Raw genomic sequence first — 72089 nt, 5'->3', positions numbered from 1 at the left:
AACCTTTCAAACAATTCTCGAGTCGTGGAACTCTAATATTCTGTAGGGTACGAAGTTTTTGATGCCGCCATTTGTCACAGGGCCAGTTTGATTATTTCAGGCCGATTGATTCCGCTCGGTTGAAGATTCCAATACATCAACGGCATCAAGCGACTTGCGTCAGGGGTCACTTTCATTACGGTTGACATTGAAGAGACGCGGGTTTTTGGTCGTTATGTCGTCTGTAAACTGCAAATTTTAATATATGTTTTTAACTCCACCCAAGCTATAAAAAAATTGTTCCGGAAATTATGATTCATATGGCAGATGAAGTAGAGTATATTCGTTTTCGACCAACGGCATTTGATGGTATGGTGTGGTCAGCACTATGCCCAACCGCCTTGACTCATGGCTATGTTGATTTCAAAACAAACTTGGATTGGCTATAGAACCAGGAAGACATACACTATTTTCTCTGTGCTACATTGTTCAGGGAAAATGTTCCCGTCCATGAAATTTAAAACATTTAGGTATTAATTCATCGTTTTTGTATGTGCTGAAAAACTATTTTTGTTTAGAAATTAATACTTTAATCTGTTGAAACGAATATGTCCATACACGTCTGTTAAAGTATGTCTTTTAGTGATTGTTACGTCCCTTGTATAACGTATATCGTGGGTTACGTCCCTTGAGTGAGTGTTCACTGTATTTATTTTTAAGAGGCTACTACTTTTTTTAAAAAGGCGAAATTTTAATTTCTTTTTTCCTACCCCAAAAATGCTTATATTGTTATTAGCTTCGGATACATCAGCTTTATACAAACGTGATAAAAAATACAGAATCAAGTTTTATAATCTCATACATTTTTTAAATAACACAGCAAAAAAATCTTAAATTATACCAATGCCAATCAGAGAATCCTATTGGTTAGACGGCATTTCCATTTTTCTCCATAGAGCAATTCTATTTAGTTTTTGTGGGGAATCACAGGCAGCGTATTCCTTATTCTGAGATGCTTTATATTGGGTTCGTATCGGCATCTTATCGTGGAAACTGGCGAACCTTACATGCATTAAGAAAGCAAATACATGTCAGTCACGACAAGCCTGATCCCACGGGCGCCTTGCTTTTAAATTATCCTCAGAAAAGTTTTGATTGAGAACCGTTTTTGGTGGTCAGTGGTGATCACGGTGTAAAGACAATGGGTGGAGCCTAGCTTGTGTAGGGATCTCTGTGTACAGCCAATGGGTGACGCCTAGCTTGTGTAGGGATCTCTGTGTGCAGCCAATGGGTGACGCCTAGCTTGTGTAGGGATCTCTGTGTATGGCCAGTGGGTGGAGCCTAGCTTGTGTAGAGATTACAGTGCAAAGACAATGGGTGGAGCCTAGCTTGTGTAGGGATCTCTGTGTACAGCCAATGGGTGACGCCTAGCTTGTGTAGGGATCTCTGTGTACAGCCAATGGGTGACGCCTAGCTTGTGTAGGGATCTCTGTGTATGGCCAATGGGTGACGCCTAGCTTGTGTAGGGATCTCTGTGTACAGCCAATGGGTGACGCCTAGCTTGTGTAGGGATCTCTGTGTATGGCCAATGGGTGGAGCCTAGCTTGTGTAGTGATTACAGTGTAAAGACAATGGGTGGAGCCTAGCTTGTGTAGGGATCTCTGTGTATGGCCAATGGGTGACGCCTAGCTTGTGTAGGGATCTCTGTGTATGGCCAATGGGTGGAGCCTAGCTTGTGTAGGGATCTCTGTGTATGGCCAATGGGTGGAGCCTAGCTTGTGTACAGCCAATAGGTGGAGCCTAGCTTGTGTAGGGATCCCTGTGTATGGCCAATGGGTGTAGCCTAGCTTGTGTAGGGATCTCTGTGTATGGCCAATTCGTGGATTGCCTTGTTTGCGCGTGTTGCAGAGTGTGTGCTTGTGTGTGTGCGTGTGTGTGCATTTGCATGCACCAGTGTGTGTGTCGTGTGTTTGTGTGTCCGCGATCGTTTGTTTCTCTGTGTGTTTGTGTGTGTGGGTCGGTATGTTTTTACTTGTGTGTATCCTGTGTGCGTGCGTGTGTGGGCTATAGTAGTGCGTGTGTTTATGCTTGTGTGTGTGTACATTAGCGTGTTAGCGTGTGTCACGTGTAGGCGCGTGTGTGTGTATGTATGCATGCGTGTGTGTCCCCAGCCAGCCCACACAAGACTCCGTTGCTAAGCTGTGAACGGAACGGCTGACGTCACTATCCTGGAGAAACAGGATAGCACCCTGGTTACACTGGAATTTTAATCATTTTTTCCTTCATCTACGCGATATGGACATTTCGCGAAAGTCTCAGATAGTCAAATTCATTCATTCATCTACGCGATATGGACATTTCGCGAAAGTCTCAGATAGTCAAATTCATTCATTCATCTACGCTATAAGGACATTTCGCGAATGTCACAGATAATCAAATCTCTAGTTTCAGAAAACAAAACAAAAAAACAAAGAATGGAAAATATAAACATTTGATGAGAATAAAAAGAGAAATTTAATCCTAGAATAGAAATATTAATCTTTGTAGACATTTGAGAGAAATAAAAAATTTAATTATAGAATGAAATAAAAATCTTTTATTTAGGAAGGAAGGATCTTTAATCCTTGCGTAATTCAACCTTTGTCTCTTTTCTTAGTCTAAGACTTATAAATTGCGTAAGTGTATAGATCTAGTATTCAATAAATCAATGAAATTGAAAAAAAGTAAATTAAAAACCAAATAAATAAAATAAATCATTAAACGAAGTAAACTAAAGAAATAAATAAAGTAAAGTGGATGAAATTTTTTAAATTAAAAATTATAATTAAAATGATATTAAAAAAGGTACAATACACAAGAAAAATACAATCTATAACAAAAGAAATATATATATATAGTATGGTAAAAATATAAACACACAGAGACATACAGAGACACACATACTAACATATATATATATATATATATATATATATATATATATATATATATATATATATATATATATATATATATATACATATATACATATATATACATATATACATATATATATATATATATATATATATATATATATATATATATATATATATATATATATATATATATATTATATATATATATATATACATATATATACATATATACATATATATACATATATATACATATATACATATATACATATATATATATATATATATATACATATATATATATATATATATATATATATATATATATATATATATATATATATATATATATATATATATATATATATATACTTAAGTGAGGTCCGTTGACATTAAACGTTTTTACAACTTTTTTTTTAATATGAATTCCCGCGTCTGACGCTAGCAAATTTTATGTTTTTCCATCATGGATCGTAACGTGCGGGCGAAATTTCGAACACTCCTACCCAACCGACAGGACGGCTAACGAGTCGCATCCGGAACTGACATGTAGTGTGTTATGATTGGCCGCTTTCTTTTCAGCGCCATCTTGAATTGATTATTTCATTCCTATTTTATTCTGTTGTCTGCTGGCAAAGTTTCAGCTGCTGGTAGTTTGGCGTCAAGTAGAATGGTGGGTTACGGTGACGTTTTTAGATGAAAGCCTGGTAAAGTCAAATCATTAAGATTGACGTCATTTTGAAAGACGTCTGCGCGTCTAAACTCTGTTAGAGTGACGTAAGTTAAAGCGACGTTGTTTAGGATGACGTCTGTATAATGTACCTATTATGTTGGTATTTGTCAAATGACAGCATTTGGTAACAACAAGTCTTTATACACACTCTGACATCTGACTGACATATGACTAACATCTGTCTGACATCAAGAAAGCTTTCATTAAACCTGGTCTTTATAGAGACACTGCTAGCAGTCTAAAAATTACTCTATTCCTCTTTCTGTTTCTCACACGAGATTAACTATTGACGTTACTAAAATAGATTTACAGTGTTGCATAAAAAAGAGTAAAAACTACAACAATAATCGATACATTACGCAACTAATGAAACAAAAAAAAAAAGTAGATTTTCATCGCGACATAAAAATATTATTTTAATCAAGTAAGGTTTGTTTGTCATTTTTTTTTTCTTATTTTTAAACCATGCACACTTTAAGCTTCCGTAAATTTCTTGATTCCTGGTTAATCAATTTCTTGTCTTTGAAGAAAATTTTCAGAGATTTTCTATGTTTTTAAGTTTGAAACCGTTGGTCTATACTTCACATATTGAACATTTTTTTTAAAGAAAAATCGATGTAGTGCGTGTTAGAAAATTAGGTTGGATATAAGGAAATTGGCCGAGTGTTACACTGTACAGTTCAGTAAGGCACATCAAGTTAAAACATTTCAAGGTATATCACATTATGGCACAATACATTATGGTAGATTACATACTTGTACAGCACATTACTGTACAACACATCAAGGTATATATCACATTATGGTACAATACATACATGTATAGCATATTACTGTACAACACATCAAGGTACAAGACATTATGATACAGTACATTATGGTACAACACATTAAGGCACCACACATCAAGGTACAAAACATGGTACAAAACATTATGGTACAAAACATTGTGGTACAAAACATTATTGTACAAATCATTGTGGTACAAAACAAAATAGTACCACACATCACGGTAAACACATTACGGTTCGACACATCCAGTGCCGTGCTGTTCGTGGACTCGGTGAGCTAGTCTAGTCTCCTAAAAATTCCAAGTAATACAAACAAATAATTTTTTTTTAAATTGTTATGCTACATCACAGCCTAGTAGCGAATATGACATCTCTAGTCATGTAGTCGTTGTAATTTTTTAAAATTTATTTCTGTACAGCGCTTCCATAACTGGTCTTAGGTCGGTGATTCTATCGTAAGTCACTGAACACATCATGATTTGTCACACCACACTCGGCAAACTACATGACCCCAAGAGCCAAAGAATTTGCCTGACCCACCCTCCACAAACCCCTCCCCCATCACGCACACGTGGAACAAACCGGACAACCGTAAAATGGGGAATTCTTTCTCGCGTTACTAGACCCTGAGATTGTCCGGGTAATTTGATTTGTCCGGTGGTGTCTGGGTCTATGTCCGAGTTAACTCGATTCTACAGATACGATATAGATGACGTTCGCCCACGTCTGCAGATGTGTGCATGGACCTTCCTGGCCTGCAAGTCTGGAATAAACGATTCTATTTTTGTTTAACCCATTTATTGATACATTTTTATCATGATGTAAAATCAAATAGATCTACTGCACAACAATTTCTTTTTATGTAACATTTTATTTTTGAATGTTTGACAAATGCTCTAGACAGGATGCTGGTCTTGCGCTTAATGAATAAGTTGAAAAGATTCTTTTTTTTTTATAGTTCCCTTTTCAAACCTGACGGTCTATAGGGCAAGTGAAGTAGAGTTCACTTGTTTCTGTGACCTCGGCATATGAAGAGATAGTGCGGTCAGCACTATGCCCAGCCGCCTTTACTTTCCCTAACCTGAGTTAGGTAGCCATCAGAGTTGGGTGGACTCAGGGACGGTCTTCTGACTTGAACCCGGATTCGAACTCGAGACTTACGGGTTAGCAGTTCAGCTCTCTACCGCTAGACCACTCCGTTCTTTGCGTAAGTTGAAAATGTTCTTTGGATAAGTTGAAAAGGTTCTTTGGATAAGTTGAAAACTTTCTTTGAATAAGTTGAAAAGGTGTTTGGATAGGTTCAAACGGTTCTTTGAATAATTTGAAAAGGTTTTTTGGATAAGTTGACGAAGTTTATTGAAAAGTTTAAAAGGTTTTTTGGATAAGTTGAAAAAGTTCTTTAAATAAATAGACGTGGCTCTTAGAGTGGGTAAAAAAGGATCTTAATTAAATTAAATTATAAACCAGTTTTCTGGAAAAGTGTGTATAAAAATGAATAAAGCTGAAGAAGTCCTAATGTGGTGTGCACGGTGTAAAATGGAATGAAGATTTTTTTACGCAAAATGAAATACAAAATGGCTCGATCGAAAAAGGTTATTCAATATTCAACGGACAGGACCCGAGATTGTTTTATTTTTGTGAGTAGTGAAATTTAAAAAAATAATCTTAATCTTCCACATAGGGCTGTAACAGAACTGTGCAGGATTAGGTTATTTCTCGGTTTTTTTTTTTTTTATGTCGGCGTTGTTTTTGTGTGGTTTTATCGGGTCTGGTGTCGTTTTGTTTCCGTGTTGTTTTTTGTTGTTTTTATGGATTTTTCCGGGTTTTTTCTGTGTGTGGTTGCTACTGAGTATTGACTGTAGTGGTTTTGTCTAGGCCTTTTTTGTATGTGAATGTCTTAGTTGTTTTTGGATTTGTCTGATATTTTTTACAAGTTGTTCTTGTGGATGTGTTTCGGTTGATTTTTTTTTCCTGGCTGGTAGACCAGGATTTGGTGTTTTTGTTTGAACCTTTTGTCATGGGTCTGCTCTATGTGTCAATGTTTGTCTACGTTAAATGTCAAAGCTGGACTACGTGAAATATCAATGTCTGTCTACGTTAAATGTCAATGCTGGTCTATGTTGTGTCTAAGTTGGTCTATCTTATGTATCAATGCCGGTCTACGTTGTGTCTAAGTTAGTCTGTCTTATGTATCAATGCCGGTCTACGTTTTATGTCAATGCCGGTCTATGTTGTGTCTATGTTGGTCTACCTTATGTATCAATGCCGGTCTACGTTAAATGTCAATGCTGACCTACGTTGTGTCTAAGTTGGTCTACCTTATGTATCAATGCCGGTCTACGTTGTGTCTAAGTTGGTCTACCTTATGTATCAATGCCAGTCTACGTTAAGCGTCAAGGTTGTAGACTACGTCTATAACAACTTATTTTATTTTTGCTTCTACTTATAGGACTCAGACCAGGGTTCACACTAGGGGTAGTCATGGTTGATGGTCATCAAGCCCTGCTGGTCAAAACTGACCACGTCTTTACAATCCTCCCCAAGAATAGAAAATGCAACAGCAACTCTTTTAATTTTTTGGAGCTAAACACACAACGATTTAGACACAATCTCCTGTAAAATATTTAATTTTCCTGAAAAGAAGAAACTGGTTTAAGCGCTTAGATTTAGAGCAGATCTAATTACAACAAAGTGTAATTAATGTTAACCACTTGAGTTAATTAGCGACCTGTTAATTACACTACCACCACCTGAGTCTGTCATTAGCAGAGATCAAGTTGAAAAAAACCACTATTTTAACAATTGGGACACTCTCTCGTTTTTTTTCTCACCCTTTCTCGAACTGTAACGTTCTCAAACGATCTGGTTTATGAGCTCATTCGGTTTACAAAACTCAACAAAAACCTAAATAAATATATTTTTATTAGTGTTGACAAGACAGACGTACGCAAGCACACACGCACGCACGCACACACACATACACGAACACACACATAACTGTCGTTAGCTCTCACTTTTTCTCTCTCCATTTCTCTCTCTATCTCGCACACTCTACTTCTCCTTCTTTTCCTTCTCTCGCACACACTCCCCCTCTTCTCCCCCTTCTCTTTCCCTCACACACACGCCCCCTCTCCTCCCCCTTCTCTCGCACACACGCCCTCTCTCCTCCCCCTTCTCTCGCACACACACACACCTTCTCCTTCCCCTTCTCTCACGTCTTCAGACAGGACAGTTTTCTGCACTGTTGTTTAGCCAGACGGTCAGCATCAGGATAACAGAACTTTTTCATTCGTTCACTCTCTATACCTCACTCACTTCTCTATCTCCCCCATCTCTCGTTACCAGTCGGCTCATCTGATTTTCTCCATCAGACCATCGCTAATCACAAATATATCGTAGAAGCTTTGTTACACATTTCTTGATAAAAACAACAAAAAAAACAACAAAAAAAAAAACAAAAAAAACAAACGAACAAACGCTGGCTGCTTATCCCTTTATCAGAGAGCCATTTAAAATACAGGAGCCGCTTTTATTCAATATAGAAGCCATTTGTAGTATGTGAGTCGCATTCATTCAATCTAGGAGCCATTCGTAGTATCTGAGCCATATTTATTCCATCTAGGAGCCATTTGTGGAATCCACCCGCCACAAAAAAAAATAAAAATAAATAAAATAACCCGTACTATCTGCTCTACTAGTATTTACCCGTCTTCACTACGAGATTGCCTGACCTGAATGATCACAAATTGTTAAGAAAAAAACAAACTTCACTTCTGCCTACTCCACATTGCAGGCGCCCGTTACAATGCCAATTAGCTAAAAACTATAATTTATTTGTTTGATAAAAATCATATTTGAAACGTGAAAAAAAACGACTTTAAAAATTTATTAAACGTACTGAAAGTGACGTCAATGTCTTAATGAAGCTCTCATTAAAATAATAAGCTTGACAAACTAGACGATAGGGGACTGGTAATCAGCGAAATGAGTTGGCGCTGTCCTGGCATAGTTTCTTTATAAAAATTCCAGGCTGAAAATTCTACAATAATTAATTAAAGATTCTAAATAAAAATTGTGTGATGTAAATTTCTAAAATTTTAAAAGTTAATTTTGGGTCCTACTCGTTAAGGTTAGATTGTAGATGTCGCTAATATAAGAATTCTGGCTTCTATTTTTAGCTGCGTCATGTGTAGCTAATGATGTCAACATCGGTAGTTAATGATGTCAGCATCCCTAGTTAATGATGTCAGCATCTGTAGGTAAGGGCGTCAGCATTTGTAGCTAAGGACGTCAGCATCTGTAGGTAAGGGCGTCAGCTTCTGTAGTAAATTACATCAGCGCCTGAAGCTAATGACGTCAGCATTTGTAGCTCAGGACGTCAGCATCTGTAGGTAAGGACGTCAGCTTCTGTAGTAAATTACATCAGCGCCTGAAGCTAATGACGTCAGCATTTGTAGCTAAGGACGTCAGCATCTGAAGGTAAGGACGTCAGCTTCTGTAGTAAATGATATTAGCGCCTGAAGCTAATGACGTCAGCATTTGTAGCTAAGGACGTCAACATCTGTAGGTAAGGACGTCACCTTCTCTAGTAAATGACATTAGCGTCTGAAGCTAATGACGTCCTAATTTGTAGGTAAGGACGTCAGCTTCTGTAGTAAATGACTTTAGCGTCTGAAGCTAATGACGTCAGCATTTGTAGGTAAGGACGTCAGCTTCTGTAGTAAATGACTTTAGCGTCTGAAGCTAATGACGCTAGCATAAGCATTGACTTCAGTGCAAAGTTTGAGACAACGTCACTTTGAATATCCTTTGAAACATCCTATCCCACACACCATTCCCCACCGTTCTATCCACGTCTATCCCACCCTGCTACCTAATAGATATATCAAACGTTATAATCATTTCATACACTGAGTACTCCATTCATCTTCAACCCATCAAACCATCCCTTCGATATATCCATTCACAAAATCACGTAACTTGCATTAAAACATGAATTATTGACAACGGAAACGAAACAAAACTGTCGGGTTTTTTTGTGTGTTTATTCGGCCATCATAAGCACGATCTAGAGTCACGTGATCGATTTGTCGTTATTGTTTGACTTATTGATTGACAGGATGGTACCGCGCCAAGGGAGATAATTCAAGGTATCAGAATCAGGGGAGATAAATTAAATTTGAGATATACGTCTGAGGGGCAATAAAAATAGGTTTCAAAACGAGGGGAAGTGATATTCAATGTATTCTATTCAAGGTCTACCAGCGTGGAGTATTTGTATAAAGGTTGACGTGTTTATTATGTTAATAATGAGACTAGATTTTATTGAGTAATTTCATTTGAAGGGCACAATGACACATCAACTTTGAATGCAGGTCGATACTATACTCAAAGGACTCACAGCAACTATCGCACTCAAAAATGATGATTCAATCAAAGTTACCCCATCCCGGGGGTTCACCTACCCCCCACCACCACCACCACCCCACCTCCCATACATTCAGTTAAATCCCACCTTCTCCCAAATTACCACTTTACTAATTAGATCCCGTCTACAACACACATCTTCCGTTCATATACTACATCGTTCAAAACTTCCGACACCCATAGCAACCCATACTCCCATCCTTCCTAACCCACCCTCCCGCCTTTCCAACCAACCCAACTCCACCCCCCCCCCCCGCCCTCCTCATGATATACATACGAAAGTAGATCACTGGCTGGAACAAAAATATCTAGAAAGTTTTAATTCGTCCTAAGTGGCAAGAATCTTCAGCTGAGAAAAATTTAAACATGAATTTCTTTTTTTTTTTCGTGGTGACCATTGTATTGTTTTATATTTTAAATGTTAATTTCCTCAAATTTTTTTTTTACTAATGCCACACATTAATCTTTCTAATCTTTAATTTACAGGCATTGTTTTGGGTTGTGGCTCCTATACATCTAAGGCTGAAGGGCTTTGAGCAGTAGAAAGGAACGGAAAAACCAGAAAGTCCAGAAAAGAAGAAAAAAAACAGGGAAATTAGGATAAATTTAGCGGAAATATCCGAACAAAGACGCAGGAGTACGGGAAAACCCGAAGAGTCGGGAGTAATGTTCGAGGTAATGCCTCTATGAAACCTCTTGAACGGCAGTCTAAAACTAGACGAAATGGAGCCGGCAGTGTCTAGGCTTCTTGTCCGTATTGATTGCCTACTCGAGAAGATTTGCTAGCTAGCGGAACTTGCTCAAATAATGGAAGAAATTATTGGACAAATGAGAATATTTATTGTTACAGGAGCAGCTTGCTGAAATACGAACTCATTGACGTAGTGTGGGCCGGAGTTAAGAAAGTATGGCAAACCGATTGCGTTATTTTCTCAAAAAGTGTAATTGATTTCGCTCATTTTTATTGCTGTTTTCGGAATTTTTTGGAGTTGCCTGCACTTTGATAGGTCTGTTTTTTAGGTTGCCTGCAAATATTTGGATTATCTGTGAGATGCAGGCTGGGTTGTGTTAATCTGCTAACTGCCGGAGGATTATTTGCTAGTCGAGCGCAGGATTACCTGTCAGTCATCTGTCACCGAGATACCTGAGTGCAATCGTCAGTTACCTATCTGTCGTCTGTTGCTGGATTGGTTGTCGACTGTCATAGATGTACTCGTCATAGAGGTACCTGCCACAGAGATACCTGTGATAGATATACCTGCCACAGAGGTACCTGCCACAGATTTACATGACATAGATGTACCTGTCATATAGGTACCTGTCTGCTCATTGCATTACATACATCCAAATCCTATGTCACACATACGAACACCACTCTATCGTCCGGCAATTCAGTGCCTGTCTGTCACAAGCTAACTCACCTGGGCCGTATGTATGTCAAGCAAGAGGTCAGTCAACATTGCATCAGACGATCCGTCTGTCAACGCCTGCAGGATTAACCTGTTAACACCCCTGCCATTCCATGAAATCAACAACATCTGACCAGTCACGTGATAACCTTCTAGCAACTGTCCTAGAAACACCTGTCTAACCAGTCACGTGATAACCTTCTAGCAGCTGTCCTAGAAACGCCTATCATCTAACTGACAACACGCATATATACGTGCATTCCAACGATACACCCCACCCCGAAGACATGGCCGGAACTGACGTCATGCTGACCTTGAACCACACGGCCATGACGGCCGCCAACAACGTGACCTATAACCCCTCCTACACCCTGACCCAGTACATCGAGACCATCACCATCTCCCTCGTCTGTCTGGTGGGGACAGTCCTCAACCTCCTGACCGCCGGGGCTTTCCTCTCCCGACCCCTCAGGTCAGTAGCCAGTGTGTGTGTTGTGTGTTGTGTGTGTTATGTTGTGTGTTGTGTGTGTTGTGTTGTGAGTGTTGTGTGTGTTGTGTGTGTTGTGTGTGTTGTGTGTGTTTGTGTTGTGTGTGTTGTGTGTGTTGTGTGTGTTGTGTTGTGGGTGTTGTGTGTGTTGTGTGTGTTGTGTGTGTTGTGTGTGTGTTGTGTGTGTTGTGTGTGTGTGTTGTGTGTGTTGTGTGTGTTGTTTGTGCTGTGTGTGTTGTGTGTGTTGTGTATGTTGTGTTGTGTGTGTTGTGTGTGTTGTGTGTGTTGTGTGTGTTGAGAGTTGTTCTTGTGTTGCTCATTCCCTTCCCAGTTGGCGAATCTATGGAGTGTATAGGAATGCTACTCGTAAACATAGAGGTTCTTAAATCCGTTATGGTTAGGATAAAAAAAAATTCAGTTGTTTTTATTGCTAAAGTTTTAGCAAGTTTACAAGAAAATGATAATTATAAATATATAAATATATGAAAAAGAATAGTAGACCTCCCCCAATCCACGCTAACACAAATGAACCGGGAGTGATCTCCCCTAACCTTTCTCGAATATTGTTATATAACACTACGGGGGATGACAGCTCGGGATATAGACATGATTTTTAATCCATTTTTTAATTACTTAAACTTTTTAAAATAAAATAGAATCTCCTAAAAAAAAAAGGAATTGCGCACCAAGTGAACGGCAAACAATACATTTATAATAGTGCGGAATATTATTAGTACTTTATAATTCATATGCGTTTTTTGAGAAATCGGAAATAGCGTAAAATACTACTGTGAAATTTCGTTTATCTTTCTTAAACAGTATTCAAGTTATAGGCTTTTGAAAAACTAAAAGTAGAATAAGTTCCACTTTCGGTTATCGGAAATAGCTGAAAAGTTGATACAGAACTAAAAATTGGATATGATACTTATATATGAAATTTCATCAACCTAGCTGTAACGGTACTCAAATTATAGTGTTCAAATACATACCCCCCCCCCACACACACACATACACACATAGGCCTACACACACACCGACATACAGACATACGGACAAAATTACAAAACTATGTTCTTCCGACTCAGGGAGGTTATACCCGTACCATCATTAGAACCAAGAGCTGTACAGAAAGTTATACCTGTACTTGGTACCGCCATAAGAACCAAGAGCTGTTTAGAGACTTATACCCGCAGAGAAAGTTATATCTGTAACATCATTAGCACCAAGAGCCGCACAGAAAGTTATACCCGCACCATCATTAAAACGAAATATTAAAAAAAAGCCAGTTTTACTAATACCGTCTGCTGGTTCATACGTTAAGGTATCGATTTTGTTCTGACGGGTCTGCTGGTAATGTTAGGCTTAGGATAAGGTTTGATTTAGAAGGTGAGGATTATGGTTAGGGCTAGTGGTGGGACTAGCGGTAGGGTTAAGGTCAGAGGCGTAGCGACCCCTCCCGGCGCCCGGGGCGAACTTTCAGTTTGGCGCCCCCCATATTATATATATATATATATATATATATATATATATATATATATATATATATATATATATATATATGTGTGTGTGTGTGTGTGTGTGTGTGTGAGTGTGTGTGTGCAACAGTCCATGACATTCAGATTAGAATTTTAGCGGCGATAAAATGCGTATTAACATTCTAAGTCGATGTGGAATTCAAATGCATTGTCAAAACAATTCAATCAGGATCCGTAGCTAAGTATGAGGTATCTTTTATTGTATGGCTCGGAGCTAGTTTAAAGACAGTGGAGAATGAAAAGGTGGTAGTAAGGGCATAATATGAGAAAGACAGAAAATAACATCACTACGCAGGTGCATGTGTGAAGTCCACGGGGAAAGAGGAAGAGAAAAAGAATAAGTAAGTCCTGAAGGTAATCATTTGAAAAAGAGAAGGGGGAGGCTGGATTATTAGGGTTCGATCTTCATAAAAATCAAGTGAGTTGACGAAGTGTTGCCTACGTCTATGTTCCTTAGGAAGCCGAAACGAATAAAAAGAAGAAAATCAAAAGAGTTTAGAACAGTGGGTTCCATCGAACCCCAGAGGTTCGGTAAGTCAGTCTCCGGGTTTCCGCGGAGGTCAAGACACACACCCGATTCATATGATTTACGATCGGATTTTGTCAGTGTGGACGATACAACTATTAAGAAGGGTTCGGTCATTGCGGATTTGAAATTGGTGGGGTTCTGTACCTTCAAAAAGGTAAGAACCAGTGCTTTAGAGTGTAGTTTGTAGAAGGTGCAAGCCTATTTGGTCTACTTTTGGTCGTGTCTTTAGAACAATTTCGATAATAATAGGCCTATATTACAATATTAAATCATCACTTAGGTTGACCAAAGTGTTATGAAAAAAATGAATAAAAAATCATCTATTCAGTACAATATACTAATTTTCTTCTCTCTTAAAATTTTGGCAAAGAGTGTCGCTTTACACCCACCCGCTCCGACAGTCTGCTAATTTATTGAACGAATAGCGATACAAGAATCCGTGATATTTAGTTCTCTTTAATGAAGTGATCTAGGTTAGATATAATGCAATTAAGTAAAAGTATCTGATCTCTTACGTTGAAGTTGAGCGAATCGTAAGAATCTTACAAAGAACTAGTCGCGTTATTACTTAGCAAAACTGGGGAGTGTTCATTCAATTGATCTCTTTTCTAAGTGTTAAAAAAGTTATCTGGTCACCGATCCAGTACAAATCCTGCGGTTTTTTGCTGGTGAAAAAGCGCCCCCACCCCACCACCATCTTGGACAAACGTCACTAACTCTTTTTTTATGTTACACAATACGCTTTAGTACAATATGTTTCTTTTTTGAGTAATTCCGGTGTGAATTTTTACGATTTTAGTCTTGGAAAAAGCGCCCGCCCCCGCCCCCCCCCCACCCCCCCCCCATCTAGGAAGCTGGAAAGAGGTTTTTCCGGTCACTGTTTCTTAAGGTTAAACGTTTTACAGTTACTCAATCAAGGTGGAAAACAGTTAAATCAGAATGTAAAGGCTGACAGCCGTTAAATTTCTTTACTTTGTTTATAATTAAAAACTGCAGCATAAAATTAGCTTTTAAAATTATTTTTTACCCCTTTTGGCGCCCCCCTAGGGTCTGCGCCCGGGGCGGCCGCCCTCCCCGCCCTCCCCTAGCTACGCCTCTGGTTAAGGTTTGGGCCTTGATTGTGGTTAAGGTAGAGACACTCAATTTTATCTAATCTGCCTAGCGCTGGTTGGTACTTAATCTGATTCGTAGATAAAACGGCTAGGCATAGTGTTGAGGACGAGGTTGTGGTCATAGAAACAGGTAACTCTACTTCACCTACATTCCAGACAATCAGACGGTCAGCCCAGTCTTGGTATAACATGCCATTAGGCGAGGGAATCGCTGGTTCTCGGCTGCTGATTTAAGTCAAATTTTTCGAATTTGATTTGACGGTCGGACTAAAAAAAAATATCATCCCTCATTTTTTTTTGTACAATGTCATAGCACCTAATTAAAAAACACCGTCTTCGTGCCTGAAAGTTTTCGCAGCGTGTCTGAAACCGGAAGTGACCTTAATTCTCAGCTTCCACTCGAGTTCAGCGCTCCAACAACGCGGCCGGCACCCGGTCCCGCGTCTGCCATAGGCCAATAAAAATTTCTGTTAAAAGCCAACCTGGCCGTCTCCTTGGTAACGGAAAATTTTAATGCCAGTTTTTTGTTGAAACTCCCGACCTGAAGAACTCCCACAGGGGAACTAACTCCGATGTAAAAAAAAAACGAACTCTCTCTGAAAGTGGGAACTGGCAACAATAGAAGTTAGTGTGTCATTGATTTCAGTGATGCAATTTTACGCGTGTGTGCTATTGTTAGAAACATGGCCTATGAAGTGTATGGGAACATCTTTTTAAGAGCGTTCAAAAAATGTGTCTTTGAAGACATTATTTTTTTTAAAGAAGTTTTCCGTCAATGTCGCACGCTTCTGTACAACCCTTAAGGGGGTAGACTCCAGAAGGAAAAAACAAACTTCTTAACGAATAAGCTTTACTTATTTATTTCTGTGAATCTAAGCTAGGGTACTTAAAAGAAATTGTTTGCATTTATCAGGAACGCTTCTGAAAGTGTGATTGTCATGTCAAGATGAAAACAATTTAGAATTTTTTCTTCGAATTTCCAAAATTTTATATGGTGAAATATCATTAAAATTGAATGGTGTTTCACCATTAAAATTTGTTTGAAAATTCGAAAAAAATATTTCTCGAGTGTTTTTTGTTACAAAAACTATCCAGCTGACTGTATCAGAGTTAGTAAAAGAAAGGTCAATGATTATATGATTAATTTATATATGTTATTTTTTGGACCGTGAGACCTCGACAAAAGGTAGTTTTTTTTTCAAGATGGCCACCGTTTCCATGGCAACCATACTTTCAAAAGTGTCCCTTATGCAAAAAAATATTTTCCCTTAAGTACCCTAACTTAGATACACAGAAATACATTCTAAAACGCATTATTTAATGAACAGTTTTATTTTTCCTTTTTTCTAATGAGCCTACCCCCCCCCCCCCCCCCCCCCACCCTTTAGATGTCCTGTCAGTCTCAAGCAATATCGTGATAAACTAACTTACATTTTTTTGTAAGCGATGGCACGTGACATCTGTCCTTGATTCCATCTGCCCTGCCTAATTGTTGGTTCATCTCGACAATAAAAGCTATGGGTGATGCCCTCTCAGTTGACATTGCAAGAATCTTATAAGATGTCATGACGGATCATTGTACCCATGCTTTGAAAAAAATACATTGTTAAATATGCTCTTATTTTAACATTTCCCATCATTTCTAGGTGTACATGTTATCAATAATATAGCACGGTATGGTCGTGTGCTCGAGTTCTCAACTACTAACCCTAAACTCTTGAGTTCGGATACCGTGTTGGAGTCCGTATTACGTCCATGAGTTCACCCAGCTTTGATGGGTATCTGACTCAATGCTAGGGATACTAAAGGCGGCTGGACATAGTGCAAACTACACTATTTTATTTATATTTTAGACAATAGAAATAGATTTTAAGTCTACATGATCGTAACATTTTTACCTAAGTTATCAACAACCCCACGATAACATGGTGCCCATGATTTTAAGAATGCCCTCCGTCCCCAGGGGCATCTCCTGCTGCCTGTACCTGGCCACGCGGTCCCTGGCCGTGTTTGGGTTCCTGACCAGCATGTTCATCGCCTGGACCAACACCTTCATGCCCCTCATCAGCAACGAGGGCATCTGTGAGCTGACGGTCTTCCTCTCCTACTTCTGCCCCTTTCTCAGTGTCTGGATGGTCGTCATCATCACCGTGGAGAACTTCATCAGGATCTCTCAGCCCTCCAGGTAGGTCAAGGCCAGCCCTCCAAGTGGGTCAAGGTCAGTTCTCTAGGTAGGTTAATGTCAACCCTCCAAGTGGGTCAAGGTCAGCTCTCCAGGTAGGTCAAGGCTAACGCACAGGTGAGTCAAGATCAGCCCTCCTGTTTGTAGGTCAATATCACCCCCCCCCCAAGTGGGTCAAAGCCAGTCATTCAGGTAGGTCAAAGTCAAACACTCTAGGTGGGTCAAGTTCAGACGTAAAAGGTAAGCCATAGTTAGCCGCACAGGTAATTCAAGGTCAGTGCTCCGGGTGGGTCAAGGTCAGTCACACAGGTGAGTCATGGTCAGACGTCCAAGAAAGCCAAGGTTAGCCTCCCAAGTAAGTCAAGGTCAGCGCACCAGGTGGATCAAGGTCACCAGTCCATGTTAGGCTACCAAGCTCTTCAGGTAGGCCAAGATCAGTCATCTAATTAGTCCGTCAATTCAATACGAGTTTTAAGGTAAGATGCAAGACCTCGGGTTGGCTTACATTACCTAAATAAGCTAATGTCATTTCTCAATTCAGGTCAAGGAAAAGGTAGGTCAAATAACAGTGCTCTACGTAGGTCAAGGTTGAGTTTTGGACAAAAAGTTCGAGACTGATTTTTATTTAAGTTGAAATATAGGAAGTCCTTTTTAAAAGTCTGACTAAAGTCAAGTCCTGTAAACTAATCTTTGGGTAGAAATAGTTCACAATTAGTAGATCATACCAATTTTAAGGTTGACGGTAGTCTTCAGGTCAGTGTCAAAGATGGAAAGCATATCATAGTTACATGTCAAATGTGTAACTGTAAAATTAAAATAATGCTACATTTCCAACTTATTTTAAACGGATATAGCGTAAAGCGTAAGCGATTTTTGTGGTATCTGAAACAGTGAAATGTAGTTACTGGATTCACATACATTTCATAATGTCTGATGAATGAGTCTCGCGATGTTTCAACGGGGGTCAAACAACTTTTTTTAACTGCTGTGACTGAAATCCAACTCACATCCTTCGCATCCCAGTAGCCCTTATACTTTATACCTAAACGTAACAAAGCTGTTGAAAAAAAATAACCCTTAGTTTAAGATCAGATATTTAGTGGATAAATTTCAATTTTTGTTACTGCTAAGACTTAAGTCTATCTCTCATCCTTAACATCCCAATCGATAAAATTAAAAATAGCCTTTATACCCAAACGGAACAAAGTTGTTGAAAAAAACTTACCCTTAGTTTAAGATCAAATATTTAGTGGATAAATTTAGTTACAGCTTATGCTTGTCTTGATCGCCAAATTCGTTGGTCAGAAGATAACAAATAACTAAGTCCATTACAGTAAACCCCCAAAAATACGAGCATTGTTTCGCCCACTAATCCCCATCACAGCTGATCTTAAACCTGATTGGATGAGAGGGATGAACGTCACGTGACTCTATCCGTCCCAGAGTTCCGGGTATAAATCCGGATTAGAGTCGGAAAAAAAAGTCTGAGAAAAATGTCCGTCCGCGAGTCGTCTGGGTGAGTTTGTTAGGATAAGCTTGACGGCCGGCAGACGTTAGAAGTTTATGTCGTCTGATGTCTAGAAACAGCGGGAAAACGAGCCGGTCACATTTAGAAATAGGAGAGTTGATTGGGGGGGGGGTAATATAATTTTCATGACTTTCCTTACCTGTCTGGGGTTTTTCGTCCTTACGAAAAAATCAGTTTCCTTCTGGTAAAATTGTAATCAATTTTCGCTGTGTGAATTACATCACTGCTTTAATCACCGTTTTTACCAATGTTCTGCTAAAAGTCTCGAGTTCGAAATTCGGGTTCAAGTCACGTTAGGAAAACCAAAAGTTGTTAGACATAGCGCTAACCACATTATCCTTTTGTATGCCGGGGTCCCTGAAACAGATGAACTCTACTTCATCTGCCCCATGTGTCACGGGAAAAGATGATGAATAAATTTCAGCATCGTTTCAGTCAAAGGGCTAATTTATAAACTGCTAATTACTGACGCTTGGTCAGCTGACCATCTGACGTGACCAACCGATCATCATCTCGCATCTCATTGGTTCCTACCTATTCTAGCTAATCTTACCAACTCGCCTGCTTGACTTCTGGCTATTGTACATTTTCTCCGTTCTGCTTGACCTACTTATATAGCTAGCCTAACTAGTGTCATCCCTCCTATCCTAACCAGTCCTAACTTTAACGCTAATCTAGACCTATCCTTATCCTAACCAGTCCTAACTTTAACCCTACCCTAACCCTCTTCTATCCCCAGGGTAAACCAGCTCTGCACCCCGCGGGTGGCCAAATACGTCATCGTCAGTTTTGTACTGCTGGGCCTAGCGGTGAACAACTTCCCTTTATGGACGAGCCGCGTCATCAGAGGCTCGTGTGACGTATGGCCGGACTTTCACGAGGTTTGTATAGGCAATGGTCAGGGGAGACAATGTTATTTCACGTACCGGAGAGTTCTTTCCCATTAGGAGTTAGTGTTATTTAAACAAATGGAAAGGGAGATAAGTCGTTCAGAAATTTTCGTAGGTTTTTTTTTTTTTTTGGATGTTTAAAAAAAAAGAATCTTAAAATGAATAATCAATTATTTTTATTACGACGTTATTAAAATTTATTGCCAAAGTTAATTATTTATTGCATTTTATTTTTGAGTTTTTTCTCCTGTAATTGCACACGACATGTGGCAATTAAAATGGCGCCAAACGTGCAAATTCTAAAAATATCTTGTCGTCTGCGTCATCAAATGTCAGAGAGAAAACACGGAGCTTGTTGTCATACTCTGGTCTTCTAAAAATGGGGGAATGTGTGTGGGTGTGTGTGTGGGGGGGGGGGGGTGATGACGTTTTACACACGCATCTAACACATCACGCACCGTACTACAACGCCAACCACAACACAACTCTCAACAACGTATCCCACATTTGAACTCTCCCCCCACCCTGCACACACGCAACACTAACCACAACCTACACATTTAAACTAAACACGAACTAAATACAAAATTACAACACAGTTTTATATATTATATAAGGTATCACTAGAACACAACTAAATACAAACATTAAAAGATGACATTACGTTACACACACACACACACACACCACACAGACACACACACACACACACACACATATATATATATATATATATATATATATATATATATATATATATATATATATATATATATATATATCTTCTTCCCCAAAGAGAGTCTACCGCTTCCCCCCCCCCCGGAAATTTCAGGTACCCCCCCCCCCCCACCCCCGTGGAAATTAGTCTGGAAGAAACACTGTATATTTATTAAGAAACTTAAAGTAGTACGTCAACCGGCCTTTCAAGATTCCATTTGTGTTTAGATTTAAAATAAACAATACAAAGCGACGTTTAAACAAATGTTTGATTTGTTTGGCTTACATTTTGCAAAGTAATTGCTTATTTTAATCACGAATCTTTTTAAAGATATTATTCTAATGACGCGGATTACGGTCAAAAGAACGATTTCATTTGAGGCGGTTATTAAATGGGCGATGGTCGACTCGGAGATTAGCTGGAATAGACAGTCTGGGCGGTTAGGCGATAGGGTGAAGCTTATATGGATTCAGACATTGTAGCTGTTACGGGCCAGTTGTAGGTTAGTTTAGAATAGGTTAGAATAGTCTAGAACTAGGGAAGAGTGCCTGTGTGAGTGGAGTTCACCTTACTGTGTAGTTACCCTTGTGTGTTTATGTATTGTTATCCCAAGGTCGAATGCGGTATAAAAGCTGGAGTGAATGGTTGTCAGGGGTTAGTTAGTTGGCAGTCAGCGGGTTAGTAGCGGTTAGGACGAGGGCTGTTCTGGTACGCTTGAATGCATTGAGACGAATAAAAGTAGTGAAGTTAAACACGAAGCGTTGTTATTGATTTGAAATGAACCCAGAACGTAACAACTGGTGGCCAGTATGAATCAAGTAGAAGCATAAACTTGATGCTGTCCTGTCGTTTGCCTGATGCTGCCCTGATGTTTGCCTGATGCTGTCCTGCCGTTGCCTGATGCTGTCCTGTAGTTTGCCTGATGCTGTCCTGTCGTTTGCCTGATGCTGCCCTGATGTTTGCCTGATGCTGTCCTGCCGTTGCCTGATGCTGTCCTGTAGTTTGCCTGATGCTGTCCTGTCGTTTGCCTGATGCTATCCTGATGTTTGCCGGTTGCTGTCCTGATGCTTGCCGGTTGCTGTCCTGATGCAGTGTTACGGGCCAGTTGTAGGTTAGTTTAGAATAGGTTAGAATAGTCTAGAACTAGGGGAGAGTGCCTGTGTGAGTGGAGTTCACCTTACTGTGTAGTTACCCTTGTGTGTTTATGTATTGTTATCCCAAGGTCGAATGCGGGTATAAAAGGGCGAGTGAACGATTGTGTGGGGGCAGTCAGCGGCAAACATCAGGATAGCATCAGGCAAACGACAGGACAGCATCAGGCAAACTACAGGACAGCATCAGGCAACGGCAGGACAGCATCAGGCAAACATCAGGGCAGCATCAGGCAAACGACAGGACAGCATCAGGCAAACTACAGGACAGCATCAGGCAACGGCAGGACAGCATCAGGCAAACATCAGGGCAGCATCAGGCAAACGACAGGACAGCATCAAGTTTATGCTTCTACTTGATTCATACTGGCCACCAGTTGTTACGTTCTGGGTTCATTTCAAATCAATAACAACGCTTCGTGTTTAACTTCACTACTTTTATTCGTCTCAATGCATTCAAGCGTACCAGAACAGCCCTCGTCCTAACCGCTACTAACCCGCTGACTGCCAACTAACTAACCCCTGACAACCATTCTGTTACGGGCCAGTTGTAGGTTAGTTTAGAATAGGTTAGAATAGTCTAGAACTAGGGGAGAGTGCCTGTGTGAGTGGAGTTCACCTTACTGTGTAGTTACCCTTGTGTGTTTATGTATTGTTATCCCAAGGTCGAATGCGGTATAAAAGCTGGAGTGAATGGTTGTCAGGGGTTAGTTAGTTGGCAGTCAGCGGGTTAGTAGCGGTTAGGACGAGGGCTGTTCTGGTACGCTTGAATGCATTGAGACGAATAAAAGTAGTGAAGTTAAACACGAAGCGTTGTTATTGATTTGAAATGAACCCAGAACGTAACAACTGGTGGCCAGTATGAATCAAGTAGAAGCATAAACTTGATGCTGTCCTGTCGTTTGCCTGATGCTGCCCTGATGTTTGCCTGATGCTGTCCTGCCGTTGCCTGATGCTGTCCTGTAGTTTGCCTGATGCTGTCCTGTCGTTTGCCTGATGCTATCCTGATGTTTGCCGCTGACTGCCCCCACACAATCGTTCACTCGCCCTTTTATACCCGCATTCGACCTTGGGATAACAATACATAAACACACAAGGGTAACTACACAGTAAGGTGAACTCCACTCACACAGGCACTCTCCCCTAGTTCTAGACTATTCTAACCTATTCTAAACTAACCTACAACTGGCCCGTAACACTGCATCAGGACAGCAACCGGCAAGCATCAGGACAGCAACCGGCAAGCATCAGGGCAACAACCGGCACACATCAGGGCAGCATCAGGCAAACGACAGGACAGCATCAGGCAAACTACAGGACAGCATCAGGCAACGGCAGGACAGCATCAGGCAAACATCAGGGCAGCATCAGGCAAACGACAGGACAGCATCAAGTTTATGCTTCTACTTGATTCATACTGGCCACCAGTTGTTACGTTCTGGGTTCATTTCAAATCAATAACAACGCTTCGTGTTTAACTTCACTACTTTTATTCGTCTCAATGCATTCAAGCGTACCAGAACAGCCCTCGTCCTAACCGCTACTAACCCGCTGACTGCCAACTAACTAACCCCTGACAACCATTCACTCCAGCTTTTATACCGCATTCGACCTTGGGATAACAATACATAAACACACAAGGGTAACTACACAGTAAGGTGAACTCCACTCACACAGGCACTCTCCCCTAGTTCTAGACTATTCTAACCTATTCTAAACTAACCTACAACTGGCCCGTAACAGTAGCTTTAATGGTAAAAGTCGAATTACCAGAGTGAAGGGTAATTAATCACGGGTGGAGCCCTATATGTCTTCAGAGACGTTGTTAGCTTTGATAATAAAAGTCGTATACCAGAGTAATTGATATTTGAATATGGAGACTGCGTGCTGTGAACATAGAGATATCTAACGTGTAGTTAAGTCAGGTTTAGGTTATGGTTTTTTTGGGTTGAGTCTAGGTTTGAAGTTTTGTGAACCCTAGCGTTCGCAGCTGGTAAAGTTTTGTGAGCCCCAGTGTTCGCAGCGTGGTAAAGTTTTTGAACCCTAGTGTTCGCAGCGTGGTAAAGTTTTGTGAACCCTAGTGTTCGCAGCGTGGTAAAGTTTTGTGAGCCCCAGTGTTCGCAGCGTGGTAAAGTTTTGTGAGCCCCAGTGTTCGCAGCGTGGTAAAGTTTTGTGAGCCCCAGTGTTCGCAGCGTGTTGGCCATACAAGATCGTCGGGTCCGGGTAAAGGAAAGGAATTAATTCTCACCACCACAAATTAATCATTACCGCTACAAAATCAATTTTCACCTCTAGAAAAATAATCCTCACGGCTACAAACTAATCCTCAACTCTAAAAAATTAATCATAACCTATACAAAATTAATTATAACATATACACAATTAATCCTAACGGCCACATGTTTAATAAAGGCCTGACTGTAATTAACAACCGTCATGCACCAGGCGACATCCGGTCATGTGATCTCCTACGTCTCCCCTACACGTGATAACCCTCGTCCTTGAACCCCGGTAACCATGGCTACAGAGCACAAACAGGACGAGATCTAATGAATACATGACGAATTTTAATAAATAATTAAGAGAACTAATTAACGGAATGTTGCTTTCAAATCCGTGTAGAAATTACAAAGTCATATGAATGTGATTAATCGATTAGATGTCAAAGATTTTTAAAATTACAACTGTCCATACATGTGCCCCATGGATCGCCAGGTTCGAAAAGGGAACCGTACTTAAGATACAAAAGTCACTATAGATACCAGAGACTAAATATACTTTCTACAGGGGCGTAGCGAGGGGGGGGGGGGGGGGGCGGGGGGTGCGGACCGCACCGGGTGACACCATTTAGGGGGGTGACACCAAGGCAAAAAAATAGCAAAATATATAGAGAAAAACTCGAGGGGGGGGGGTGCAAATCGAAAGTTTGAGGGGGGGGGGGGGTGCAAATCGAAAATTTGAAAGTTTGTCCCTGGGAAGGGTCTCTATGCCTCTGGGGGGGGGGGGGGGTGACACCATTAAGTGCCGCACCGGGTGACACCCGACCTCGCTACGCCACTAACTTTCTAGAGTGGTTCGAAATGTGCACAAGTAAAAAAAAACCTTCCACGATTTTCAAGTTTCGAAAAAAATATTCTTTCAGTTGTTTATTTGAATTTGAATAAGATTTAAATTAAAATCAACAATTGTAAATTTCGTAATTTTTTTTTTAAAATTGAGGTTCCTCCTGTCAATTCAGCAACCAATAACTGTCAATACTGCTAAAAATAATTGGGAACCTACGTGTTCACCTATTGGCTCGTTAGTGTGTCAACACGTGACGTCACGTAGAGTTCACTCAGGTCAGGGAATCCCCGCGAGAGCAGCTAAATTTGTCCACGACTCTAAAATCACGTGTATGAGTAATTTATCTCCTTGGTGTCAAGCCTATGGTCCCTCTACGCCGGAGTTAAACCGTGTTAAACCCAGTTTAGCATCATTACCAGTCACTCTTCGAGAGGCAGATGAGTCCAAGCACTTGTTAAAAATAGATTAAATTTAAAAGACAAAGCCTAGCTTGTGGGAATCCACCAGGGCGTTGACACAGAAAAGCCGAGAAGTTGAAAGCAATTTGATTAGAATCGTGGAGTCAGGTTTTTGGTGGTTACAACTTGTGTGATGGTCACACGCTGGTGTGATAGGACACAGGACATAGTGGTGTAATAGGACACAGAACACACTGGTGTAATAGGACACAGGACATAGTGGTGTAATATGACACAGGACATAGGGGTGTAATAGGACACAGGACATAGTGGTGTAATAGGACACACGACACAGTGGTGTGATAGGACACAGTGGTGTGATAGGACACAGTGGTGTCATAGGACACACGACACAGTGGTGTAATAGGACACAGGACACAGTGGTGTAATAGGACACACGACACAGTGATGTAATAGGACACAGGACAGACTGGTGTAATAGGACACACGACACAGTGGGTAATAGGACACACGACACACTGGTGTAATAGGACACACGACAGAGTGGTGTAATAGGACACACGACACACTGGTGTAATAGGACACACGACACGCTGATGTAATCGGACACACGACACAGTGGTGTAATAGGACATAGGACATAGGACAGACTGGTGTAATAGGACACAGGACAGACTGGTGTAATAGGACACAGGACACAGTGGTGTAATAGGACACATGACACGCTGGTGTAATAGGACACAGGACAGACTGGTGTAATAGGACACAGGACACAGTGGTGTAATAGGACACAGGACACGCTGATGTAATAGGACACAGGACACAGTGGTGTAATAGGACAAACGACACACTGGTGTTATAGGACACAAGACACAGTGGTCTAATAGGACACACGAAATGCTGATGTAATAGGACACACGACACACGGGTGTGTCATGACACAGGACACCCTGTCGATCAGAATACATGACACACATTTTGACTCACACACCTGACCCAATGTAATGCAGCATTTCTACAGACCACTCACCCTTTCATATTCTATAACATGATGTGACTTAGCATTACAGAGCTGGTAATTGTGTAAGACAGCATCCTTGAATGTTGACAACGATCTCATCTCTGGACGATTGGATCCTTCAAATTTTTTTCATCAATTTTCAAATGTGACACATTTTTTGCGTCAATGTAATTCATTACTTGCTCTTACAATTTTGTGCACGATTGTACAAAAAGCGGGCGCCATTGTGTCCGTCTATTGTTGTGTCATTAACACGAGTGTTTGATGTCCTGTGGCTAACTGGTCTGCTTTGTGCTGTCCTTCACTCTCCTCTTATCCCCCTTTACGTGGATTTTGTTCCAATGACGCAAGGCTCATTTTAGCGTCGCTGTTTTCTTCTAGTGTGAGGTTTTGTTTAAAGAAAACCCTGTTAAGGTGCTGGCAGCAAGCAATTGAGATGAAGTGGTGGTAATATGACAAGTCGACGTGACATGGAGTTTGGACATGAGCGTATGACAGGTCAACGTGACCTCATGTCTGAACAATAGCCCCCCCCCCCCCCCCACATCCACTCCACATATCGATGCGCGTAATCGTAAATATTTCCCGACGAGGGATAAGGAGATCAAGAAGTGGTTCTTCTGTCTTAAATTCTGACTTGATTAGACCCCTCACACACGTACACACACATATACATACATCGACATATATATATATATATATATATATTGATGTATATATATATATATATATATATATATATATATATATATATATATATATATATATATATATATATATATATATTTTTATATATATATACATATATATATATATATATATATATATATATATATATATATATATATATATATATATATATATATATATATATATATATATATATATATATATATATATATATATATATATATATATATATATATATTGATGTATATATATATATATATATATATATATATATATATATATATATATATATATATATATATATATATATATATATATATATATATATATATATATAGATATATAAATATATACATACATACATCGATATATATATATATATATATATATATATATATATATATATATATATATATATTTATTTATATATATATATTTATTTATATATATATATAAATATATATATATATATATATATATATATATATATATATATATATATATATATATATACAATAAATGCTATTGTATTGTGTTTGGTGCCCCCAATATGACGTCATTGACCATCAGATTGTTCTTGCTTCCGTTGCCTGAGGTCAGACTGATCAGATTCTGTGTTTGTATTTAATGTCTGAATCGTTGTGTATTGTTAGTTCTTGTTTACTTCCCTTGTGTTATAGATCTTAGTGATGTCCCTTGAATATCGAGTCTCTGTGTACTGTGTAACCGTGTTGCTGATATCAGTGAGTTAGTTATGAATGAGTCTCGAGAAAAGACGTCACATCGGAGCTGTATGTATGAAATAATAAGAATTGAAACTAACTTAATGGCGTCTACTATTATACCTCAAGTGCTACTAAATAATTTTTTATTATATCTTCCATCTTTTGATGTTGTCATTTCTTTTTGTTGTTTCAGGTTCACGCTGTTTTCAACTATCTCGACGCCATTTTGACGTTGGTTATCCCCCTTGCTCTGATGATCATAGTCGTGCCCCTTGTCGCGGTCAGCGCTATGCACGCATACGAGAGGAAGAAGAGGCTTAGTGGGGACACTGGCCTACGGAACAGGTGGGATTTCTGTAAGGTGGTTTTTAGACGGTGGGAATTTTATTTTTAGCTGGTTTATGTAAGGTAGGAGGGATTAAAGAATTTTAGGTTTATAAAATACGACAGTATTACTGTAACTTTTCGATTTTGGTAACTTATGAATAATATAAATTTTATTAAGAATCTAATATATAAAGCTCAATCGGATTCTGTGGCTCTGTGTGGGACCGAGGACCCTTAACAATAGAGGAATAAAGTAAAAAAGTCGACTTGGTCGTCAAATGCACATAATGTATTTATTATCTAAATTAATGATTTAAAAAATTATTATATGAGGTTATGTCAAACAAGTTTCACTTTCCAAACGTATAATTTTAATTAAAGGCCTGACCGGGACAGCTAGTAGTTTATAAAAAGTGGTAATTTGATCAATGGCATAAACATAATTGTAGTGTGAAATTGTATACTGAAGTCGAGTTTTACTTTAAGGTACATTTCAAAAGGTTGAAACTTTATGAGTGAAATAAAAAATGTAAGATTACTACAATGGTGGGTATTGACGAGAGATTTTGACACCAATTAGCCTTTGACCTCACGTTCAAGTTAACCTTTGACCTCTACAGACAGTGCCCGGAGCCGAAGAACTCCCCCGAGGCCCGGGTGACGCACCTCCTCCTGGCCGTGTCGGTGGTCTTCCTGCTGCTGCACACGCCATTCCATGGGATCAGGATCAAGCTCTTCATCGTCTCCCGTACGGAGATACAGCCGGCAAGGTAATGTTAGCAGCCGGCAAGGTAATGTTAGCAGACGGTCAGGTAATGTTAGCAGACAGGTAATGTTAGCAGACGGTCAGGTAATGTTAGCAGACAGGTAATGTTAGCAGACGGTCAGGTAATGTTAGCAGACAGGTAATGTTAGCAGACGGCCAGGTAATGTTAGCAGCCGGCTAGGTAATGTTAGCAGCCGGCTAGGTAATGTTAGCAGCCGGCAAGGTAATGTTAGCAGCCGGCAAGGTAATGTTAGCAGACGGACAGGTAATGTTAGCAGACGGACAGGTAATGTTAGCAGCCGGCAAGGTAATGTTAGCATCCGGCAAGGTAATGTTAGCAGCCGGCAAGGTAATGTTAGCAGCCGGCAAGGTAATGTTAGCAGCCGGCAAGGTAATGTTAGCAGCCGGCAAGGTAATGTTAGCAGCCGGCCAGGTAATGTTAGCAGACAGGTAATGTTAGCAGACAGGTAATGTTAGCAGACAGGTAATGTTAGCAGACAGGTAATGTTAGCAGACGTACAGGTAATGTTAGCAGACGTACAGGTAATGTTAGCAGACAGGTAATGTTAGCAGACAGGTAATGTTAGCAGACAGGTAATGTTAGCAGACAGGTAATGTTAGCAGACGTACAGGTAATGTTAGCAGACAGGTAATGTTAGCAGACAGGTAATGTTAGCAGCCGGCAAGGTAATGTTAGCAGATAGGTAATGTTAGCAGACAGGTAATGTTAGCAGACAGGTAATGTTAGCAGACAGGTAATGTTAGCAGACAGGTAATGTTAGCAGACAGGTAATGTTAGCAGACGTACAGGTAATGTTAGCAGACAGGTAATTTTAGCAGACAGGTAATGTTAGCAGCCGGCAAGGTAATGTTAGCAGATAGGTAATGTTAGCAGACAGGTAATGTTAGCAGACAGGTAATGTTAGCGGACAGGTAATGCTAGCAGCCGGCCATGTAATGTTAGCAGCCGGTCAGGTAATGTTAGCAGACAGGTAATGTTAGCAGACAGGTAATGTTAGCAGACGGACAGGTAATGTTAGCAGACAAGTTATGTTAGCAGACAGGTAATGTTAGCATACAGGTAATGTTAGCAGCCGGCAAGGCAATGTTAGCAGACAGGTAATGTTAACAGACAGGTAATGTTAGCATACAGGTAATGTTAGCAGATAGGTAATGTTAGCAGACAGGTAATGTTAGCAGACAGGTAATGTTAGCAGACAGGTAATGTTAGCAGACAGGTAATGTTAGCAGACAGGTAATGTTAGCAGACAGGTAATGTTAGCAGACGTACAGGTAATGTTAGCAGACCGGTAATGTTAGCAGACAGGTAATGTTAGCAGCCGGCAAGGTAATGTTAGCAGATAGGTAATGTTAGCAGACAGGTAATGTTAGCAGACAGGTAATGTTAGCAGACAGGTAACGTTAGCAGACAGGTAATGCTAACAGCCGGCCAGGTAATGTTAGCAGCCGGTCAGGTAATGTTAGCAGACAGGTAATGTTAGCAGACAGGTAATGTTAGCAGACAGGTAATGTTAGCAGACAGGTAATGTTAGCAGACGGTCAGGTAATGTTAGCAGACAGGTAATGTTAGCAGACAGTCAGGTAATGTTAGCAGACGGTCAGGTAATGTTAGCAGACGGTCAGGTAATGTTAGCAGACAGGGAATGTTAGCAGACGGACAGGTAATGTTAGCAGATGGTTAGGTAATGTTAGCAGACAGGTAATGTTAGCAGACGGACAGGTAATGTTAGCAGACGGACAGGTAATGTTAGTAGCCGGCAAGGTAATGTTAGCAGACGGACAGGAAATGTTAGCAGACGGTTAGGTAATGTTAGCCGACAGGTAATGTTAGCAGACGGACAGGTAATGTTAGCCGACAGGTAATGTTAGCAGACAGGTAATGTTAGCAGACGTCACAGTAAAGCTAGTTTTTATCGTTGTAATGTTAGGCAATGTCAAATTAAAGCTATGCGTTACTAAGATAACCCCTGCTTTTGGACAGATAACTCTTGCGTCTTTTAACTTCCGGTCCACTTTCGTAACTCCCGCTCAATTTCCGTACACGCTATTTATAATTTGACCTATCCGCACCGAAAACACATAAACGTAATGGATGCAAAAAGCCATTGAATGGTTGAAGGAACCACATTCAGAATACATTAGGGGATGGTATACCTGATTGATTTTGTGTACTTAATGAAAAATTAGATTTTTTGTGCATCTGAAGGAGAGAGACACATGGAAAGATACAGAGAGAAAGAGAGAGAGATGGTGAGGGAGACTGAGAAACAAAGATGGAGAGGGAGAGGTAGACACAGATAGAAGAAAATAGAGAGGAATTGAGAGAGAGAGAGAGTGTGTGAGAGAGAGGCACATGCAGACAAGTACCCACACAGACCTCCAAAGGTCAAATCTTTGCAAAGGTCACATCCGGTTGTCGTGTTCACATCACTTCCGGAAGGTCAGACTCTAAAACATTCTCCTCCGTGGAGATTTCTAAACTCCTGAACAGAATAGTAGCAGTAGCCCTTAGTGAGATCCCGGGGGAGTGGGGACCGACAAAAAGAAGATTTATTAAGGACTACGGTCATCACGTGACCGGGAGACTGTACCGGAGCTTAGAAACCACATGTGGACGTCAGTAAATGAGTTACGTCACGCGTTGCAATTAGGCCTGGACTCTTAATTACATCTTATCAGCTGTTCTCTATATGCAGAGGTAGATACTTACACACACAAATACACACACAAATACACGCACAAATACACACACACATACACACACACGCACACACACACTCACATACACACACACAAACACACATGTACACACACTTAAGCACACACACATACACACACAAATACACGGACACTCATACACACAAACACACACACAAACACACACACACACACATATGAACTCAGGACCATTAGGCTAACTATAGCAATCACGGTAATTTAGTCGCGTTAAAAATTTTTGTATTATTAGTTTTATTGATTGAATGTAGCCAGGACGGCTAGTAATCCAATGTTTGTTGATATCTGTTTCATTGTGGACAACATGGTGATTAAAGATTATTTTCTTACATTCTAGTGCAGACGCGTAGCGGACAGCTTTATGATTAAACTTTATTTTTTCATGGTTACGTCATGGACCACATGATGATTAAAGATTATTTTCTTATATTCTATTGTTGACATCACTGATTAAAGATTATTTTCTTCCATTCTAGAGTGGACAGCAATGATTAAAGATTATTTTCTTACATTCCAGTGTGGACAGCATGATGATTAAAGATTATTTTCTTATATTCTACTGTAGACAGCATGATGATTCAAGATTATTTTCTTCCATTCCAGTGTAGACAGCATGATTATTAAAGATTATTTTCTTCCATTCCAGTGTGGACAGCAATGATTAAAGATTATTTTCTTCCATTCTAGAGTGGATAGCAATGATTAAAGATTATTTTCTTACATTACAGTGTGGACAGCAATGATTAAAGATTATTTTCTTCCATTCCAGTGTGGACAGCAATGATTAAAGATTATTTTCTTATATTCTACTGTAGACAGCAATGATTAAAGATTATTTTCTTCCATTACAGTGGGGACAGCAATGATTAAAGATTATTTTCTTCCATTCCAGTGTGGACAGCAATGATTAAAGATTATTTTCTTATATTCTACTGTAGACAGCAATGATTAAAGATTATTTTCTTCCATTCCAGTGTGGACAGCAATGATTAAAGATTATTTTCTTCCATTCCAGCGTGGACAGCATGATGCTTTTTGTGTTCCGGATGGTCTACAACCTGGACACTGTGGTCAGCTGCGCCGTCTACCTGGTCTTTGGCGACAACTTCCGGAAGGTCTTCGTCAAACTCTACTTCTCCCGCTGCTCCAAGCAGAGGTCAACTACTTCCGGCTCAGAGCAGGCCACGACCTTGACCGAGAATCTGATGAAGGACAGCGTGGTGAGCCACACGAACGGGTGCGGGAACGAAACCCGGCTGGTCAGCGCGGCGGATCAGGGCGAGAATGATGAAGAGGACGAGGAGGCACGGACGAGGAAGAGGTTGCTCGCGGCTGATGCTGTTTGATGAGACCGGAAGTAGCCAAGTCTAGGAATTATGGCTCCTTTGTCTATTTATAGCGTCAACTTGCGTCCCTTGATGCACTGGAAACTTTGTCCTTATGTCTAATATACAGCTACAATATCCTATATCCCAACGCCTTCTCCTAAAGTGTGTATTTAAATACCACTGGACCTTACACAGCAAACACGACATTTAAAATCTAAACTCCTAATACGAATATTTGTGACATAAACTTCCTGGATTTTTATTCTGTCAGGAATTAGATCGACGTGTTTGTTTATAAAATCCAAGCGCAAAGTGATGTAACTACAACACTTTCAAACTACTGGATGGACATTTGTACTCCGGGCAACAGGTTTTTGCTCACCATAAAAGAAAGAAGGTTCGCATTCATTTCGTCAACATATCTGCAGCTAGTTCAGCTAATGAGATAAACAACTAAACAGAAGTTTTGTTTATATATTCGGTAAAACATCGACCACTACCAAGACTATTCATAATAAAATATATTAGTGCATATATCAAACACCAATGGTGTGGAGTGGATTCGCATAACTATATAATATACGCTGTGGAACTTATTCATACAATAATCAAAACTAAAAGCTATGGAATATATAATTACAAAAATCAAAACTATAGTCGAAACATGCGGCGTCACTGAGTTGTTTGACTGTTCTGTTGTGATTGGTGTTCAGCAGATTAGAAACTAACGGGAGTCACTGACTCTCTATTCATTCAATCTCTAGTCACTGACTCTAGTCGCTGACTCTAGTCGCTGACTCTAGTCGCTGACTCTAGTCGCTGACTCTGGTCGCTGACTCTGGTCGCTGACTCTGGTCGCTGACTCTAGTCGCTGACTCTAGTCGCTGACTCTAATCGCTGACTGTAGTAGCTGACTCCATCACCTCTGGAGCTAAGACGCCGAGTCACTCAGATACAAATCGATGGAGCATTTAACTACTAGGTTTGTAGTTTCACATATATTACCTTGTGTGGTTGCATCCACATACCACATCCCATACATTATCTTGTGTGGTTGCATCCACATACCACATCCACATCACATACATTATCTTGTGTGGTTGCTTACACATACCACATCCACATCAAATACATTATCTTGTGTGATTGAATACACGTACCACATCCACATCACATACATTATCTTATGTGATTACATCAACTTACCACATCCACAACACATACATTTTCGTATGTGATTGCATACACATACCACATCCACATCACATACACTAATCCACATTCCACCATCCACATTCCACAATTCAAATACCCTTGTAAAGTTTGGATAATTCTGTCAGTTAATATAACCATCACTGTAATGTGATGTTTTCTCATTAACGTGTGCGTCTATATAATCTTCATTATTGTACGAATTAAATGTAATGCACTTTGGAGTGTGAATTTATTCAATCTGTGTTGTGCTCTATGTAAAGTCTCCTTTACAGAACAATGTACATGGAACATCTCTTTATGTGTGAACAATTGTCATAACTAAAATGTAAATATACACCAGAAATTAAAATGTAAAACTGTACCTAACAATAAAATGTTGTCGAATATTTTCTTCATTAACGTGTACACGAACACATCGTCGCTTCAGTTGACAAATTTAATCGTGATCGACTGTCAAATTTTGATGAGAAAATATAATAAATGCAGTTAATAATGAGTGTATGATAAATTACATTGAGCGTTGTGTTGTATTAAATTATATTGAACTCTATTACTTTAGGTTGTCTTGCAATACTTTTTGCGGCCTAGCAATAGTATGTAGTGTACGTGTACAAATACGTGCGCATGTACACCAAGAAAGTTTTGGCAACAACCTATTACTAGTATCTGGCAGCGAAGCTTGAGACCATTTAAAGTAATTTAATGGGTGTATTTTGAACTTGTCGCCTTGTTCCACTATAAAAAAAAACCAAAAAAAAAAAAACCACAACAGTTCTGCTCGAATCCTCTAAACGAATAATGTAATTAGGTTAGGGAGGGCTTATCGAGCACAGTGATTGGTGAGCTTCAGTCACGTGACGAATGAGCAGCCAACCAAATAACTCGCATTTAGTCAGATGATTTTTTTAAACATTCTCCAGCCAAACTGACAGATAAAATCTTGAAGTAATCCAGTCGGTGGCGTACAAGCGTGGAACGAATTTGAATCAAGTTCACGGGCCCCCGAAGTCCCAGGGCCCCCCGGGATTTTTAAGTAAAAAAATAGAATGTTCGGGAGAGATTTAACACTTTGTATTTTGTGTTTTAGAAGAAGAAAGTACTCGGAGGCATGTCTGTTCTATCGATTTGTGAAATGTCATACAGTGTTGCAACTTCTCCTGTTATGAGTTAGCAATGTGCAGCATACAACTGCATCATACAACTTCATCACACAACTGCATCATACAACTTCTCCAATTCATTTTATGTGAATTGTGCATCATACAGCTTCATCAAACAACGTCTCTAATTCTGTATGTGCACTGTGCACCATACAACGTAATTCTTGTAATCATCTAATGTATTGGTGTTATTACGTTTTGAAACCGTGTCTGAAATCATTTCGTTTAGAGGTAGTTTGTACAGTGACTAACGTCTTCAGGATCTAGAGTTAGCTTTCTTGAGTCAAGTAGTTTTTAGCTCTTGAACTCAAAGCAAAGCTTACAAGTAGCTTTAATGGCTCTGGCGTAACGTCATCTATCCCAGATTTGGGTGCTGTATGTGTGCTGTGTGTCACTTGACCACTGCCAGTGTATTACTCTCACACTTCATATTTGTCACTCCCCACTGCTTGTGTGCTGTGTGTCAATCTCCCATTGCCTATATGTCACTTCCCCACTGCCTGTGTATCACTCTCCCACTTCATATTTGTCACTCCCCACTGCCTGTGTGCTGTGTGTCACTTTACCACTGCCCGTGTATCACTCTCCCACTTCATATTTGTCACTCCCCACTGCTTGTGTGCTGTGTGTCAATCTCTCAGTCACCGCTGCTAGTTAGGAGCGACGTAACTCCAAACTTAAAATCATAAAGACGTGTCTTAGATCAACTCTCTCACAATACCGGCTTGATAATATTTATTTTAATTCGGTTTATGTCTAATGTCAAAAGTAAATGACTTAGTAGAGACATTTGCTAAAAGTAAAGCTAGAATAGTGAAATTACCGAAGTTATTACTTCCGCTATGCCATTTTCTGTTGTTTTTTCTTAAATCGTCAAAGATTTATAACCGATGTAAGTTTAGAATTAATTGATCTTAAGTCTGTCGTGGTATTTGATGATCTGAAGTCTGTTTTTGTTCAATTCGTAAAAATTAGAAATCAAAAGTCTGCTCCGTCCTTGTTTGATATTCTAAGGAGTAAAAATTTTTATTTGTTGGGGGAGGGGAAACAGGGTAGGGTAGCAAATGGAACCTCAAACTAATAACTGTCGCTTGTGAGTTATTGTTTAGAGAATGCAGAAAATATTGGGCACTGGCTAGGTTTGGGGTAGTAGAAAGGTTAGGGGGTAAGGATTGGGGTAGGGGTAGTAGAAAGGCAGGGGTATACGTATACGCTAAAGCATACATGTAAAAATGACCATTTTTACAGCTCAATGTGACCAGCTCCATGTGACCAGCTCTACAGCTCCATGTGACCAGCTCTACAGCTCCATGTGACCAGCTCTACAGCTCCATGTGACCAGCTCTACAGCTCCATGTGACCAGCTCTACAGCTCCATGTGACCAGCTCTACAGCTCCATGTGACCAGCTCCATGTGACCAGCTCTACAGCTCCATGTGACCAGCTCCATGTGACCAGCTCTACAGCTCCATGTGACCAGCTTTATGTGACCAGCTCTACAGCTCCATGTGACCAGCTCTACAGCTCCATGTGACCAGCTCTACAGCTCCATGTGACCAGCTCTACAGCTCCATGTGACCAGCTCTACAGCTCCATGTGACCAGCTCTACAGCTCCATGTGACCAGCTCTACAGCTCCATGTGACCAGCTCTACAGCTCTATGTGACCAGCTCCATGTGAACAGCTCTACAGCTTCATGTAACCAGCTCTACAGCTCCGAGCTACAGCTAAGAGCCCACCACCACATCCACAAGATGACGTCACCACCACACAATATATCAAAAAAGACGTCACGCAGTGCCGTCAAGTCAATAGGGTGTTGCAGTGGAGTCCAAATGGAGTCCTGCCGGTTGGCGTTTTTTTAAACCAAATCTGAATATTTTTATTAAATCTTTTTTTTTTAAGTTAGGAAAGCTACTTTCGCTTTTGGCTTCAAAACAAGCTCAAGTTTTAGAATCAGAATTTCATTAATTTAGATCTAGATCTAGAAATAGATAGAATCTAGGATCTAGATTCTAAATCTAGAGATAAATAATTGACTTTGCAGATTTTAATATAGATTCTAGAATCTAGATCTAGAATTTTATTTAGAATATAACCGACTCGTTAGATTTAGTTTTAGTTTTAGACTTAAGACTTAGGTGTTTACTGTTTACCAAATCGTTCAGTAGGAGTAATGTCCCCTGGGGCTAGGCTTGCTAGGTCTTACATTAACTTTAAAAAATAATTAATTTACTTACCGCCACAAAACTTTTCTGTCAGAATTGAATGCAAATACATTACTTCCCAAACGTACGTACACAATAGACTTGAAATTTTGTATATTTGTTGCATATTGGGAGTTCATGATGAGTTTAAAATGTTGAAGCGAAGTCAAAAAACAAGCAGCCGCCATGTTTTTTTTATCAATGGGAATCATGATCACAAAAATTCATTTAGTTTGGAAAATTTAATCTCTCCCTGGCGGAAGTTTTTCCAAAACTTGGAATGGATAAATGAATTAATATTATTAATTATTTCAAAAATTATTTTCAATAGTTTATCTTGAATTAAAAAACTCAAAACATGTAAAAATCGATACTTAATATTTTGTTTTAATTTTTGACAGCTAAAACATAATTTTAGCGCTTGCCAATTAATTTATATAATTTTTTGAAAAATAGCATGTTGTATAGCAAAGTATTACTGCAACACCCTATATTACAACATTGTTATAAAATGTCAGCTGAATCTACAAGGGGAGGTACGCAATAAAAACCTGGAAACATTAATTAATTCCGTTAATGAATAAAGATTATTTACCACACGAATTTACCGTTATCAGATAATCCACAGGACGTGTGGCCACTACACAACATGACCACTACAGATTCGATCTATCAATGGATCTAGCACCACGGTAATGTGTTAATTAGATTGGCCCATCAGATTTAACACTGTCTACACCCACCAATTCGATCTTTCAATGGATCTAACACCGCGGTAATGTGTTAATTAGATTGGCCCATCAGATTTAATACTGTCTACACCCACCAATTCGATCTATCAATATATCTAGCACCCCCGTCAACACGCTAACGTGACTAATGCTAACAAGTCCAGCGCTGCTAAAATATGTAACACGTTTAATTAATTAAATACATATTATTTAACGCTCTGAGTCAGGTTTGGTTTCCAAATGATATGTATTAGTTTGGATTTTAGTTTACCTTTGTATATGATATAATTATATACTATATATATATATATATATATATATATATATATATATATATATATATATATATATATATAAATCCTACTGAAACTATATAGTTTAGATCAAATAACAACGCCTTAACTAGTTCGACTAAATACCTTGTAAATAACAGTAACAATAACAACCCACTAATCCTAACGTGGTATAGCGTCAACTGAAAGACTTGAAACTCCACAGTGCTGTCATCAGTTTGTCGTGGATTGAATTTCCGAGACCCACGTGATGTGTACACTATATTAACATTTACTAGAACATTAGAAAATCGATGTTTAAACGGCATTTGATAGCTAAAGCTTTTTTTTAATGTAAAAAATAGAAAGATTGCAGGAAACGAGATAGAAACCACGAAAAAATAAATTGGAAATAAGAATGGCTATCCAGAATGTCGTATCAGTAAAATACAGTCTCGAAATAATGAAATTCTATGTTGAATTTTTTTCTAGTATATTATACAAGAACTTCATTATAACAGAAAGAACTATGGAATATAAATAAAACGGGGTTTCGGTTCAAGTTATGTTAAGATCTAGTTTAGATTCCTCATTTTTATTTTCTCGTATACAGAGTGTATAGAAAGTATTGTAATCGTGCAGAAAAAAAATCGAGATTTTCGCAAATCTCGACGTTTTACACCTTCCTGAGTCGGAAAAACATAATTTTGCAATCGTTCACCGTGTCTGTGTGTGTATGTGTGTGTATATATGAACCTCTAACCTCACCATGAACATATATATAAGCCTCTAGCCCCACCATACAAGTCTAAATGAACTTCCACACCTCACCATAAAGATCTACAAGAAAATCTAATCCTACCATACACGTCTATATGAACCTCTACACCTTACTCTAAAGATCTAAATGAACCTCTAACCCCACCATACAAGTCTATGTAAACCTCTACACCTTACTCTAAAGATCTATATGAACATCGATATTAACCATAATCTATAAAAATATCTACCTTAACCATAAAGATCTATATGAATATCTACATTCACCATACCCCCTGGACAGTTTTTGTCTGATCTCTCTCCTCATGTGGCATATGGACCATATTAATATATCCATATACGGTCAACACGTGACACGAACAGCCTACTCTGTCAGGCTTTAAATAGAGCTGAGTGTCAGCTCAGCAACACACCAGACAACAGACCTGGGTATCACCTGGAATTTTGTCAATTTGCTGGTTCCTACTGCAAGTCTCATCATCAGGTACAGTCAAAAGTTTGTTGTACATCCAGGTATTCAGGTGAAGTAGATTGTATACGTTTGTACACTGCGATTAATGTCTAATTTTACTTAGTCTAATTCTTTAAATTTTATATCATGTTTGATAAATGTCAAGTTTCTCGTAATCTAAAAAAAAAGTGTCGAGTTTTCTAATGTGTGAAAATAACAAGTTGCGTCTAATCTGTTAATGTTCTAGTTTTTCATGTTTCATCGTGTCTAGTTTTGCCTAGTGGGAACTCTTTAGTTTTGCGTAGTGTAAAAAATGTTTCGTTTTAGCATGTGCTATAAGCTTACGGGTCGAGTAAAAAACTAAAGTTAAATAAGTTTGACTTAGTGGTGTGGACCATTGGACAAACCGACCGTATCACTAATGGACCATTGGACACACCGACCGTATCACTAATGGACCATTGGACACACCGACCGTATCACTAATGGACCATTGGACACACTGACGTATCACTAATGGACCATTGGACACACTGACCTTATCGCTAATGAACACACTGACCGTATCACTAATGGACCATTGGACACAATGACTGTTACAACCTTTCCTTTTGCTGCCTGTTGGATAGTTATACTTCGCTATACAGAGACTAGTAGCGGCACCAGCAGCACATTCAATTAGAAATAATAAAAACATAGGCAACAACTATATAAATGTGAAACACACACACACACACACACACACACATATATATATATATATATATATATATATATATATATATATATATATATATATATATATATATATATATGGGCAACAACTATAAAAATAAACAAGAAATAAATAAAAGAACAAAACTATCGTTAAACAATAAGAAATGTGCGACAACCATCAAGGAATCACCACCGTCCCAACATTTCTAGTAGGATCTGAGTTGGTAGTTCAAATATCAAACTACAAACTCTGATGGTAAAATGATTTTTAAAAACCTATATGCCCTTTCCCCATAGCGGCCGCCCTAGCTAAGAAAAAGATTGTTCTATTATCTTATGTAATACTGCAAACTTTAATTTGACCTACACGATGTATTGTCTTTTCACACAGTTAAAGACAGCATAGAAAGGCAGGCATTTTTGGAGTCACCAACAGACAACTTTGGAGTCAGCATGAGACTGAAGCTGTGGACATCAACTGGACTTCTGGTTTTGGTGCTCTTATTGCTGACGTCACGTGCGGCTGGGAGTCCCTACCAGGTGAGGTCAATCGGTTTTTACTTCTAGATGATCAGGTAAAGTATAGTGTCTGTTTATCCAGATAATCGTATAGTCTTTCGTACCACCGCTTTACCTTCAGTCTTAGATACGTTAGATTTCCTTTGAAATTGTTTCTGAACTATTTCTAGATTAGTCTACAGCTATCGACTGTTAAACTGACTCTTAAAATTGTAAAATTGTATTTTTTAAAACTTTTATTTCCTTGCAGAGAAAAATTTGCACCGAACCGACAAAAGGTAAGTTTTAAAAAGCTGAATGGTTTTAACGGTCCTTGAACGTAGCGTACAGTGCATTATATATTCCGCTGGGATGTTGTCTGGTACTTTCTACCATTGGGTCTTTGAGGTTGTGAGAAGTTCTCTACGACTGGTCACGGCAAGGATTCCGTGCAACAACCATCAACAAATGGATGACAGAATGGTCAATGTACTGAACTTGTAATAACAAAAAAAAAAAACAAAAAAAAACTTTAACGTCTCTTTTACATTGTACATCCCGTATTTGAATGCAGCCTTATCATCACAATCCATATATATATATATATATATATATATATATATATATATATATATATATATATATATATATATATATATATATATATATATATATATATATATCCCCTCTCTTGTATAAAATGTGTAACTCCCGAGGTTAAGATACCTGTACCAACATTTCAGATGTGTCTTACAATACCAAACTTTTGTTAAAATACATGGACCAACATTTTAGATGTGTCTTACAATACCAAACTTTTGTTAAAATACATGGACCAACATTTTAGATGTGTCTTACAATACCAAACTTTTGTTAAAGTACATTTATCAACATTTTAGATGTGTCTTACAATACCAAACTTGTGTTAAAATACATTTACCAACATTTCAGATGTGCCTTATTCTTGTGGTACCCGGCCGTTGTTTCCGGACTCTCGACAAAAATCTACAAAAATTTTAGGAGGTCACGACGCTGCATACGGATCGAATCCCTGGCAGGCGAACCTGTATGCAAAAATGGAAGATGAATCAACAATTCGTTTCTGTGGAGGGACTATTTTAAATGAATACTGGGTACTTACTGCCGGTCACTGTGATATGTAAGTTGATGACCAAACTTTTCTTTGGTCGATACCTGTATGCTAGTCGTTTTATTTTGGCAGTAAAATGGACATTGTCTCAGATTTTATTTCTACATGTTTTCCAATTTCAGTGATGGTGCGATCGAGTTTTTTATTTATGTTGGAGATAACTATCTTGGATATGATTATGAGGAGGAAGAACAACGGTTAACAGTGGAAAAGATTATCCTGCACGAAAAGTTCTTGCATATACCAGAAACAAACACAAGTAATGTATACTTATATCTGTTGCTGGGCATACTACCTAGCTTCGCTTACGTTTTCAATGAAAATTTGAATGATTAATTACTTAATTGGTTATTAGGTGTTATGTGGAGTGCAAAAAATTCGCAAACTTATCACTCGAACGGTAATTATAAAGCTCATTTTAGGCGAAGTTCACATATGGTCACTTTTTAGCCCTCGTCTCCTGTCTGGCCGACAGCTTTCCCATAAGACCAAATCATTTACTCAGGTCTTTAAAAAAATGAGCCAGATATACAAATGTGAGCGGCTGGAGTGTGTTTATCTGTTATTATAATTATTTGTAACTAAGAAGGCGAATGTCGCTTTTTGTGTTCCTTTTAGGATTGTTGTGGTTTTTAGTTAAGTAGTCCGCTATTATGGCGCTGATATGATTTCGATTTTACAATGGTTTGTAGCCTGGTTATTGTGTCTTGTTTATATTTTAATGTTATTATTTATGCAAACTTTGTTTTGGATTGTTGCTCCACTTTGCTTTATGTCCTGAATGTTACTTATTATTGTATTAGGGACTATTTTCTTGTGCGTAGCATTGGTTTCTTTGTTCGTAGTATTGGTTTCTTTGTTCGTGAATGTGGTGTGTCGACATGGAGGGACATTCTGCTGGAATGTCGAGGCCTGTGTGTTGAAGAGTTTCTGTGTCACGTTTATGTGGTGTATGGTAACGTAGGGTTATTTTTATAGTGTTTTATTATGTTTTCCATATTTTTGTTTGCTTATTTTGTATACAAAGTGACTATATACTAGATCTATTTAGTCACTTCGACTTTGAGAAGTTTCAATGTTTCTTTTATCCAGACCACGTGTAGCACGATGGCCTGGGTTTAGTCATGGATTATTGTAGATTTTACTTTCATTTATGAGAGCCTCTTGTTTAGGCTGACAATTGTGTCAGCTTACTGCCTTGTGTATAACTTTTTTTTTACATTTTAAATTGATTTGTCTTGTTTTCCTTTTTCTAGGACGAAGTCCGAAATTGGGTGTTTTGTTTGATGTAAAAAGTTTGTTTCGTTTGGTTCTGTTTTGTGTCAGTTGTTATCTATTCTTTTTTTATAACTTTTGGTTCCATATTTTGCTAAATAAATTTTATATTATTTGTTAAAGCTTTTGTCTTATTTTAGTATTTTATTTAGACTAAGGTTAGGTTATTAACCAGCCTGGGTTTAGCCGGGCTTGCACTGACCGGACAGTAGTTAGTTAGATAAGCCTAGGGAAGGGTAGAATAGATTTTAAGGTATCCCCCCCCCTAGCAGGGCTTACACAAAGTAACGTAAAAGTTGTTTTGAAAATAGTCATCGTTTTTCACTAAATTAAGAATGTTTATGTAGGGAATTCGGATTGGTCACGTCTAAAGGTCTTCCGAAGTTTTTCCGTAGATAACATCGTTTTTTTACCCTCGCGGGTATTTCTACGACCTCATGAGTTATGATGGAGTTCCTACGTGGGATTTTTTTTTTACTTTCTCGTATATACGAAGTATAGAGAAAGTCTTGTAATCGTGCAAAAAAAATCGAGATTTTTACAAATCTCGACGTTTTGCACCTCTTTGATACGTAAAACATAATTTTGCAATCTTGTCCTTATGTCTGTGTGTCTGTCTATGTGTATGTCTCTGTGTGTGTAAACACGATAACATGAGTACCGTTACAGCTAGGTTGATGAAATTTCATATATACGTATTTTATCAAAATCGTAGATCAGCATCAACTTTTGAGCGATTTCCGATAACCGGAAGTGGTACTTTTTCTACTTTGAATTTTTCAAAAGTATATAACTTGAGTACTATTTCAGATAGATCAATGAAATTTCACATGTAAGTAAATGATCTAATTCTCTACCTTCTGTCACATTTTGAGTAATTTCCGTTGACCGGAAGTACTAATTTACGCTATTTCCGATTTCTTAAAAAAACGCATGTAAATTTATAAAGTACTAATAATATTGCGCACTATTATGCACATTTTGTTTTGGCGTTCGCTTGGTGCGCAATTCTTTTTTCTATGAGATTCTATTCTATTTTTTAAAGTTTAAGTAATTAAAAATCATGTCTACTTTCCAAGTTATATAAGAATATTCGAGAACGTTTAGGGGAGATCACTCCCGGTTTATTTTATGTTTATAATAAAGGCGCTGGTCAGTTGCGGTTAGTTTTGCCGATCGGCGTTCGCCCCCGTGTTCTATTGTCCCGGGGCCAGCACCAGCCGAATTTGAAGCGCCTGCGTCGAAACAGCATCCGGTCACTTTGCCTTGTTCCTTTGAATTTTTGTTTATTCTGAGACCGCGGCAACGCGCGGGACGGGATTGCAAGTATATATATATATATATATATATATATATATATATATATATATATATATATATATATATATATATATATATATAGACTAGTCGTCCCGGCCAGGCCCTGCACTGGCCTCCGTGAAAAACCTATCTGTAAATGGACCATGACTTTAGTGTTTAGTAATCAGCATATACCCTGCTTTCCTCGGGTTGGGGAAATTTATTACTTTTCGAAATAACCCAAACAACAATCAAACAAATACAAAGCACAAACACAAATACAAACGCAAGCATAGCCCAAACAGAAAAACAAACCAAACGAATAGACAAACGCAAACGTAAACACAAGCAAAATCACAAACACAAATAAAAACGGAAACCTAAACTCAAACAATAATGCAGAACGTAAACACAAACTTAAATGCAAATATAAGCACATAGTGCTCACAGTCTAGCCCGGGTGCCAAAATTGCACCTTACCGGGACGCGGGTGGAACATCCTGATTCAACTTAGTAACGACTACAATACTCCAACGTAGCCATAGTCTATTGCACTCAATTAAACGAACACAGGCGCCACAGCGCTAAATGAAGACCCGCGCCGCCAAATAGCATTATTGGGGAGCCGGAGGACGCCCTGGGTTCGATTTAGTGAAGGACTATAGTAAACCTTCTAATCCATAGTCTATCGCACTGTTTAAATCAAACGTAGGCGCCATAGCGCTCACGGGAAGGCTCAGGACACGAAATACCACCATGTAGGGACGCCGGAGGACGCCTTGGTTTTGTTTTGCTGAACCGTAATAGTAATCCTTTTTACCCACAGCTTATCATACTGTTTAAAACGAAATTCTGCAACATAGCGCTTACAAATAATATTTAGTAAACAGTACGTTCAGTGTATGAAATAAATAAAAGGCATTATTTAAAATATCCGTGTTTTATCTACCACATTGCAGTTTATGCAATGTTTTTTCCCAACACCAAAACAAAGTAAAAAAAAATATTTCGACGACCGTTGGAATTTCGGGGATTAAATTCAGTGTTTTTAATGGACCCACAACTTGAAAATTCAAAATAAATTAGTTTGTAGATCTGCACTTAAAATTTTTAGCTCAGTATCCCAAAATATGGTTGAAGTTATGAATTCATTCTTTATTGGACTTAACATATAATACTTTATGAATGGTGGAAATCCTACGAAGGGGTTACTTTTTCATAGTTACCAAGATTTTCGTCTTACGAGAGTAAAACTTCAGTTATAATTTAGGCTTGATGAAAATAAATAGAAATATAGACTCAACTTTTATTTTTTATTTTTTTACGGCTGTTTAAATGGCAAAAGCTAAAACATGTCAACAATAATGATATAACCCGTTTTGGTCAACTCATTGATGTCCATTCCATTTTCACTTAGGTAAATTTACGATCAGAAATGACATCGCCTTGATGAAAATCAAGCCGGTGAATGGCCGTGGGATCCAGTTCGGTAACTACGTCCAGCCGGCCTGTCTGCCTGATGCTGACACTAAACTGAAACCTGATCAAAAGTTTACAATCTCTGGCTGGGGCATGACAAAACCAGACGGTATGTTTCACTTAATGCTAGGGTTAGGAATGTGTATATTCATAACGCTTGAAGCACCGTTATCAATGGTCATTGCTAATCCTTGATGTAAACAGATGCAATCAGCCGCACTTCCACATGAACAATCACTTGACAAAACGCTCAGCTTCAGTTCTGGCTTTATTTATACTTAATAGGCCAATTAACTTAGATTCTGTCTCCCTCATTAAACGGTACTTTCTCCTTGCATTCGACCTTCAAGATTCATACAGGCTTTCCTATTATTGTACTAGCGCAGATTTAGCCTCCCTTTCCTTTCAAACTCCTAAACAAGACTTTCTTGCTTCTCAAAAACGTAGATGAAACAAACTAAGCTTTCTCTCCTTGGCAACACAAAAAGTCACTATTTTACATATTGCGTCATGATTCCTTGCATTCATTATATATGCACTAACATTCATTTGCACCCAACTACTCTCAGATTTATACAGACCAAAATTACCCCCCCCCCCCCCACCCCCCAATCCAACAAGCTAGTGGTGTAAGCTTTAACTCACATGCAATACTTTAATACAGTTTTGTTCTGTCCTGACACACTATCACTAACAAAGGCACCTATGATTTTTTGCTACACTTGTCCATTTTCAACATATCTATCTATCTATCTATCTATCTATATACTATTAAAACTCAAGTTTGTTTACAAGTTTGTATATTTATTTCTTTTTTGTGTTTTTTTTTTGTCTTTTTGGTTACATGAGAGAATTTACACTAGGTGTAGAGCTGTGTAGAGGTGTAAAATACGTATTTATGTGAAAAACAATGTTCTCTTTTACCGAACTGTTAATCACAAATTTATTTAAAGACGCTATTTAATTTATTGATATATTCATTGGTAGAAACACCACTTTAATTATAAAAGTTCAGAACAATTACTTTATTTATAGGGACGTCATGTGATTAATTATTTTTTTTACAATATGCAAGGTGGCTACCAAGGAAGATCTTGATGCCCATTAAAAAGTCTAACCCGTTATAACATTAAATTTTCTGTTTGAAATTTTAATTAGGTTTCAACAATATTATCAATTTTTATTAGCATACGCGGGGCAGTTCTTCTAGTTTCACTATGAAATAAATTTATCTAGCCTAGATCTCTAGAGATTCTAGTTCTGCCAATAGGCCAAACATGAATTAGATCTAGAGCTAATTAGTTACAAACAAAAAACGCAATAAATAATTGAGTTTCTTTATTAAACTATTTTAGTTCTTAAATATTTGATATAAATCATTGCTTTTTAGCTTCAATGATCATCTATTTCGAGAATACAAGGTGTTACGTCCAGTGTTTCTTCCAGACTTTTTTCTCCGGGGGGGCACTTGAAATTTTCGGTGGGGGGCGGTAGACTTTCTTCGGGGGGGGGGGGGTCGGACACTGTTAAAAGTATATATTTTCTATATAAATTTCATTTCGTTCGGGGGGGGGGGGCGGTAAAAAAATTTCGGGATTACAATACATAACACACGGGGGTAACTACACACTAAGGTAAACTCAACTCACACACGCACTCTCCCCTAATTTCGAGACTATTTTAACCTATTCTAATCTGACCTCACAATGACCCGTAACACAAGGGATTCATCTATCTCTAGATTCTAGACCTAGAGCTACGGAAAAACTAGACTTAAGCCAGCCGCAGATTCTAGATCTTGATCTATATATATAAAACTTTGTTTTGCTATGGAATGGGCTAATATTGGATATAATTTAATTTGAAATAATATGCCTATTCGTCTAACTCAAGTTTCTAAATAAAATTTTACACCTAATCGGACGTGCCCAGATAGCTGAGTTGATATTGTAATAGTTACCATGCGGGCGGTACGGGTTCAAGACATATATCGATGTGAATTTCTTTTAAATATGAATGCTAAAGTTGCATATCGGGACTTGGCGGGACACGGGGCAGGTGAAATAGTTTACCTGTTTCTGTTTTCTCAGCATATGAAGGGAGAGTGTGGTCAGACACATGCTCCGCCGAAAGAGGTGTTTTTAAAAGACAAAAACATGTTGCCTAAGGTCTGACGTCTTTTTTAATGTGGGGTTTGACTACTTATTGTGGAGGTGTGTGACAGTAAGAAAGGAAGGAGAAAGATAACATTCGTCAAATGAACATAACGTCGATTACGGATGACCCTCAAAAACACACGACGGTTATTCGAGAATAACGGGTAGTCTAGTTACATCTAAAAAGAACCTCCAGTGAACAAATCAAATTGAATAAATCTATGTGACTCAGGATTTCGATATTCTACTGCTACAAAATGAAACATTCTTTCATCGACTTATCCTGCTAAACTTGTCTTTTACGTTATGTGTGTTTACAAAACAAAATGTCTACTTCAAAGACTGATAGTCGAACAGGGGTAGATTCATCTGTCACTGGAAGTCTAGTGTTTAATTGTTTAATTATGTTTTAAAATCATACCATTGTATAATGTAGATTAATTCTGGGGAATTAAAAAGCTGAATTCAGTTTGATCTCTTGTTCTTAATTGATATAGTTTCACCGGACACCTTGCAAGAAACACTGGTTACACTCAAAGACACATACGGCTACTGCACATTTAATAAAAAAGACAAAAATTACAACCCTGACTTGATGTTATGTGCGCCAACATTAAACAACAACACATGTCGGGGCGACAGTGGCGGGCCTTTAGTTGCCAACGTCAATGGTGAGTTAAGACGGAGATAATTTGACAATGATATCATTTATCCATATATATATTGTACTGATATACTTTGTCCGTGAGATCATTTGTTCTTGATCATTTGTCCTCAAGATAATTTGTCCTGATGTCATTTGTCCTGAGATCATTTGTCCTGAGATCATTATCCTGAGATATTTTGTCTGAAATCATGTGTCCATTATATCATTCGCCCTAAGATCATTTGTCTGTGAGATATTTTGTCTGGTGTATTTTGCCTGAGATCATTTGTCCTGAAATAATTTGTCATGCAACTATATATATATATATATATATATATATATATATATATATATATATATATTATTATTTTATATTACACAAACACACATATATATAATTTTGCACACACACACACATGTATATATATATATATATATATATATATATATATATATATATATATATATATATATATATATATATATATATATATATATATATATATATATATATATATAAAACACATATGTATATATATATATATATATATATATATATATATATATATATATATATATATATATAACGTGAAAGTGTGTGTGTGTGTGTGTGTGTGTGTGTGTGTGTGTGTGTGTGTGTGTGTGTGTGTGTGTGTGTGTGTGTGTGTGTCTCCTATATGCATTACTACACATTTAGTCATATCGCTATGAAACTTTTGGGAGTTCATGAGATCATTCCTGGGAGGGTTTCTGCAAAAAGAATGTTTAACATTTCGCAGGGGTGGCGTCCCAACAGGGTGCTATTTTGCGCCCCGAGGTTTCCCGTGAGCGCTATGGCGCAAACGTTCATTTTAAAGAGTGCAGTAGTGTAGTTAAACTCGTGTCCCGATATTTATGATCCAAGTGCAGGCATTGTTTACGTTTAAATAACTTAGTTTTAGAAAACAAGGTCACGCGTCTTAGTACACAGGATTGGTAACGCATTGCTGAAACCCTTTTCATATATTTCATAAGACTTTCTTCTATTCCCGCGGCAACACGCGGGGACGGGTGCGTTAGTTAGTAATAATAAATGTGGCCCAATACAAATGTACATTGAAATTTATCAGATTTTCTTTTTAAATAAAGAATTTATAAGTTTCAATAAAAATGTACATTGAATTTTATCACCGCGTGTTTCTTTGAATTTTTGTTTATTCTGAGACCGCGGCAACGCGCGGGACGGGATTGCAAGTATATATATATATATATATATATATATATATATATATATATATATATATATATATATATATATATATATATATATATATATATATATATATAAAAGAGTGTTCCACATTTGTTTATGGCCGTGTGCGCTTCCACATTGGCAGGCTGTCGCGTCGGGCAAATAAAACACGGAAAAAAAGTTGATCGTCCGTAAAATGAAAGCGGATTGCGAATGACCAAAGCCTTATATATTAATCTATATATCGATAAAAAAATACCCTCGACTACTCCCCGTGATACTTTGTCAGGTTGTAGACCAGAAAAAAAAAACTAGATTTTCCTATTTTATTTCTATAGGTGTTTACCAAGTGTTTGGTGTGACGTCGTATGGATTCGGGGAATGTAAATTTGTGGTGAGTTACTTTACCAAAGTACAGGCTTACTTGGACTGGATTTATTTTAACATCATGAACAACAGCGAGAATGACGGTGAGAAATTCCTGCCATCCAGTCCAACATTCCAAAAGATCATGTAAATTTTGGCAGTTTTGAAAATACAAAGTTTTCCTATTTCTTTTTATACGAATTCTTTAAAAAATATGTATATTTAAAAACACTCTTTAATAAAAATTTAACTGGCGGGTATTTTGTATCTAAAAAGACTCTGTGTAAAAACGAAACAAGTTCAATTAATATGTATGTTACATTTTTTTCGTAAACCTAAAATTGGACTCTTAAATAATAAATAAAGCCTAATAATATTGATTTCACACTCTAGAGTTGTTTTTTTTTTATTAATTATGTTGCTATGGAAACTTTAAACTTTAATATTGCTGTAAGTGGTTTGGTCAGTAAGATACAGTTGGTTGTGGGAGATTTGGTCAGTAAGATACAGTTGGTTGTGGGAGATTTGGTCAGTAAGATACAGTTGGTTGTGGGAGATTTGGTCAGTAAGATACAGTTGGTTGTGGGAGATTTGGTCAGTAAGATACAGTTGGTTGTGGGAGATTTGGTCAGTAAGATACAGTTGTTTGTGGGAGATTTAGTCAGTAAGATACAGTTGGTTGTGGGAGATTTGGTCAGTAAGATACAGTTGGTTGTGGGAGATTTGGTCAGTAAGATACAGTTGGTTGTGGGAGATTTGGTCAGTAAGATACAGTTGGTTGTGGGAGATTTGGTCAGTAAGATACAGTTGGTTGTGGGAGATTTGGTCAGTAAGATACAGTTGGTTGTGGGAGATTTGGTCAGTAAGATACAATTGGTTGTGGGAGATTTGGTCATTCAGATACAGTTGGTTGTGGAAAGATTTGGTCAGTAAGATACAGTTGGTTGTGGGAGATTTGGTCAGTAAGATACAGTTGGTTGTGGGAGATTTGGTCAGCAAGATACAGTTGGTTGTGGGAGTTTGGTCAGTAAGATACCGTTGGTTGTGGGAGATTTGGTCAGTAAGATACAGTTGGTTGTGGAAGATTTGGTCAGCAAGATACCGTTGGTTGTGGGAGATTTGGTCAGTAAGATAGTGTAATCAGGTGAACTCCCGAAAGCGCCCCTCTACGTCCCTGACACAAGAGCAGTCATCGAAGTGTGTTCTACCTCCTTATTTCGGTGAGTGATTAACGTACACTCAAAGTTTTTAATGCTCTAGCGTAGGTAAACCCGTATCCCTATATTTATGATTCAAGCGCAGGCATTGTTTACATTTAAATAACTCAGTTTTAGAAAACAAGGTCACGTGTCTAAGAATATAGGATTGGAAACGAATTGCTGAAACCTTTCTTATATATTTCGTCATACTTTTTTCTATTCCCGCGGCAACGCGCGGGGACGGGGACGCTAGTTGTAAATAAGGGTTTGTAGCCTTGTTTTATTTTGAAAAAAAAACGGGAGTGATCTCCCCTAAACTTTCTCGAATATTCTTATATAACACTACGGGGGATGACAACTCGGGTTATAGACAATATTTTAAATCCATTTTTAATCACTTAAAATTTTAAAAATGGTGTAGCAACTCGTAGAAAAAAGAATTGCACAGCAAGTGAACGCAACATAAATTGTGTATAGTATTGCGGAATATTATTAGTACTTTATAATTTCACATGCATTTTTTGAGAAATCGGAAATAGCCTAAATTACTACTTCCGGTCAACGGAAATTACTCAAAATTTGATAGAAGGCAGATAATTTGATCTTTTACTTGCGAAATTTCATTTATCTATCTGAAATAGTACTCAAGTTATAGGCTTTTGAAAAATTGAAAGTAGAAAAAATTCCGCTTCCGGTTATCGGAAATCGCTGAAAAGTTGATACGGATCCTCAAATTTGATATAATACTTGTATATGAAATTTCATCAACCGAGCTGTAACGGTACTCAAGTTATCGTGTTCACAGACACACATAGACACACACACACAGACAAACGGACAAGATTGCAAAACTATGTTTTTCCGACTCAGGGAGGTTTAAAACGTCGAGATTTGCAAAAATCTCAAATTTTTTATTGCACGATTTCAATACTTTCTCTATACTCTGTAGATCTATACAAGAAAGTAAAAATTGAAAATGACCTTTAGAAATCTAGATCTATATTTAGATCTATCTAGAGCCTATTTATTTGGAAAAATCTGGTAAGTTTCATTTTCTTTTCATACATTATGTTTCCGGTAGGTAGAAGATGGTTTGGTGTTGTCTGAGACTAATCTAGAGTAGATCTAGATACTAGATTCTAGATCTAGATCTAAATACTAGATCTAGATCTAGTAAATAGATCTAGAAGATCTAGTTGGCCTAACTAGAGACTATAGTAAAAGTAGCCTATCTAAACACAACACACACTAACTATTAATTAACTAACAGTACACATGATCCAGTTCAGTAACTATTACTAGATAGTAGATATCTAGATCTAGATCTAAGTAACTATCGTTTTAGGCCTTTTTTTTAGGGTAATCTATCGTTTTGGGTACGTAAAATCGCCCGCGGCTATTAATGTACGAAAACGTTACCTCATTGTCAAGGCTTTAATAGAAGTATATTGTCATATGTTTGTGTCAAATATTATAGACAAATGAATAATAAACCTAAATGGTAATCTATCGTTTTGGGTACGTAAAATCGCCCGCGGCTATTTATGTACGAAAACGTTACCTCATTGTCAAGGCTTTAATAGAAGTGTATTGTCATACTTTTGTGTCAAATATTATAGATAAATGAATAATAAACCTAAATCAATGGCTAAATATATCGATATAGGCCAGAAATTAACTTTAAACAGCAGTGTCTGAGAGCAAGATTTGCTATATAAACAGCAGCCATTTGTAAAATAGAGTGGCTTCCCCCTGAATCTGGCGCTAAAAGCTTATAAAAATAAAACTTAGACAAGATGGCTGCTATAGTAAATGAGCATGGTTGCATCTGTTGGAAACATCGCTAGTCTTCATTTATTATGGAAAAGTTTTAATACAATTGTTTAAAAACAGGTACATAAATGAATCAAGGAAACATTTTTGAATTTTTTAAAACATAAATCCTCCTCAAAACGTGAAATAATTATTAAAATTTAAGGAGTCACCTGTTTTTCACATTACAAATCGCGGGCGATTTTACGTACCCAAAACGATAGATTACCACCTAAATCAATGGCTAAATATATCGATATAGGCCAGAAATTAACTTTAAACAGCAGTGTCTGAGAGCAAGATTTGCTATATAAACAGCAGCCATTTGTAAAATAGAGTGGCTTCCCCCTGAATCTGGCGCTAAAAGCTTATAAAAACAAAACTTAAACAAGATGGCTGCTATAGTAAATGAGCATGGTTGCATCTGTTGGAAACATCGCTAGTCTTCATTTATTACGGAAAAGTTTTAATTCAATTAATTAAAAACAGGTGCATAAATGAAACAAGGAAACATTTTTGTATTTTAAAAAACATAAATCCTCCTCAAAATGTGAAATAATTATTAAAATTTAAGGAGTCACCTGGTGTTCACATTACAAGTCGCGGGCGATTTTACGTACCCAAAACGATAGATTACCCGTTTTAGTTTTATTAAGTTTTAATTATTTATTAATTTAATAAGTTAAAGGCTTTAGGCCTAATAGAAGTATATTGTGATATATTTGTGTCAAATATTAATTAATTTATTATAGATAAATGAATTTATTAATAAACCCAAATCAATGGCTAAATATATATATATATATATTATATAATTATATATATTATTATATATCAATAGGCCTATAGAAATGAATAGGCCTATAGACCAGAAATTAACTTTAAGATTTTCTATATTAACAGCAGCCATTTGTAAAATAGAGTTGCCTTCCCCTGAATCTCGCTCTAAGTTTACAAAAAAAATAACTTAAACAAGATGGCTGCTATAGTAAATGAGCATGGTTGCATCTGTTGGAAACATCGCTAGTCTTCATTTATTACTGAAAAGTTTCAATTCAATTGTTTAAAAACAGGTACATAAATGAAAAAAGGAAACATTTTTGTATTTTTCAAAACATAAATCCTCCTCAAAATGTGAAATAGTTATTAAAATTTAAGGAGTCACCTGTTTTTCACATTACTAGTCGCTGGCAATTTTACGTACCTAAAACCTAAAACTCTAAAACGATTGATTACCCATGATCCAGTCCCTTTGAATCAAAGGGCCTTTGATTGAGTAAATTAAATTAAAATTCGGTAGGCCTTAATCTATCATTGTAAGGTTTTAGGTAGATCTAGAATCTACGTAAAATCGGCCGAGACTAGTAGTGTGAAAAAAAGGTGACATTAAAATCAAAATGTGTTAGGCCTAGTTATTTCACATTTTAGGAGGATTTTGATTTATGTTTTGAAAGTTACAAAAATATTTCAAAGTTTCGTTGAAAGTTAATGTACCTGTTTTTAAACAATTGTAGTTTGTAGCCCTATTAAAATTTTATAGTAAATAATAAAGACTAACGATGTTTTCATCAGATGCATCCAAGCTCATTTACTATTTTAGCAGCCATCTTGTGTACGTTTATTTTTGTTAAAATTATAATGTAGTTAAGAGATTCAGGGGAAACCACTTTAACTTACACATGGTCGCTGTTTAAAAGTGAATATATAGCAAATCTTGCTAGCATACACTACTGTTAAAAGTTAATTTCTGGCTAATATTGATATATTTATCCATTGATGTTTTAAGTTTTATTGTTTAACGTCTTGAGTTTAACTTTAAAACTTTATCTATTCGTACTTGAAGACTAGTACTAGTAGATCTAGATTAAGTAGGCCTAAAGGAAATTAACATTGGTTAGTTGAGACCCAGCTAGGCGAAAGGGAGTAGGAAGCTTATAAACATTATAATTACTACTTACTCTCTTGGAAACTCTAGGTCCTAGATTTATTTCTAGGTCTAGCTACACTATAACTGTAACTTACTAACTAGTAACAAGACTACTACTTATTTAACCAGATCAAAATGTCTTCATTTTTATCTAAATATTTTTACTTTCGCTTCATAGATTGCAGACTGACAGTACAAAGATGATTTGATAGAAAATGTTATTAACTGTTTGTTCAAAAAATTCACCTAAAATTGTGGGCAACAGCTGAAGAACATTAGCTACAAGATGAGCAAATTTCACTGCAAGGTTCTGCGGGTTGTGTGTCTGTTTGCTTTGATCCTTAACATCTATTTTCTTGTGCGTATCTTGTCCAATGACGAGATAGTTCTGATCACCAGCCAGCTGGATATCATTTCAACCTACTACAACAGGCCCCCCACTACCAGCCCACATCCTTTTGCTCATCTATTGCCCAAAGGAATAATAAAACAGCCACAAGTAAGTCTAGGCCTGTAAGTACTCTTTAGTGAGGGATGCATGGGTCACTGAAGATACTCTTTAGTTAGGCATGGGTCACTGAAGGTACTCTTTAGTTAGACATGGGTCACTGAAGGTACTCTTTAGTGAGGCATGCATGGGTCACTGAAGGTACTCTTTTGTTAGGCATGGGTCACTGAAGGTACTCTTTAGTGAGGCATGCATGGGTCACTGAAGGTACTCTTTAGTTAGGCATGCATGGGTCACTGAAGGTACTCTTTAGTTAGGCATGCATGGGTCACTGAAGGTACTCTTTAGTTAGACATGGGTCACTGAAGGTACTCTTTAGTGAGGCATGCATGGGTCACTGAAGGTACTCTTTTGTTAGGCATGGGTCACTGAAGGTACTCTTTAGTTAGACATGGGTCACTGAAGGTACTCTTTAGTTAGACATGGGTCACTGAAGGTACTCTTTAGTTAGACATGGGTCACTGAAGGTACTCTTTAGTTAGGCATGCATGGGTCACTGAAGGTACTCTTTAGTTAGGCATGGGTCACTGAAGGTACTCTTTAGTTAGACATGGGTCACTGAAGGTACTCTTTAGTTAGACATGGGTCACTGAAGGTACTCTTTAGTTAGGCATGCATGGGTCACTGAAGGTACTCTTTAGTTAGACATGGGTCACTGAAGGTACTCTTTAGTTAGACATGGGTCACTGAAGGTACTCTTTAGTTAGACATGGGTCACTGAAGGTACTCTTTAGTGAGGCATGCATGGGTCACTGAAGGTACTCTTTAGTTAGACATGGGTCACTGAAGGTACTCTTTAGTTAGACATGGGTCACTGAAGGTACTCTTTAGTTAGACATGGGTCACTGAAGGTACTCTTTAGTTAGACATGGGTCACTGAAGGTACTCTTTAGTTAGACATGGGTCACTGAAGGTACTCTTTAGTTAGACATGGGTCACTGAAGGTACTCTTTAGTTAGACATGGGTCACTGAAGGTACTCTTTAGTTAGGCATGCATGGGTCACTGAAGGTACTCTTTAGTTAGGCATGGGTCACTGAAGGTACTCTTTAGTTAGACATGGGTCACTGAAGGAACTCTTTAGTTAGGCATGGGTCACTGAAGGTACTCTTTAGTTAGACATGGGTCACTGAAGGTACTCTTTAGTTAGACATGGGTCACTGAAGGTACTCTTTAGTTAGACATGGGTCACTGAAGGTACTCTTTAGTTAGGCATGCATGGGTCACTGAAGGTACTCTTTAGTTAGACATGGGTCACTGAAGGTACTCTTTAGTGAGGCATGCATGGGTCACTGAAGGTACTCTTTAGTTAGACATGGGTCACTGAAGGTACTCTTTAGTTAGACATAGGTCACTGAAGGTACTCTTTAGTTAGACATGCATGGGTCACTGAAGGTACTCTTTAGTTAGACATGTATGGGTCACTGAAGGTACTCTTTAGTTAGGCATGCATGGGTCACTGAAGGTACTCTTTAGTTAGACATGCATGGGTCACTGAAGGTACTCTTTAGTTAGACATGGGTCACTGAAGGTACTCTTTAGTTAGGCATGCATGGGTCACTGAAGGTACTCTTTAGTTAGACATGGGTCACTGAAGGTACTCTTTAGTTAGACATGGGTCACTGAAGGTACTCTTTAGTTAGGCATGCATGGGTCACTGAAGGTACTCTTTAGTTAGACATGGGTCACTGAAGGTACTCTTTAGTTAGGCATGCATGGGTCACTGAATGTACTCTTTAGTGAGGCATGCATGGGTCACTGAAGGTACTCTTTAGTTAGACATGGGTCACTGAAGGTACTCTTTAGTTAGGCATGCATGGGTCACTGAATGTACTCTTTAGTTAGACATGCATGGGTCACTGAAGGTACTCTTTAGTTAGACATGGGTCACTGAAGGTACTCTTTAGTTAGGCATGGGTCACTGAAGGTACTCTTTAGTTAGACATGGGTCACTGAAGGTACTCTTTAGTTAGACATGCATGGGTCACTGAATGTACTCTTTAGTTAGACATGCATGGGTCACTGAAGGTACTCTTTAGTTAGGCATGCATGGGTCACTGAAGGTACTCTTTAGTTAGGCATGGGTCACTGAAGGTACTCTTTAGTTAGACATGGGTCACTGAAGGTACTCTTTAGTTAGACATGGGTCACTGAAGGTACTCTTTAGTTAGACATGGGTCACTGAAGGTACTCTTTAGTTAGGCATGGGTCACTGAAGGTACTCTTTAGTTAGGCATGCATGGGTCACTGAAGGTACTCTTTAGTTAGGCATGCATGGGTCACTGAAGGTACTCTTTAGTTAGGCATGGGTCACTGAAGGTACTCTTTAGTTAGACATGGGTCACTGAAGGTACTCTTTAGTTAGGCATGCATGGGTCACTGAAGGTACTCTTTAGTTAGACATGGGTCACTGAAGGTACTCTTTAGTTAGACATGGGTCACTGAAGGTACTCTTTAGTTAGACATGCATGGGTCACTGAATGTACTCTTTAGTTAGACATGCATGGGTCACTGAATGTACTCTTTAGTTAGACATGCATGGGTCACTGAAGGTACTCTTTAGTTAGACATGGGTCACTGAAGGTACTCTTTAGTTAGGCATGGGTCACTGAAGGTACTCTTTAGTTAGGCATGCATGGGTCACTGAAGGTACTCTTTAGTTAGGCATGGGTCACTGAAGGTACTCTTTAGTTAGACATGGGTCACTGAAGGTACTCTTTAGTTAGGCATGCATGGGTCACTGAAGGTACTCTTTAGTTAGACATGGGTCACTGAAGGTACTCTTTAGTTAGACATGGGTCACTGAAGGTACTCTTTAGTTAGACATGCATGGGTCACTGAATGTACTCTTTAGTTAGACATGCATGGGTCACTGAATGTACTCTTTAGTTAGACATGCATGGGTCACTGAAGGTACTCTTTAGTTAGACATGGGTCACTGAAGGTACTCTTTAGTTAGGCATGGGTCACTGAAGGTACTCTTTAGTTAGGCATGCATGGGTCACTGAAGGTACTCTTTAGTTAGGCATGGGTCACTGAAGGTACTCTTTAGTTAGACATGGGTCACTGAAGGTACTCTTTAGTTAGGCATGCATGGGTCACTGAAGGTACTCTTTAGTTAGACATGGGTCACTGAAGGTACTCTTTAGTTAGACATGGGTCACTGAAGGTACTCTTTAGTTAGACATGCATGGGTCACTGAATGTACTCTTTAGTTAGACATGCATGGGTCACTGAATGTACTCTTTAGTTAGACATGCATGGGTCACTGAAGGTACTCTTTAGTTAGACATGGGTCACTGAAGGTACTCTTTAGTTAGGCATGGGTCACTGAAGGTACTCTTTAGTTAGACATGGGTCACTGAAGGTACTCTTTAGTGAGGCATGGGCCACTGAAAGTACTCTTTAGTTAGGCATGCATGGGTCACTGAAGGTACTCTTTAGTTAGGCATGGGTCACTGAAGGTACTCTTTAGTTAGACATGGGTCACTGAAGGTACTCTTTAGTTAGACATGGGTCACTGAAGGTACTCTTTAGTTAGACATGGGTCACTGAAGGTACTCTTTAGTTAGACATGGGTCACTGAAGGTACTCTTTAGTTAGGCATGCATGGGTCACTGAAGGTACTCTTTAGTTAGGCATGGGTCACTGAAGGTACTCTTTAGTTAGGCATGGGTCACTGAAGGTACTCTTTAGTTAGGCATGCATGGGTCACTGAGGATACTCTTTAGTTAGGCATGGGTCACTGAAGGTACTCTTTAGTTAGATATGGGTCACTGAGGATACTCTTTAGTTAGGCATGGGTCACTGAAGGTACTCTTTAGTTAGGCATGCATGGGTCACTGAAGGTACTCTTTAGTTAGACATGGGTCACTGAAGGTACTCTTTAGTTAGGCATGGGTCACTGAAGGTACTCTTTAGTTAGGCATGGGTCACTGAAGGTACTCTTTAGTTAGACATGGGTCACTGAAGGTACTCTTTAGTTAGACATGGGTCACTGAAGGTACTCTTTAGTTAGGCATGCATGGGTCACTGAATGTACTCTTTAGTTAGGCATGTATGGGTCACTGAAGATACTCTTTAGTTAGGCATGGGTCACTGAAGGTACTCTTTAGTTAGACACTGGTCACTGAAGATACTCTTTAGTTAGACATGCATGGGTCATTGGGTTTAGGCTAGGGCTTGTTTCTAAAAGCAAGGCATTCTTATTAACTAATTGAATATGCTGGTATGTCAAGTATCATATTAAATTAAAATATCATATCGACTATAATAATAATTATAAGCAGATTGTTAATTTTTGTACAAATAATACATGAAAGCATTTCTCTTCTATACAGTGATAGACAGATATATGAGTATTGAGAGTTTTCCCTAGATTTTGTGTTGTGTTCTGTTTTTGTTAATGAGTTCATGCTCTAAAGCTAATTCCCTTAGTCCTTTTTCTATTGTGCTTTTAATATTAGTGTTCGGGGTTCCCACAGGTAGTACTAAGGTAGAAAATGAATGAAGGACTTAGATAATACATTTTCAAACCTTTTCTAGAAAATTGTTCAATTTTCTGATCAACTTACTTACATTTTAATTCATACTTTCCAGAATGTTCTGACCAACTTGTTAACGTGTAAATAAATACTCCCCAGCACTGCAAACGACCCAAGCTAAGCCTGCAGCATGATGCGCTATCTTTCGCCTTCCACACCATGGACCCCCTGACCTGTGAGGGTGGCAACTACTTCACCTACCACAAGGGACACCTGGTCCCCAATCAAACAGAGCTCAGCAAATGGAAAGTCCGGCACTGTGCCGTGTCAGCCATCAGACGGTACTCAGACGACGACAGCTATCTGTACGACTTAGATCAGGACCCCGTCTTAGGGAAGTTTCTAGTGGAAGAAGATTTTCTTTATGTAAATTGTGAATTAGGTTCTAATGTTTATGAAGAAACTGAAAAAAATTCCCGCGACATTTCAACATTAACCAACACTGTTGTGGAGGTTACAACAAAAGAAAGTACACAAATGACAACAATATTGGAGCATTTTCTAACACCTAACTTAAACAATACCAGGTTTTATAATCATAGTTTGTCCAACTTTTCTAGTCCTGTAAGATTGAAAGCAAATTATTCAGTAGTTCTTAAAGTAGATACAAATACACATAATGGGTTAGATCCGGAAGAAACAGGAATATCGCGTCAACAAAACATAAATGTTCCTGTGTTTCAAGTGGATGGAGATACTTCTAGCAATCATGGCACCGCAGACATCAACATCACCGCAGACATCCACAGCACCGCAGATGTCAACAAGTTACCTGTGGTACCTGAGCGCCTGACTGAAGATTACCTGCCAGACTACCAGCCTCCAGACCTGTATGAGGACCTAGCCATGCCCAGACCTCTGGAACCCCAGGAGTGTTTTAGGGAGCAGTTCCTGGTACAGGTCAACCCTAAGGCAGACGTCTTCCAGCATTTCAGTAGAGTCACCAAAAGCACAGGTCCTCCAGGTAGGTCAGTCTATAGGTCACTTAGTAGGTGAAACAACAGGTCACCCAGTAGGTCAATAGGTCACTTAGTAGCCAAAACAACAGGTCATACAAAAGGTCAATTGGTCACTTAGGTGAAACAACAGGTCATACAAAAGGTCAATTGGTCACTTAGGTGAAACAACAGGTCATACAAAAGGTCAATTGGTCACTTAGGTGAAACAACAGGTCACTTAGTAAGTCAATAGGTCACTTAGTAGGTAAACAACAGGTCACTCAGTAGGTCAATAGGTCACTTAGTAGGTAAAACAACAGGTCACTCAGTTGGTCAATAGGTCACTTAGTAGGTAAAACAACAGGTCACACAGTTGGTCAATAAGTCACTTAGTAGGTAAAACAACAGATCACCCAGTAGGTCAATAAGTCACTTAGTAGGTAAAACAACAGATCACCCAGTAGGTCAATAGGTCACTTAGTAGCAAAAACTACAGGTCATACAATAGGTCAATAGGTCACTTGTTAGGTATAACAACAGGTCACCCAGTTGGTCAATAGGTCACTTAGTAGGTAAAACAACAGGTCACAATTGGTCAATAGGTCACTTGGTAGGTAAAACATCAGGTCACCCAGTTGGTCAATAGGTCACTTAGTAGGTAAAACAACAGATCACCCAGTAGGTCAATAGGTCACTTAGTAGGTGAAACAACAGGTCACCCAGTTGGTCAATAGGTCACTTAGGTAAAACATGTAACCTAGTAGGTCAATAGGTCACTTAGTAGGTAAAACAACAGGTCACTCAGTAGGTTAATAGTCGGTCAGTCAATTTTTCACATAGGTGAAACAATAGGTCACACATTTAGCCACTTTTAGGTTACATAGTAGGTGATGCAATAGGTCAAACAGTAGGTCAGCCAATAGATCTCACACAATAGGTCAGTCAATAGGTCTGGTAGAGGATCAGAAATTAAGTCATATTGTACCTAAGAAATTTTTGATGTTTTAGTTCACTGTTGATAAAAAAAAAATATACATAAAAAATATTTGAACTAAAACTACTAAAAGAAAGAATATCTTGAATTCTCACTCACAATTTTTTTTTGTCCCGATAGAGTACAATGTCCTTATGTTTGGGATAGACTCCATGTCAAGCCTGACCTTCAAGCGGAAGTTGCCTCAGACTTTAAAGTACTTGAAAGAAAAATTAGGAGCAGTCGTATTTGATGGGTACAATATTGTGGGGGATGGTACAACGCAGGCTCTCTTCCCTATCTTTGTAGGTGAGCATTCTTTTTACCTGGTAACTCAGGTATGTCAAGTTCTTTGTTGCCTGTACAGGTTGAACTTGAGTGTCTGTAGTTATTCATCAAAGTTAAATTTGAATGTCTGTAGTTATTCATCAAAGTTAAATTTGAATGTCTGTAGTTATTCATCAACTTAAATTTGAATGTCTGTAGTTATTCATCAAAGTTAAATTTGAATGTCTGTAGTTATTCATCAAAGTTAAATTTGAATGTCTGTAGTTGTACATCATAGTTAAACTTGAATGTCTGTAGTTGTACACCCAAGTTAAACTAGGACATCTGTAGTTGTACACCTAAGTTCAACTAGGACCTCTTTAGTTGTACACCTAAGTTAAACTAGGACATCTGTAGTTGTACACTCAAGTTAAACTAGGACATCTGTAGTTGTACACCCAAGTTAAACTAGGACATCTGTAGTTGTACACCCAAGTTAAACTAGAACATCTGTAGTTTTACACCTAAGTTAAACTAGGACATCTGTAGTTGTACACCCAAGTTCAACTAGGACATCTGTAGTTGTACACCCAAGTTCAACTAGGACATCTGTAGTTGTACACCCAAGTTCAACTAGGACATCTGTAGTTGTACACCCAAGTTAAACTAGGACATCTGTAGTTGTACACCCAGTTTAAACTAGAACATCTGTAGTCGTACACCCAAGTTAAACTAGGACATCTGTAGTTGTACACCCAAGTTAAACTAGGACATCTGTAGTTGTACACCCAAGTTAAACTAGGACATCTGTAGTCGTACACCCAAGTTAAACTAGGACATCTGTAGTTGTACACCCAAGTTAAACTAGGACATCTGTAGTTGTACACCCAAGTTAAACTAGGACATCTGTAGTTGTACACCCAAGTTAAACTAGGACCTCTTTAGTTGTACACCCAAGTTAAACTAGAACATCTTTAGTTGTACACCCAGGTTAAACTAGAACATCTGTAGTTGTACACCCAAGTTAAACTAGAACATCTTTAGTTGTACGCCCAAGTTAAACTAGGACATCTGTAGTTGTACACACAAGTTAAACTAGGACATCTGTAGTTGTACACCCAAGTTCAACTAGGACATCTGTAGTTGTACACCCAAGTTCCACCTGTGGGTGTTCAAAGGTTTTTGTTTCTCTGACTCAGGCCAACTTCAGCAGGAGGTGACCAACGTGACCACCCAGACGCTGGACGGAGTGGACTTTGTCTGGAAACACTACAAGCAGCGTGGCGCTGCTACCCTCTACGCTGAGGACGAGCCTGGAATTGGGGCGTTTAATTTACGTCTGAAAGGTTTCAACCAGATGCCCACTGATCACTACATGAGATACTTTTGGCAGGTAAAGTTAATTGGTTTAATTACTTGACAGGTAAAGATAATTGGTTTAATTACCTGGGTCTCTGGTAGGTAAAGGTAATTGGTTTAATTACCTGGGTCTCTGGTAGGTAAAGATAATTGGTTTAATTACCTGGGTCTCTGGCAGGTAAAGATAATTGGTTTAATTACTTGCTTCTTTAGTAGTTTCCTGATGGGTTATAGATCTAGCTTTATAATAAAACTAGGACAATACCCCTTTGTCATTTCCTCCCAGATAAATTACCCCCCCCCCCCCCTTTGAGAATACTTATTACACATGTTAATAGTCAATTGACACACTGAAATAAGTTGGCAGAACACTAAATAAATCATACTTCATACTTTCTCTAGGTAGGCCCTATTTGCTAAACCTGGTATTGCCTTTAAATTGGAGGTTTGTTTATTATTAGAATTAAATGTCAATTTTAAATCTACATTTCCTCCAGCAGTTTATTAAATATGTATAAATATCCCTTTAAGCACCAGTAACTGTATTCTTGTAGTTAGTTTAGACCCAAAGCTATTTTGGTATTTTAGACAGAAACAAAGACCAGCTAACAGAATGGCCAATTATCCCCCTTCACTCAATATTATCCCCCTTTACTGAATGCAATATCTTATTACATGACAACTTGACCAACTTGTGACACAGAGTTAACCAGGTTAAACAGGATCACACAGAGCAAATTCTTGAAAACTAGGAGTTATAGACGTGTATAGTGAGTTACTCAGGAAGTATGGGATGGTGTGGGCTTAGTGGTAGAGCGCTAGGCTGCTAACCTGAGTCTCAATTTCAAATCAGAGTACAAGTCAGCTCTAATGGGTACCTCACTTAGGGAAGTGAAGGCAGCTGGGCAAAGTGCTCACCACACCTTCTCTTCATGTGCTGTGGTTAACAAACATATGCCAAGTGGATCACTAGGTCTAAAGAGGATTTTTTTGTTTTACTCAGGGTGGTGTAGAGCATCAAGATGTTTCAAAATATCTGTTTTCAATTTTTGCACCATGACAATACTTCCTCTATACTACGTATACAATAATGTAAAAACCAATTACCTTCCAGGAACTGAAGAAGTCCAGGCTAGCGACTGAGTGCAACAAACCCTACTGCACCGGTTCAAAACCCAACCACATGTACCTGCTGGAGTACCTGGAAGATTTTTTCAACAAGTACCGCAACATTTCCTGCTTCGCTGTCGGCTATTCCTGTGAGCTGAGCCACAACGACGTCAACCCCTCCCAGTACCTAGACGCTGACCTCAAGACTTTTTTAATGCGCATGCACAGAAAACGTCACCTGACCAACACCATCGTCGTAGTGTTTGCTGACCACGGGTCAAGACGAGGGTTGGTCAGGAAGACGTATCAAGGCAAGATTGAGGAACGGCTGCCGTTTCTGTCCGTCTTTGTTCCTGAGAGTTTCAAGAAGACCCACAGGCAGTTGTATAAAAATTTAGCTGAAAACACCGACAAGCTCACGACTCCGTTTGATCTTCATGAAACATTGCTGCACATTCTTCAGTTAAATAAGGTTTGTTTTTAGCAGGTGTCTGGACATGGTACCAACCACACACACACACACACTGTGATTTTAAGTATTATAGAACATCTCTCTTGACTCCATTTTTATCATACAGATGAATCCAAATTCACAAATTCTATAGACTGTTTATACTTGACTCTATTTATTCATGATTAGAAAGTTTTAAACATTTATTAGTTAAGAAATGAAAACAGTTATTCTAAGTAACAGAATACCAGACATTGTGACCACCATCTTGTATGTTGTCACCCCCAGCATGTCAGGCCATCTACTGGAGGGTCTCGGGGCATCAGCTTGTTCCAACAGATTCCTGCCAACAGAACTTGTGCTGAGGCTGGCATTCAAACACATTGGTGAGTACATTGTTGTGTTGGTGGGTGCATTCTTGTGCTGGTGAGTGTATTTTTGTGTTGGGGGGGGTGCATTCTCGTGTTGGTGAGTACTTTCTTGTATTATTGGTGAGTACATTCTTGTATTATTGGTGAGTACACTTATAGCATGCTGGTCAGAGTACTCATGTCTTTTTATGCTGCCTTACACATGGCTCTTTACCCTTATGAAATACCAATAACATGAGTACCGTTTCTGCTATGTGGATGAAATTTCATACAAAGGTATAAGATCTTATTCATTAGATTGTTGTTTTTTTTTAATTTTAATAAATATTTGGTGACTGGAAGTAATACTTAATGTAATTTTCATATCTCAAAATAAAACCATAAGAATTTTATCATTTTATATTATACAATTTTTTAGCATCAACATATTCTACAAACTTTTTCATCACTCTATTTTCTCCAAAAAAATGGTTTTGTCTCAGAATTCTATTTTTAGCCCCTAATATAACAGAAAGTGCCATCTCACCTCTGAGTGTTGTACAAGAATATACAAAAAGTTTAGGGGAGATTACTCCTGCTTTATTTAAAATGCATTTGATTTCTTGATTTATTATTCACCTTTGTAATGATCATGTCCCTTATATTCCACTACCTTTTATCAATGCAGGTGTACCTGTGTGCAGGAGGTGCCAGCGCCTCTAGACAGTCCAGTGGTCAAGGGGGCCGCCCAGGCTGTGGTAGATGCCATCAATTCCCTGACAGAGCCTGCCAGGACCAGTTGTGTGACCCTGACCTTGAACCAGACACATTCTGCCAGTTTGGTCATGCCTAATGAGAAGGTTTGCTTTGGTTGTCTAACATGTTTGGGCCTTTTATTCATACACTAACAAATGACTGGATATAGATATGTATGACTTAAGTCATAAACCTGTATGACTGAAGCTCAAGTCATAAAACTGTATGACTGAAGCCCAAGTCATAAACCTGAATGACTGATGCCCAAGTCATAAACCTGAATGACTGATGCCCAAGTCATAAACCTGTATGACTGAAGCCCAAGTCATAAACCTGTATGACTGAAGCCCAAGTCATAAACCTGTATGACTGAAGCCCAAGTCATAAACCTGAATGACTGATGCCCAAGTCATAAACCTGAATGACTGATGCCCAAGTCATAAACCTGAATGACTGATGCCCAAGTCATAAACCTGTATGACTGAAGCCCAAGTCATAAACCTGTATGACTGAAGCATTGTCCCACTCTCCAGTCTCTAGCAGGTACAAAAAGTAATGGCTGCTAGTACTTAGTACAGACAGACACAGTCACCTAACAAACAAACCTATGGTGTAATTCCTTTACACACTAGTTAATTACACCCAAACAGTATTTTGTCTTCAAACTTTCTTGCCCTTTAGAAGAGTAGTGTCAGTTCTGTAAAACAACATTCCTGTGGACCTATCATAGAGCACAAGGACACCACATCTCTACTTCCTACTCTAATTTTGCGCAATTTCTCCAAGTTGGGCCCACAACCTTCCAGCTAGCTGCTTGTACTTCTCTGACAACTGATCTTGTTCAACTGGTTTTTTTTTTTTAATTTCTTTTCTTTCCTTAGGGATTCCAATCTATTGCTTGTCTAATGATGCTGTATGTAGGTCTGCGCAGGGTGTGTAAAATTTAGTAGACAAGTAAATCAACCAAAGATATCATGTTAAAAAACTTAACGTAGACCATCTAATTCAGTATAACATTGTGGGTTTTTCTTCAGCTACTCAAGTTTTATGAGAGCAAGGAATACGAAAAGTTTGAGATCAGCCTAGGGGAGGCAACCTTGGACATGGTAGAGTTACAGTTACTGGTGGAGACCGGCCCCTGTCAGGGGATGTTTGAGGCCACGGTGCAGGTCAAGAATCTTTTTCTTGAGGATACGGGGGGTCATACGTTGTCCTACAGTGTGGACGAAAATTTTGTTAGTCGTATCAATACGTACGGTCAGCAGTCTGCGTGTGTATGTGGCAGTCACCTGAGTATGGTCAAGTTCTGTTGTTGTCAGCAGTTTTTAAGGGGAGAGAAGATTAAAAAATGTTGAAATATTATGGTCCAAGTTTAAAAAAAAATGTTGAAATATTATGGCCCAATAATTTAAGGGGATAAGAAGATAAAAATTTGTTGATGTATTTAGGTCCAATTTTTAGTTAACGGACAAAACTCTAAAAAAACTGTAGAGATTCCAGGGGGGTGGGGGGGGGGGAGGTAGAGGATTGACTATGTTGAAATAAGTGAGTTATGGGGGTGCAATGGTGCCTTATTTATTAAAAAAGAAACCAATGTCAAATGTATCTGAATTGTGGTTGAAATATGTGGCCTGTAACATATCCCTAGTCTTTCAAAGTTGAAGCCATTAAATTAGGAACTTCTTTGAGCCTTTTATGTAAGCGGTTACAAACATTATTTTTAGCCACCAATAAATACAAACCATTATGCTATGTAGATGGAATTGTTTACAAGCTACTTGTACTATCAAAGCAGCAGGCATCAATGTACCTTAATTATTTTTAAGTTTTTATTTTTCTGGATGACATTTTTGTAACTGTCTTTTTTTTAAACTGGTAGCTTTGATGACATGTTGTTCATACCCAGAGATACCTTACATGACATTGTAGATGACAAAACACTGTCAGTGCTGACATCTGTCTCATACAACTGACATCTGGGAACCTAGTGGTGATAAACACAATTTTAGATTGTTATAGAAGTATGAACATAGTGGTGATCTGTTACAGCTATAATATTTGAGATTGTTATAGAGATAGGAGACTTGTCCTAGTGTGATCTGTTTACCAATTTGTGTTCAAAAAATTTTCATTTAATTGGATCAGTTTAATTAATTTTTTACACAAGTGTAATTTAAATCGTAATACTTAATTAGAAGATTACTCTAAGAGTTTTTTGTTCTCTAACGAACAAGCGCAACTCTGTTAAAAATTCTTGTCTATCAAATAGCCTAGCTTCTATATTATTGTTAAATAATAACAAATATTTTGGTTTGAAATATTGTTGCATAATTGTCCTCAGTTTTATTGTAGGCCATTTGTTGACTCTCCATGGTATATTACCAAATTTTCACAGCATATTTAATAATATATTCTCTATACAAGCGTGATACTATATCAGATGTTTTAATGATGTATGCAATTTTTTCATCACTGCTTAGTATTTTCTAATTAAATGGTAGAGTACTCGTTCGCTCACCTGAAAGCCTTGAGTTCAGATCCCGTGTTTATGGCCCTCAGGAAAGTAAAGGCAGTTTAGGTAGCTGGACAACTCAATATCCCAAGGTCCAAGAAACTAATGAGTAGTTTAGGTAGCTGGACAACTCAATATACCAAGGTCCAAGAAACTAATGAGTAGTTTAGGTAGCTGGACAACTCAATATACCAAGGTCCAAGAAACTAATGAGTAGTTTAGGTAGCTGGACAAATCAATATACCAAGGTCCAAGAAACTAATGAGTAGTTTAGGTAGCTGGACAACTCAATATACCAAGGTCCAAGAAACTAATGAGTAGTTTAGGTAGCTGGACAACTCAATATACCAAGGTCCAAGAAACTAATGAGTAGTTTAGGTAGCTGGACAACTCAATATACCAAGGTCCAAGAAACTAATGAGTAGTTTAGGTAGCTGGACAACTCAATATACCAAGGTCCAAGAAACTAATGAGTAGTTTAGGTAGCTGGACAACTCAATATACCAAGGTCCAAGAAACTAATGAGTAGTTTAGGTAGCTGGACAACTCAATATACCAAGGTCCAAGAAACTAATGAGTAGTTTAGGTAGCTGGACAACTCAATATACCAAGGTCCAAGAAACTAATGAGTAGTTTAGGTAGCTGGACAACTCAATATACCAAGGTCCAAGAAACTAATGAGTAGTTTAGGTAGCTGGACAACTCAATATCCCAAGGTCCAAGAAACTAATGAGCAGTTTAGGTAGCTGGACAACTCAATATCCCAAGGTCCAAGAAACTAATGAGTAGTTTAGGTAGCTGGACAACTCAATATACCAAGGTCCAAGAAACTAATGAGTAGTTTAGGTAGCTGGACAACTCAATATACCAAGGTCCAAGAAACTAATGAGCAGTTTAGGTAGCTGGACAACTCAATATACCAAGGTCCAAGAAACTAATGAGCAGTTTAGGTAGCTGGACAACTCAATATACCAAGGTCCAAGAAACTAATGAGCTCAACTTCATCAGCCTTATTTTATTTATTTTTTACTGTGCCATTCCTATTTGTTGGTTTACACATGAATCTCTCATTGTTGATTTTATGTGGCAGGATGAACTCACTAACATTCCAAAAACACAGGTAGGTAGGACAGTCCTGGTGTATGGTGGTAGGACAGTCCTGGTGTATGGTGGTAGGACAGTCCTGGTGTAGAGTGGTAGGACAGTCCTGGTGTATGGTGGTAGGACAGTGCTGGTCCAGGGTGATAGGACAGTCCTGGTGTATGGTGGTAGGACTATTTAATATTCTGGACTAACATCTATTGTCTTGGATTTTTTTAACTAATAATTTTCATAAAAACTTATAGTTTGCATTTTGTGATACTGCATCATCCATACACAAAAAACGAAGGCAAGCCCACATTGTGAATTAGAGCATGTGTTTCATTAATTTGGTGCTTAATGACCAGTTTTTTCTGTATTTTGAATGTTTTAGTGATATTTACTGTAGAGTATTTACAGGACAACAGTTTTAATTACTTGTCAAAACAAGAATTGTTCATTGTATTTCTTTTTGTGGTTTAAAATGTGGAAATTCTTATCTTGGATTATATTCTGGCATATTTTTAATGCAAGAAATACAAAAAGATAAGATTTTTTAATTCATAATTGTAAATCAATTCAAGGGTAACTTAAGTTTAATAAAAATGTCATTTTTTGTGACATTTGACTAGTGGTGTCATTTTTTGTTTATTTGAGTATTATTTTGTACATAGCATTTTAAAGTATACATAAATGGATAATATTCTAGTTTTTATCCCTGGTACAAACATACCAGAGCTGTTGATGTTATTTTTTTACTCAACACTGTCTACAATAGTGTACCTGATGATGATTAAAGTGGCTGAAATTTGGAATGGCTTACAGTACTAGTTAATAATGTATTTGATCTGTAATATTTATTGACTGGGTAAACTAAGTTTTTATTTGTGTAAAAGGTAAAAAAATAATTGTGAAAGTAATGTATGTCTTATGCAAAAAATGTGTTTATAGGTGGGAGAGATAATCAGGGGTTTGCTTTTGTTATTAAATTTTATTTTTAAAATTAAATGTCTTGTTCTTTTTTTATAAAAATTTAATTTTTTTTTTGTTGTAAAAAAACAAACTGAAATGTGAATTTGATACCAACAACTTAAATGTGGAATTATTAAAAAACAAAATGACTGCCTTTTATGGGCATGTGTCCACTATGGACAGTGGCACAAAATAATAAGGTTGTGTCATTAGATTTCTGCACAAACTGATGAGGTTGTGTCATTAGATTTCTGCACAAACTAATGAGGTTGTGTCATTAGATTTCTGCACAAACTAATGAGGTTGTGTCATAAGATGGACAAACATTCAGCCGCAGAACTACCAGACGCCGTCATCAATGCGGGTCGCTAAACATATCTTAAAGCGATTTATGAGGAATAAACTTATGTAGAGTTACAATGTTATAAATTTATTTCAGGGGAGGTAATGGTGTAGTTTTTTAAAGACACGAGGTATTATTTTGGTTATATACCCTTGAATGTTAAAAAAAAACCAAATAGCATTAATTAAAAAAAAATATTTAATAAAACATTTTTGTTTTATAATTGGTGACCTGATTTAATTTTAAAAAAAATAAACTAATCTGAGCAACATTGGGTAGCGATTTATGAGGAATAAACTAATGTAGAGTTACGTTTTAAATTTATTCCAGCGGAAGTAACGGTGTAGTTTTTAAAGACATGAAGTATTATCTTGGTTATATACCTTTGAATGTTAAAAAAACCCAAATAGCATTAGTTAAAAATTTGTTTTTTTTTTCAATAAAAACATTTTTATTTTATAGCATTGGTGACCTGATTTAATTAAAAAAAAAATAAACTAATCTGAGCAATATTTTGTAGCGATTTATGAGGTATAAACTCCCCTAATGTAGAGTTACAATGTTTTAAATTTATTCCAGGGGAAGTAACGGTGTAGTTTTTAAAGACATGAGGTATTATTTTGGTTATATACCTTTGAATGTTAAAAATAAAACCAAATAGCATTAATTAAAAATTTGATTTTTTTTTCAATAATACATTTTTATTTTATAGTTTTGGTAGGTGACCTGATTTAATTTTTTTAAAAATAAACTAATCTGAGCAATATTTTGTAGCGATTTATGAGGAATAAACCAATGTAGAGTTACATTGTTTTAAATTTATTCCAGGGGAAGTAACGGTGTAGTTTTCAAAGACATGAGGTATTAT

At 38.1% G+C, this 72089-nt stretch overlaps 3 protein-coding genes across 3 annotated transcripts; all 3 read left to right on the top strand.

The window, feature by feature from the left end:
* The first annotated feature begins 11544 nt into the window (after nt 1–11544).
* Nucleotides 11545–32506, top strand: LOC131952649 (FMRFamide receptor). Its single transcript, XM_059315415.1, has 6 exons — nt 11545–11729; nt 16884–17105; nt 19370–19511; nt 27504–27655; nt 28258–28407; nt 32176–32506. The coding sequence occupies exons 1-6, from the start codon at nt 11545–11547 to the stop codon at nt 32504–32506; spliced, it is 1182 nt and encodes a 393-aa protein (XP_059171398.1).
* A 7387-nt stretch (nt 32507–39893) lies between these two features.
* On the top strand, nt 39894–50506 carry LOC131952644 (chymotrypsinogen B). The gene is made up of 8 exons (XM_059315402.1): nt 39894–39924; nt 40413–40561; nt 40791–40818; nt 41471–41678; nt 41792–41928; nt 45661–45831; nt 48376–48549; nt 50094–50506. Exons 1-8 carry the CDS (start codon nt 39894–39896, stop codon nt 50270–50272), a joined length of 1077 nt encoding a protein of 358 aa, XP_059171385.1. The 3' UTR covers nt 50273–50506.
* A 4839-nt stretch (nt 50507–55345) lies between these two features.
* Nucleotides 55346–67685, top strand: LOC131952638 (uncharacterized). Its single transcript, XM_059315387.1, has 8 exons — nt 55346–55558; nt 60210–61074; nt 62163–62330; nt 63488–63681; nt 64762–65229; nt 65497–65594; nt 66247–66418; nt 67349–67685. Exons 1-8 carry the CDS (start codon nt 55346–55348, stop codon nt 67667–67669), a joined length of 2499 nt encoding a protein of 832 aa, XP_059171370.1. The 3' UTR covers nt 67670–67685.
* Nucleotides 67686–72089: the final 4404 nt, after the last annotated feature.

This window comes from Physella acuta, unplaced genomic scaffold (assembly GCF_028476545.2).
Source record: "Physella acuta isolate Inbredline_101_S28 unplaced genomic scaffold, ASM2847654v3 ptg000072l, whole genome shotgun sequence".
Lineage (NCBI taxonomy): Eukaryota > Metazoa > Mollusca > Gastropoda > Physidae > Physella > Physella acuta.
Note: the sequence above shows the minus strand (reverse complement) of the source record. Positions and strands in the feature narration are given on the sequence as shown.

Excerpts from the sequence above, each read along its gene's own strand:
- LOC131952638 (XM_059315387.1), top strand. The coding sequence starts at position 55,346 with ATGAGCAAATTTCACTGCAAGGTTCTGCGGGTTGTGTGTCTGTTTGCT. Across the intron at positions 61,075-62,162 it reads CAAAAGCACAGGTCCTCCAG|AGTACAATGTCCTTATGTTT; the intron begins GTAGGTCAGTCT and ends TTGTCCCGATAG. Across the intron at positions 66,419-67,348 it reads TGGTCATGCCTAATGAGAAG|CTACTCAAGTTTTATGAGAG; the intron begins GTTTGCTTTGGT and ends GTTTTTCTTCAG.
- LOC131952644 (XM_059315402.1), top strand. The coding sequence starts at position 39,894 with ATGACTGTTACAACCTTTCCTTTTGCTGCCT. Across the intron at positions 41,929-45,660 it reads TATACCAGAAACAAACACAA|GTAAATTTACGATCAGAAAT; the intron begins GTAATGTATACT and ends ATTTTCACTTAG. Across the intron at positions 45,832-48,375 it reads GGGCATGACAAAACCAGACG|TTTCACCGGACACCTTGCAA; the intron begins GTATGTTTCACT and ends TAATTGATATAG.
- LOC131952649 (XM_059315415.1), top strand. The coding sequence starts at position 11,545 with ATGGCCGGAACTGACGTCATGCTGACCTTGAACCACACGGCCATGACG. Across the intron at positions 17,106-19,369 it reads AGGATCTCTCAGCCCTCCAG|GGTAAACCAGCTCTGCACCC; the intron begins GTAGGTCAAGGC and ends TTCTATCCCCAG. Across the intron at positions 19,512-27,503 it reads TATGGCCGGACTTTCACGAG|GTTCACGCTGTTTTCAACTA; the intron begins GTTTGTATAGGC and ends TTGTTGTTTCAG.